A 61,431-nucleotide genomic window follows, 5' to 3' on the forward strand; every position below is an offset into this window, starting at 1 on the left:
ACACATCCTTCAACGTGCTATAATTTATATTATAATCACCCTGTTTCAAATTACGTGAACTCATGCATTATAACCACGCATCATATTCTCATTTCTCATTTATATATGACATGCTTTCACTTCCAATCAACATTTCATTCATATTTCCATCATTCATTCATATACCATATGCTTCCAATTTCAATCATTCTATTCATATTGCATACATTTTAGTCATCATTTCACATCTATACTTATTACATCATACCAGTCCAACATATCAAATTATCAGGCAATATCACACATATCACCAATGCAATACATCAATCATATCACAGAGACTACCACACAAGCTCACACCATACAATCAGTATAATATGCCAAAGGTCGGACACCTTTGGACTCAGCTTAATTCGCACAATACCAATATATGTAGTCTTCTAACTTAAGGTTCATCATCATATATCTTTTAGTACTTAATTCATATACACCCTTAGAAACTTATTTTTGAAACCTCTTAAAGTTGTCCTAGCTCATATCTTTCTTTTAAAAATTTGATATTATCAGTTCAAATAAACCCAAATCTTTCTTTATGTCAAAATACCCATTTATCATATGATATTATCAAGATCTACCGATCTTTTCTAAGTGAGATGCCCATGTTTCTCATAGAACCACTAGATCTATATATATATATATATATATATATATATATATATATATACATATAACTACAACTAGAAAATACTTCCCTTAACTGATAATGGTTCCTCCAAATTAGTTCTCTGAGTGATCTACGGAGAGATCTCACAGTATCCACGGAGAGATCTTCCAAAAGATAAAATTTCCTAAGTATTTTGAGGTAGAGATCTTATCATGAGAAGAGAACCGAAGAAAAGGAATGAAATAGAGATCTGAGCTCCGAAAATATTACTTAGATCCAAGAAGAATGGATGTTTGAGCTCAAATCTGTAGAAGATCCAGAGTTATTGGAGGTTTTCTCTGAGAAAGGAGAGGGAGAGAACGAAGAGGATGGAGAGGGATATGTGATTTGGTTGAAAATGAAGATTTTAGGGCGAGAGTTCCTTAAATATCTCTCAAACTCGCGACTTTCTCGCTACAGCAAAAAAACCAGAAGTTTTCTTTCTTTGTTGTCTGTCATTCTAGCTACAGCGAGAGCTCCTCGCTATAGCGAGAGAGTAGCATTCTCGCTACAACGAGAGATTCTAGCTACAACAAGATCTATCTCGCTACAGCGAGATATCCCATAGTTCACATCAAGTAAACACTTCTAATTTCAAATAACATGCACAAACAACTAATATTAATTGCAATAATAATAAATTACAAAATGAGGATGTTACAAAGTATCCTTTCTCTCTCCAGCATTGGTTAAATCAAAATTTAACCATTCAATAGCCCAATATGCTTTGTGCTCAAGTTCCACAGGAAGATGACATGCCTTTCCAAACATTAGTTGATATGGTGACATATTAATTGGTATTTTGAATGTAGTCCTATATGCCCACAATGTTTCATCCAATTTTCTTTACCAATCCTTCCTTGAGCTATTAACCACTTTTTTCAGAATTTTCTTGATTTCTCTGTTGGAAATTTCAACCTGTCCTCTGGTTTGAGGATGGTAAGGAGTTGCTATTTTGTGTTTGACTCCATATTTCTCTAAAACAGATTCAAGGTATTTATCAAAATTCTAGGTACTCCAAATCTTGCAAATATGTTCTTCTTTATAAATGAAATCACCACTTTAGCTTCATTTGTTCTAGTTGGTATAGCTTCCACCCACTTAGACATATAGTCCACTGCCACTAATATGTATTCATGAGCAAAAGAGGTTGGAAAAGGTCTCATAAAGTCTATTCCCTAGACATCAAATAGTTCCACCTATAGAATTTTGTTCAGATGTATTTCATGTTTTCTAGAGATGTTGCCTACTCTTTGACATTTGTCACAGCTCTCTACATAAGTCTTTGTGTAACACCCCGAATTTTGTAATATTAATTATTGTTATTTATATAAATCTAAATGTATATATGTGTGTGTATTTTTATATATATATTGTGAATATGAGTATATATATGTGTGTATGCATGACTGGTTGGGCTAAAAATGGGTTAAGTGCCTAAGTACAGGGTATGATTCTTGGTTGTCCTCGCTGTAGCAAAAGGATTCTCGTTGTAGCGAGAGGGCCCTGGGAGGAAGGAACAAAATTGTCGCCTTCTCGTTGTAGCGAGAGACGTCTCGCTGTAGCGACAGAGCGACAGTTTAGGGTGCATTTCTGGGTGTAGTCTCGCTGTAGCGAGATTCTGCAAAAACCAGGGTACAATTTTGTCTGAGATTTTTGCTGCAGCATGAGGACGTGTTGCTCCCCTTGCTGCAGCGAGAATATCTCGCTTTCGCGAGAGTATCACGACCAGAAAAGGATTTAAAGGGGGTTAGGGTTCATGGAGGGTTATTTCTCCCTCTCCCTTCGAAATCCCTTGGATCATCTCATCCCCAAACCCTTTTCCACTGATTAAATTGCCTCCAAAGCCGTTCGGGAGCTTGATTGAAGGTTGAATCCGTATGGAGAACGCTTGCAGGTGAGTTTTAATGGTTAGGGTTTCGATTTTTCATCCCCTTTCTTTATTTTCATGGTTTCCTTGGGTTCTCATGAAGTTTCTCCATGTGTTTAGAATGAAATCTGCGAAGGGGAGCACTTCTTAGTGGATTTAGCGTGTAGGTCTTCAATCCAAGGTAAGGGGGGACTCTACCATACTCTTTTGATGTGTAATTGATTGAATATGGAGTTGTGGCTGAGTTAGAAGGTAGAAAATGTGCAGAAAATGAAAGTTAATTGACAATTGTGAGGAAGGCCATGTGCCGTGAGATGTGAATATTATGTGTTTACCCAAAATGGATTAATGTGAATTGTATGCTAGATGTTGCATGATAGAATGAATATTGTGTACCAATGTGGGCCCTAGGGCCGTGTAATATAGATGAATGTTGGCCATGTGCCGTGTAATGTGAAATGAATGTGGGCCTAGTGCCGTGTATTTAAATGCAATATGGGTTGTGTGCCGTGTGTGAGTATAATTATTATGTGTGTGAATGAAATGTATGTGAATGAGGCGTGTCGCGCCGTTATAATGTGCTGTGAATGGTTCAGCAATACATTGGGGGTGTGAAAGATGAGGACGGTAGAAATACCTTGGGGAGGAGAGAGTGGCAGTGACACCGACTGCAGAACAGGTGCACCACGGGCCATACACTCTCTTCCTGACTAGACCTCTGACCACTATCTTTGCTGAGCGACCCGTGACTGCCCACATGGTATCCGTGAGGTGGGGGGTAACCGGCGACCATTCATGGTGTAAATCTGTGATCACAGTGCCACAGTGAGTGTGGCTGGCGTGTGTATGCACGGGTTTATGAATTATACTTATGGATGTGAAATGCTGCCAATGCCGTGAGTGCATCGGTGTTAAATTGGCATGAGCTGTGTGAAAATGCTATCTGTGATTATATTTGTTTAATGTATTGAAAATGTGCTGGAGGTGAGACTCTATGCTGACTGTGTGTTTTTGGGTAGTATAGAGTACTCACCCTTACACTCATTTTTCAGATAATCAAGGCGATCAGCACCGAATTCAGTAAAAGAGGTGAATGGAACTGCTATAAGACTTAGGATATTATTTTTAAAACTGTTGTATTTGAATAAGTCCTGTAGCAACTGTTTGATGAAACTTGGATTAAAAATGAAAGTTTTATTATTTCAAAAATTTGCGAAATCTCTTATTTATTGAAATTAAATTTAAGGTGTTACACTTTGCATCTTTAAACAATGTAGGCCAAAAGAAACCTGCTTGTAGGACCTTAGCAACAAGATATCAGCTTGCTCTTTTTATGGAATGCATCTTCTCAATAGACCATCTACTCTAATTTTGAATAGATAAGGATCTTCCCAAATGTAAAACTTGTTGTCATGAAGGAATTTCTTTCTTTGCTGCCAACTCATTCTCTTTGGAATATGCTAAGTGGCTTTAAAGTTTGCTATATCAACAAACTACGGTAATTCCTCCATAGCTAGTAGTTTTTCATCAAGAAACTCCTCGTTAATGTCGAGGCAATCTGATTTTAGTGTTTCTAAAGGTATTCTAGACAAATGGTCTGTAACACCATTGTCCTGCCCTTTCTTGTCCTTGATTTCCAATTCAAATTCTTGGAGCAAAAGAATCCATTTTAGCAGTCTTGGTTTAGCATCCTGTTTAGAAAGCAAGTATTTTAAGGCAGCATGGTTACTATATACTACAACCTTAGAACCTACTAAATAAGATCTGAACTTATCAAAAGCAAAGACTAAAGTTAGCAGTTTTTTTCAGTGGTTGTGTAGTTAATTTGTGCAAAATTCAAAACCCTATTAGCATAGTTTATCACATGTAACCTTTTATCTTTTTTCTGTCCTAACACAACATCTACTGTATTGTCACTTGCATCATACATCAACTTAAAGGGTAGAGTCCAATCAGGCTTCACAAGTATTGGAGCAGAAATCAATTTTTCTTTTAAAGTAGAAAAAGCATGCAAACATGATTCATCAAATATAAATTTTGCATCTTTCAAAAGCAAGTCACTAAGAGGTTTAACAATTTTAGAAAAATCCTTAATGAACCTCCATAGAATCCTGCATGGCCTAAGAAACTCCTAATCCCTTTTACATTCACAGGTGGAGGTAATTTACTAATCAATTCTATTTTAGCTTGGTCAAACTTCATCCTTTTCACAGAAATTTTATGGCCAAGCACTATGCCTTCTTGAACCATAAAGTGGCATTTTTTCCAATTCAACACCAAATTAGTGTCTTGACACCTCTGCAAAACAATAGACAAATTAGATAAGCAATCATCAAATGAATCTCCAAATACAGAAAAATCATCCATGAATACTTCAATGACTTTTTCAACTAAATAAAAAAAAATAGCAATTATACACCTTTGAATACTTCTATATGCAAATATATCAAATGGACAAGTGAATGCAGTTTTTTCTTGGTCAATTGGATCCATAGCAATTTGGTTATAACCAGAATATACATCTAGAAAGCAATAGAATGCATGATCAGCTAACCTTTCTAACATTTGATATGCAAAAGGTAGTGGAAAATGGTCTTTTCTAGTCACTTCATTCAATCTCCTATCATTTATTCACATTCTCCAGCCTATAACTTGTAGGAATCAATTCGTTCTTCTCATTTGGTACCACAGTCATTTTCCCTTTTTTAGGTACCTTTTGGACAGGAATAACCCAACTATTGTTTGAAATGGGATATATAATTTCAGCATCCAATAATTTCATAACCTTTTTTCTTACTACCTCTTTCATAGAAGGGTTCAATCTTCTTTGAGGCTACACAGTAGGTTTAAAATTCTCCTCAAACAAAATTCTATGTTTGCAAAAGGCTGGGTTTATGCCTTTCAAATCTGATATACTTCATCCTATTGCTGACTTGTGTGCTCTCAAAATCCTCAATAACTTTTCCTCCTCCATCTTCTTGAGTTCATTGCTAATAATGACCAGATTTTTATGATTTTGGTCCAGAAATGCATATCTCATGTGGGAAGGTAGTTGTTTGAGTTCCAATTTATGAATGTGTTCTTCTTCCACTTTCTCTTTCAGTTCTTTTTTTATTGGTTTTTTGTAGGGGACAGAGATGGCAGAGCTTCCAATTGCTGCATATACTCCATGAGATGTTCTTCTTTATTCATAACAGATTGGAAACTACCCGCAACTATAGTTTCTCTCAACATAGAAATTTCATCAAATTTATCAAAATGATAAGGACTAACAAGAGAATCCAATACATCAACTCTCATACACATGTTATCATCACTTGGATACTTGAGTGCTTCAAAAAATTAAATATCACATTTTCGTCATGCACTCTAAGCATGAGCTCTCCCTTTTACACATCAATAAGAGCTCTTCCAGTTGCAAAAGATGGTCTGCCCAGGATTAATGGTATGTTTGCATCCACTTCCATATCTAAAATGACAAAATCTGCAACAAAAATAAATTTGTCAACCTTAACCAACAAGTCTTCTGCAACTCCATATGGATATGTATAAGATCTATTAGCTAACTGTAGTGTAATGTTGGTTCATTTTACTTCTTCTATTCCCAACTTCTTCATGATATCTAGGGGCATGAAATTAATGCTTGCTCCTAGATCACATAAAGCTTTTCTCACAGTACATTTTTCAATTTCACAAGGGATGTTGAAAGATCCTGGATCCTTGAGTTTTTGAGGAAGTTTTCTATTAAGAATAGCACTGCATTCTTTTGTTAATGGTACTGTCTTGTCATGTTCCAACTTCCTTTTCTTAGATAGTAGCTCTTCCATGAACTTGGCATAAGATGGCATTTGTTCCAATGCTTCCGCAAAAAGGATATTAATCTGTAGCTTCTTGAATACATTTAAAAATCTCTCAAATTGCTCATCTTGTTTAGGATTTTGTACTTTTTGAGGATAAGGTAGCCTTTTGCATTTTTCTGGATCAATTGGTCTACAAGCTTCCTCAAAAAGCTGTTTTTTTTGTTTTTCTCTCAAAATTAATAGGAGTTTCATTTTCTGAATGTTCTTTTTTTAACAATTTAAAATTCTCTTGCAGCAAATTTTTCTCTACTCTTCCTTCCTCTACTAAATTGTTAACTCTCGTTTCTGCAAACTTTGGGCTAGCTACCACAGCTCCACTTCTTGTTGTTATAGCTTGGCACTGCTCTTTAGGATTAATCACTGTGTTACTAGGGAATCTCCCCTCATCTTTATTTGCTAACTATTCAACTAACTGCCCAATCTAAGTTTCCAGCTTCTTCATAGAAGCTTCTTGATTTTTAAGGCTAGTTTGGGTGACCTTCATAAACAGCAGCATAGTTTCATCCATCTTATTCATTCTCTCAATCATAGGTTTTGAATAATTCTGAGTTCTTTAAGGTTAAGCAAAAGAATTGCCTTGAAAAATTTGTTGTTGTTATGAAGTTCCTGCACTTGAAAAAGGAATAGATAAGATACTATTTTTCACAGCAGAGTTTCGAGGATTCCATTTGTAAAATTGTTGATTTCTGTTAGTTGGAAATTGAAAACCAGGAGGGAAAGGTTGTTGAGGAAAAGGCTAATATAGGTACATCACTTGCACCATTAGCATAGTTTCCTCCACAAAAATTACATATCAGCTGAAAGTTTGCAATATTTCCAGCTTGTAAACTGCTGGTCTGTTGAGTTAGAGCTATAATTTGCTCAGAAAATAATTGATTTTGCAGCTAATTTTGTGCAAGAAAAGTCTCTATAGTTTTAGCTTCATAACCACCATTTCTTCCTAAATGTCTTGAGTTAGAATTCTGATACATAGAAGAAGTCATCATCTCAATAATCCTTTGAGTCTCTTCTAAAGATTTAGTGTTCAAAGAACCTCCTGCAGCTACATCTACCATGGTTCTAGTTACTGCATTTATCCCATTGTAGAAGAATTCTAGCTGCATCCACTCTGGAATACAGTGGTGTGGACATCTTCTTAAAAGCTTTTTGTACCTTTCCCAAGCTTCATATAGTGATTCTCCTTCCTATTGTACAAAAGATGTGATTTCTCCTCTCAGCTTGGCAGCCTTTGATGGAGAAAAATACTTAGTTAAGAATTTATTCACAAAGATCTACCATGTGGTGATACTCCCTTGAGGTTGTGATTGCAGTCAACACTTGGCCTTATCTCTCAAAAAGAATGGAAACAACCTTAATCTTATAGCATCTTCAGTTACTCCTTTCATCCTTATTATGTCACATAACTGTAGAAAATTGGAGACATGCAAGTTAGGATCATTAGAAATTCCACCAGAAAATTGGTCCTGCTGTACTAAGTGGAGCAAGACTAGTTTGATTTCAAAATGATTAGCTTGAATAATAGGTATAACTATTGAAGAATTATAGCCCTACATATTTGGTATTGCATGATCTCCTAATTTTCTCATTCTATTTTGTTCTGCCATTTTAATTTCGGGAGATGTTTGTTCTAGAGGTGTTTTCTATGAAAGGGGAGTGTACTGAAAATCTCTGAATTTTTTTGAAGAAGGTGTAGCTTCTAGTTCACTATCTCTTCCTAAAGAACCTTCTGATCTAGCCTCTTTTCTTAATCTTCTTAAAGTTTTATCTATATCAAGATCAAAGACAAGAGTAGCCTTATTTTTATTTTTGCCATGAATATACAACCAACATGAGATAAAAGTAAGAAGAATTAAAGACTGAAAAATCTACAATATAGCAATGCAGAATTATTATCAGCCAAACTATGTAACAGAAAAGAACTTTTAGATTATTTGTACACAATTATAGAAGTAGACACAAATACAGAACTGTACTATTTTAATATGCAAGCAACGAAACTTCCTAAGAATGTACAAAAATCTATAAGAAATTAAAACTATGAAATTACAGAATTGAACACTAATTTGAATGTAAAACAAAAATTCCAAATATAATTCTGATATTGCAGAAAAAATAAGAAAACAGTTGCTCAATCTAGTTATCTTCTTTTTACTAATAATCTTGAAAATAACTATTCCCCGGTGATGAATCCATATTTTTACTAATATTTTAGTGTATTTCTAACCCATTTGATAAGGAAAATATATAAGAAAAGCAGAAAAATTCAGAAAAATAGAATGATTGAAAGTTTTCTTTTAATATGTAGTTATTTTAGCATTTGTGGAATTTCTGCTTAGATCTTAAAAAATTAATCTTGTTTTTGTAGGAATAACCTGAGAAAAAGTCATGGAAATGAAGGATTAATGGAAAGGAAGAGGAAGAATAGCAATTCTGGACTCCAAAACACAAGAACAATGGAATGCAAGCTCGGCATGATTATTATTGTCAGTGAAAGTGATCACTCCAGACATCAAAGAGGAATACACACTGGGTGTGGTCACTCTTACCAGCGAAAGTGAGTGTTTCAGAGAGTTACTCAGAAGAACAAGTTCTGCGTTAACACTCTTGCTGGCGAAAATAAGTGCTCCAGAGAAGGCAAAATTTCAGCAAGCTCTGTGTTACCACTTTTACCAGCGAAAGTAGATGTTCCAGAGAGGAGTGTATCAAGGCAAATTGTGCGTGGTCACTCTTGCTCTCGAAAGTGATCATGCGCAACCACTCGACTTCCTGAGTTGCAACTCCTAGCAGTGAAAGTGATAGTTCCAGTTTCCAGAAACCACATGAGCCTCTACGTGGCCACTCTTATCAGCAAGAGTGATAACGCACAGAATTGGAATTTCTATAAATACCTGTTTTAAGCTCAGAACTCATGGTCTTTTGTTCATTTTCTATTTTTTTTGTTAGATTCTCATTGAGAGAGTGAGAGAGAGAGGATTGGGGTCAAATTTCGAAGCTCCAAGAAGAGGCATTGGATTGGAGCTCGTGGAGATGACTTCTCTGCAATTCTTCTCTTCTTCTCCTTCTTTATATTTCTCTGTTACAATGTTTGCTTAATTCTTCGTAGTTAGGAGTTTATGGACCTTGAATTGATGTATTGATTTGACTTTTGCTTTTGAAATTTGAGTTCTTGGATTAATTGAGTTGCTAATTCTGCTGTTATTGCAATCTTTGAATGGGAATTCACATGATTAATCAAAAAGGAACATTTGCCAATGGAAGTTGGGTTTGCTTCTCTAATCTGAATTAGCAACCAAAATTAGGGATTTCTTAGGGATAAGGGAACCTAATTCTGCAATCCTAAGGTTCTAAGATTTAATGCAACTCAAAATTAAACTTCACCTAAAGGATTAGGATGGTTTAGTTGCTTGTTAGGGTCAATGATTTAGGGATTAAACTTTGACTATTAATAAGAGAAATTGATTGTCAATTAACCAATTACTTGAATGTTCAGAGGCATAATTGAATTAATATTGATATTTTTGTGAAATAAATTCCTAACTATCTTTCATTCTTGTCTCATCTCAACATAACTGTCATACTCTGTTTTTGCTGCAAGTTTCTTACCTTTTAATTGTTTTTAATTCTTACTTTCTGAATGATACAACTCTTCCAAAATTGTTTAGCTCAACTGGTTGTTGTTCTATGAAGTGGTACTTGATTTCCTAATTCCCTGTAGAGACGATATTCTGATCTTAAAAATTATTCATTACTTGCTACAATTCCTAATGCACTTGCAAGTGTTTAGAATTGTAACAACACCCGACAACGGCGCCAAAAACTTGTCACTTTCTCCACAGTTGCACTAAAAATGAAATCAACTAGCAAGTATACTAGTTTAGTTGTAGTAAGTTATAAAATCTTGGAATCAAGTTTGAGTCCCAAGTATCATCCTCAGGGAATAGTTTTCTTAAGTATCACTTCACAATTCAACAACTAATTGAGTCTAATACAATTCAATTGGAGTTTGTAACATTTAGAAACAAACCAATAAGTGCAGAATTCAAAAAAAAAATAACAGAACTAGAGTTATGAATTTTGGATTAAAACATATGTATGAAGCATAGTTAGGAGTTTACTTCACCAAAACTTAAGTATTAACTCAATCAAGTTCTGAACATTCAAGCATTTGAATTGATTGACAATCAGTTTCACAAATTATTAGTCAAAAGTTAATTCCTTAACTCAATGACCCTAACATTCAATTTAACCACCCTAATTCCTTAGATCTGATTCAATTAAATGTTGTATTAAGAGTTAGAAACCACAAGATTGCAAGATTAAGATGACTTATCCCTAAGAAATCAATAATCTTTGTAGTTAATTCAAATCTGAGAAACAAATTCAACTTTCATTGATAAAAGTTTCTTTGTGTTTTGTAAATTAAATTTCCATCCAACAAGTACTTTATTAACAGAATTACTCAATCCAATCAAATACTCAAAGTTCAAATCCAAAATCAAGTCAACACTTTTATTTCACATCCATAAATCCCTAACTACAAAGAGTTTAGACAGTCATTACAAAGTGAAAAGAGAAAGAAAGAGAAGAAGGAGATGAGCAAAGAATCATCTTCAATCCAATCTTCAATATGATTCCTCAAGATGTGAAGCTTGGTGTTCATCCCCAATCTCTTTCTCATACTCTCTCAAGACAAGAAAATGAAATGAAAATGAAATGAAAATGAAAAATGAACAGAAGGTGCAAAAATTCTGAGCTAATTCATATTTATGGAATTTTTTGCCTTTTTGGCGTGATTACTTTTATAAAATAAAGTAACCACGCACAAGCCTTTCTGGTAACCTTCGTGACTAGAACAATCACTTTTGTTTATAATAGTAGCAATGCAGAGATGGATTGCCTCAAGTAACATGCGCGTGTTTATAGACAATAGGAGTCACGCGCAGCCTGTTTCTCTCTGGAACGATCACTATTATTTGAAATAGTGATAACGCGTAGCTTGTTTTACCTTTGGATCATGTGCATGATCACTTTACTCAAAAATAGTGTTCATGTGCAATTTATTGCTTCTATCCAAACTTGCACATGATCACTTTACTTGATAATGGTGATCATGCATGACTTGTTCCTCTTACCTTAGCTCTAGAACAATCACTTTTATTAGAAATAGTAATAACGCAAAGTCTATCTTCATGGGCGTGGTTACTATTGTTAAAAAAAGTGTTAACGCACAGGTTAGCCTCTGAGCTTAGGCTCTGGAATGATCACTTTCCTCAAAAATAATGATAACGCCCAACATTTAGCTTCATTATCCCTTGCTCTTTGTCTCAAAAATTGCTACTTTTCTTCTATCTTTCTCTTAATCTTTCAGCCTTATGATCTCAGCTCAGAATTTCCTACAAAATATGTTCTAATCAGTAATTTTTATACAGGAAATTTACAAAATCTAAAAAACTAAACTATTTAGAAAGAAATTGAATATTTTGTCATTTTTATGAGTTTTTCAGCTTTCTCAATCATATTTTCTATACCAAATGTATTAAAAACTGAGGTAAAATACTAGTAAAATATAGATTTATCAACAGGGTCAATACCATTGAAGGCAGGTAGTTCCACCTTCTTAGCAAAAGAGCGAAAACTCAACGTTAATGTTTCCTTCCCTACCATTCTCACGCTTCAATTTTACAACCTTTTTGCTTTGCGACTCCATATACTTCTTAGAAAATGCATATGCTAACTTTTTAGAGCTATTACTAATTCAATAAACATATACATCTTTTTGGTGTTGTGACCAAAGTAGTATTGTATGATTGAATTAGTTTTGTGTTGCGAAATGTAAATTAATTGAGATCTTCTCATATCGATTAACACTTTTTTTTTTTTGCAATATAATAAATATTTATGAACAATTTATATTACGAATTAATATTATTACTCAAAAAAATAAAATATATAAAATTATGTTTTATGAACTTCATAGTGAATTATGTTTTATGAAATATACATTTTTATTTTTATTTTTTTGCTAAAAAAAAGGGCTAAAAGCCCAAACAGCACCAAACTACATAGAGTTTCTAGAGAGCTTTATACTAAGGGAATCCATACAAAAAAAGGGGAGTAGACTATGAGGGCAGATTCAAACTCTGACAAGTACAGATACTCCTTTAAACTAGCCTTAGCTAGGCTATCAACATATGAAATATACATTTTTTAATATAAAAATAGTTAAATATATAATATAAATACTTATAAGTAAAATTAAACATTATGGATTATTATATGCTAAAAACTTGCGAACCAGGTCAATTTGAAACTTAATGTAATTAGTACTAGAAAAGTAAAACGGTTACAATCAAAATAAGTAAAATAAATTCATGTATAAAATCCCAACTATGCAAGCATCATATTTTGATTCTTGAACTATATTTTGATTCAAAAGTCGTTTACATAAAAAAAAAAAAACTCTAAAAATAGGGTATTTGAAGTTTTAGAATTGAAAAAAAAATATTATAAATTTGATGGGTCATATTCTCACTCTTACGTATTTTTCAGTGTCACATATAAATCAAAGTCACGTAATTTATTTTTTTAAAATTAAGTTTAAATAAGTTTCAAAGATTTTAAAATAGCTGGTTTGAACAATGAAAAAGAAATATTTTAAATTTTGAAATATTAAATTTAAAATTAAGAAAAAAATTTAAAAAATACTTCTCTTATTTTAGAAAAAAACTCGATTTGTACAGGAATCAAGTTAGCACATGACTACATAATAAACACTTACAATCCAAATGACGTTAAAAGTGGAGCCATCATTCTATCAACGTCACTTGACCATTGTGCGAACTCAAAATTATCTTGGAAAAAATTAATTGTAGACTTTTCTTAATTTTTATTATTAGATATAAACTCACCCATGCACACTACAATAAATTCTTATGATCCAAGCAACATTAAAGGTGGATCCACCACCCTATCAACATCACCATTGCGTGGATTCAAAATTATTTTTAAAAAAATTAATTTAGATATTTTTTATTATTCGGTACAATCTTACTTTTGCACAGAGTTTAAATTAGCACATGATTATTCAATAAACTTTTATGATCCAAACAACATTAAAGTGAATCCACCGCTTTATCAACACCACTTTCATTGCATGAATTCAAAATCCTTTTTTTTTAGAAAAAAATATGTATATATTTTAATTTTTTAGAATTTGTATTATTTTCTTAATATATAGTAAAAATATTATTTACAAGCTGATGATGGTTTATTTTAAGGTGTTTAAAAGATTTGTCGTAAATCCTCATCAAAATTTAAACAAATTAATGTAGTACTAGGGTAACCCTAGACTGTCTCCCGTGAACATTGGTTATTAATCTTCATTAAACATGTTGAAGGCATTAATCGAACAAGCAATTAAAATGGGGGATTTTGTGGTTTCAAATCAAAATAAAGAGCAATGAGCAAATGATTTTAATTAATTCAAACAATAGAAAACAACAATCCTTAGTTCATCCACATAGATTCTATCCTCATTCCACTCAAGATTTAACATTCATCCTCTTTTCCATAAATTAGGTTAATTTAACAAGCGAAAATCAACCTTATGGTCCCAACAAAATTACGCAATTTGTTAGGCTCTAATCTCTCATCCCAAAATTACGCAACCTTAGAATTAAACCTAGGATTAAGCAACCCTTAGTTTAGAATCTCCTTAAAATGAAATTAGGGTTAATTGAGCAATACCCCCCTCATTCACCATTAATTCAATTCAAGAGATAAGGAAGAAGTAATTCATGAAAGAAAGGAATTATATTATCATTAAATTCAAGGAACTCAAGAACCCATGTGAATTCACTAAGGATTACACAAACTTAGCCCTCCATGGAAATGGGGGTCAAAAACGCAATTGGGAAATGCAGAAAACTCATTAACATTAATGTAAAAGCAAGAGAAATGAGAAACCAAACCCTAGGTTGGACCCTTGGCTGTCACCCAAGGTTGCCCTAAGCTCTGGAAAATATCCTAAATTGAGTAAAGAAGAGAAAAAGTTCAAAAAGTGTAAGAACTCTCTACCCTAATTTGGTAAAAATCTATTTATACTAAAGCTGGCGCCCTCCAAAGTAGTTACTCTCATTCTTTCATAGTAACCACGCACAGTAGCAGTTGGGTTTTTCCTCTCTGGAGTGATTACTATGAATATTCATAGTAGTTACGCGCAGCATCTTCAATTTTTGCATGCTCTGGAGTGATTACTATGAATATTCATAGTAACCACGCGCAGGATTGGTTGATTCTGGGCTACTGTAGTTGTCACTTTAAGCTTTGAAAGTGATCACTTTGGTCCCTTTGCTGGAAGTGGCTTGCTGTAGTTGTCACTATCAATATTGAAAGTAGTTACTTTCACCTCAAATTCCTCAAAATCCAATAATTCTTCAAAATAATCTTGGGGATTCCTGCCATATTATTCAAATGATCAAAATATGTAAAATAAACTATCTAAATTCATGTAAATTAACAAAAAACTAAGAAACCTATATTATTTAGCCTAATTGGAATATTCATCTTATTTACACTATCTAAGTCTATTCTTTTCTATAAAAAGTAATAAATGATGTATAAAAATGTAGTAAAATGTAAATTCATCACAACCCCAAACTTAAACTTTTGCTTGTCCTCAAGCAAACCAAAATTCAAGGACTAAAGTAAAAAATGTTGGACTTATCCAAAAAATTTTCTAAAAATTTTTCTGTTCCAATCTTTTAACTCTAATATGCACTTTCTCCATTTCAAATTCATGGAGTCATTCAACAAAGAAAGCACACTCATATCAATTAATTTTATGCAAAGTCCCATACAAGTGAAATAAAAATTCAACAAGGTTCATCATACTTCACACAATGCCAAGAAATTATCTGGCTCACAAGGTGGTGTTTCACTCTTCACTCGTCAGTGTTTCAAGATAGGTATTTTCCCTTAATACATGCAAATTGCTCTACCCTACCATATGCTTGCCCATATTCTCAATCTCCTTTGCCTTAATACAATGATTTACCTATCAAAAGGACTTGGTTGGTCACAAATAGGGATAGGTAAGGTTCAATTTGATCAAGGAGGGTCAAAAGCTCAGGTGGGTTTTCAAGATAAGGGAATTCTCTTGAGTGAGTGAATACAACAATTAGAATGAAATGCATCAAATGAGGTAGCCTAAGAGGTTCAAGCATTTTTCACCTTGTTTTTCATCATTTTTTTTTTATTATGTGAAGATCTCTTCAATCTCATGGACCTTGCTTCATTTTATTTTCTTTCCTTTTTCATTCTTTCTTTTATGATTTATTGGACTTTGGCAACCACTTTTTTTTTTTTGACATGTATTTTAACATGTATATTGTTCACCACCCCAAACTTGAGAGGTTGCTTGTCCTCAAGCAACTACCATCAAATTCAACACCCCAAACTTGGTATTTGCATTCACTCTTGATGTTACTCAAAAGAAATACGTTCTTGATGGAAGAAAAAAAATGTTTTAGCAAACTAAGTTTTGGCAAAAGAAGAGGATGTAATGCAATAAGGTGCAAAGGTGGGCAATGGTGAGTGGTTGTGTGTGTGTGTAAAGGAGGCCTTAATCATCTAGATAAAAAATTGCATAATGCATATTAAATTAAGAAGCAGGGCAAGTTCTAGAGAATAGATGCAAAATTACATGAAGCATACACACAGAAAGATAATTAGGGGCTCAATTCTCTACCATGGTAAAAATGGTGATAATTACTTAACATCATGTGAGGATAAATCACCTTGCAAGAAAAGATATTCAGCATGGCATGGAGAGAAAATTATTTACAAAAGTAGAGTGTGTTCATGAATTGAATGAAAATTGCAATAAGAGTCTAAGATTGGGATTACAAAATTTGGTTCAATTAAAAGAAAAAGAATAAAAATATATTTTTGTATTTTAATGTATAATTATGTAGGAAAAATGAGGTTAAGAGTATATGAAATAGAGGTAAAGAACTTCACCCCCCTTTCATGAATGATAGTGCCTCAACTCATGGGCAAAAAAAATGATGCTCCTCTTGATGAACTGAGGGCATTCTCTGCACAAAGAGATAATAAATTCAGCACCAGCAGAACAAAATAACTCAAACTCAGATAATATATATAAATAGCATGAAAGAGTTAAGTTGTTGTTCAGAGTAGAAGCATTAAAGGGAAGTTAAAGGCAGGGAAAATAAAAAGAAAAGTGTACTAATTACAGGGAAATTGGCAGAAAAAAAATATGTACAATGAAAGATAAGGTTAAATAAATAACAGAAATAAAAGTTTAAGACTATATTGCATCCTCATCAGCGCTGGAAGAGAGGTCATCATCATCAGCTGCATCCGTATCAGTGTCCTCATCATCCTGCCTCTCTGCTACTGCAACTGGGTCTGGTACTGGCTCACCCTCAGAGCTGCTATCTTCCTCTTCCTCTTCCTCTTCTGCTGTAGGTGTGAAAGGTGGGAGATCATTCTGAACTGCTGCTCGAAGATAAGGGGCTGGAAAGGTGGGGGCATAGTAGATCTGGTCAGCAGTCATTCCCATCTTCTTCCCCATGTTGAGTAACATGGTCTCTACAAGGGTCAGAGCAGCCTTCTGACCAGCATGTATAGCATCTTGTCGCAGAGCTATTTCCTTCAATTAGTCTTTCATTTTAGAAGGAAGGCCTTTCTTCCCTGCAGCTTGGGGAGGTATCTCTGGGGCTGAGCTCTTCTTAGCTTTAAACAGCTCCTTCACCATAGCTGTGGTGATATAGGGAGCTGCTCTGATTTTATGCTGATACTCCCCAAAGTCAACTCCAGCATCCTGGCAGAGCATAGTAATGATGGAGGGAAAACCCATGGAGTCCTTCTTCCTAGCTAGGATCTCCATGATGGCATTGCTGATAACATCGCCAACATGGATGGGCATCCCTGTCATGATGGCATAAACTAGCTCTGCCCTCTTCACTGCCAAGGTAGATGAGTGCATGACTGGCATGAAGGAGCTAAGGATGAAGATGCTCCAGACTTTGGCAGGTGGAAGGAGGTGCTTTGTAGTTAGGTTCTTGGGCTGGAGCTTCATGTCAAACTCCCAGTTCTCTCCAGCCTTGCATATTGCTTGAAGGATTGGCTTGTAGTCCTTATCCTCCAAGTAGCTGAAAATAGTGTAGTCCAGCTGTCCAGGCCTCTTTTCAGGAAGAGGGATGTTGAGGATCCTCTGGATGTTGGCAGGGTTGAAGTCTATCACCTTGCCTCTGACCATGGAATGCCTGTAGGGGAAATCATCTCCCTTAACCCTGAAGGCATTTGCATAGAACTCTTGGGTAATGTCCTTCCACCCATGCCCAGCACATGTGGTGAACAAATCCCACCCCCTTTTCTGGATTTCTTGCTCAAATTGGGGGTAGGTCCCTTTTTGCAGGTCAAAATTCCTGTCCTGCACAATGTGTCGCCTGAGAATATTGGCTTTGAAGAAATTCTCATGGGCCAGGGACCGAAATCTGGGATCATGTGCAGGCTGAGGCCTAGATGAAGAGGCAGCAGCTGTCTTGGCTCTCTTGGCTCTGGGTGCGTTCTTTCTAGGAGTGTTTGCCATTAATCTGCACATAGAAAAAGGAATAAATGAGTGATAGTGCATAATTAACCCTGTAGCAAGAATTTCACACCATTTGGAAATGAATGAGAGAATATGCAGGCAATTTACAGCATTGCTGCAGCAGAAAGTGGCTAATATGATGAATGAAAGCAGTTACTTTGACAGTGAAGCATGACAGAATGCAGAGGTTTTAAGTGGATATAATTTCACAGCAAATGTGCAGAAATCAGAGAAAATTAAGACAATTGAGAGGGGTTCTGCATGCAAAAGTAACTACTATGCTAGTTGGTAGTAACTACTTTGACAGTGAAAGATCAGACAGTCAAACATATGCAGAGTGATCACTATGTGTTACAGGTAGCTACTATGACAGCAATAACAGTTCCAAAATAAAATTCATAATCCATGTGTTTAAAATGCAGAACAGCAAATGTCATGTAATGAATTATGGTCATCAAAAGAGGTTCATTTGATGGTCTGGAAAATTTAAACACAGTGTGCATTTGGATCCAATCAAGTGAGTTCTCAACTTCTGAATTAGGCTATGAAAATGCAGAGAGCATATATAAAATGCAGACGACATATATAAAATGCAGAGGATGAATTCCACTAGATCAGCTAAGGTAAAAAGCATGTGCAGCAAGATGGGTCTAATTTCAAATCAAATTTTCAGAATTCAGAGCAAGTAGTAAGGGAAAATGCAGTTACATGGTAGTGCAACTGAATCAGATCAGGAATGAGTGTATGAAATGAGCAGACACAATATATTCACAGAGAGTAGTTACTATGAATATTAATAGTAATTACTTCAGAGCAAAAACACTTCAACTTCAGAAAAGGAAAATGCAATTTGATTTCTAACCATGAAAAGTTGAATTTTAATGCAAAGAAATCACATTCCAGACTAAAACGAACCTAGGGAAAGTAGAATTTCAGCATTACCCACATAGTAATCACTACGAATTATGAAAGTGGCTACCCTAGGGTTCAAACATGGTAATTGGTGCATACTGGATCAAATTAATCACCCTACTAGCTTGAAATCATATAATAATCTTTGCAGAAACTGATTTTAACCAGTAATTTCAACTCAAATTGGTTCTAATTAAAAATCCCCAATTGAAAAAAGAAGAACCCTAACGCAGAGAGTGAGGGAGAGGAAATTACCTGGATTGGAGTTCAAATGCAGTGCAAAAGTGTAGGGAGTTGACGTTCAGATGCAAGGAATTTAATTTGAAGGAGTGGGTGCTCAGGAAATTAGGAGAGGAGTGAAAAATTTCTCAGAAATGAAGAGTGAGAGTGAACGTGAAACAGGTCCTATTTATATAAAAATATTGGGCGTAGTTACTCTCAATAATCATAGTAGCCACGCGCAATGGTTTCAGCAAAAATGGGGTGCGCGTGGTTACTATGAATTTTCAAAGTAATCACTCCAGAGGCGCCTTTCTCAGTTGTCTTTAAAAGAGGTTGCACGTGGTTACGATGAATTTTCAAAGTAACTACGCGCATCAAATGCTCAAAAATTAGTTTCTGTAGTGGTTACTATGAATATTCAAAGTAATCACTACAGAGGCGCCCTTCATGTGTATTTTCCCAGGGTGCTGCGCGTGGCTACTATAAATTTTCATAGTAATTATGCGCAGACCAATGAATTCAAAAACCCTCAAAGTGGTCACTATGAAAATTGAAAGTGAGAACTACAGAGAGCAAAGTCACATACGTTGGTGGAAAGTGACCACTATGGCTTGGGAAAGTGATTACCTTCATGGCTAACTTCAAAATTCTTTCTAGAGTGAATGCTTGGTGCCATGGAAATGATTATTCCTCCCTCTCTACTTGGACTTCCATGAATATATGTACAAATTGAGTCCAACTACAGCAATTTTTCCTCTACAAAAATTATGAACAAATCGTCAATCAAATAATGAGTCAAGTGTTAAACAAAATGTTTGTGCAAAATGAACTAAGCAACATGACTAGTAACACAGCTCAAATGAAAGAATGCTTATTGAAATCAAAAGAGAATTAGAAAGTGCTATAAAACTGTGAGTTGCCTCTCACAAAGCGCTTCTTTAACGTCACTAGCTTGACGTTAAATGGAGCTTTTACTCCAAAATAGTTAAAGAATCAAGATCAGCTGGAGGTTGATCTAGGAAAACTTCCTCCACATTGGTCTTAATTGTAGGACTCCCATGGAAAGGCTTTAGGCGATGTCCATTCACTTTAAAAATCTTGTTTGTAGATTCACTTTTTACCTCCACCGCTCCATAGGGAGAATTGGAAGTCACAATAAAAGGTCCGATCCACCTAGATCTGAGTTTTCCAGGCATGAGCTTCAAGCGGGAATTGAACAACAAAACTTTTTGACCTAAGAAAAACTCCTTTCTTGCTATTTTTCCATCATGAAAGGCCTTCGTCTTCTCCTTATAAATTATGGAGTTTTCATATGATTCAAGGCGAAAATCTTCTAATTCTTGCAAGTGCAATTTCCTTTGTTCTCCAACTTTGTCTATGTCCATGTTACAGGCTCGCACTTCCCAATAAGCACGATGTTCTACTTCTACTAGAAGGTGGCAAGCTTTTCCATAGACAATTCTATATGTTGACATTCCCAAAGGAGCCTTGTATGCTGTTCTATGAGCCCAAAGAGCGTCATCAAGACGCTTGCTCCAGTCTTTCCTATTTGGCTGAACAATCCTTTCTAAAATCTTCTTAATTTCTCTATTGGAGAGCTCAGCCTGCCCATTGGTTTGGGGGTGATAAGGTGTAGATACTTTGTGCAATACTCCATACTTTTTCAGTAGAGTCTCAATGGTTCTATTGCAGAAGTGGGTACCCTGGTCACTAATCAAAGCTTGAGGTACTCCAAACCTACAAAACAAATGAGTACGCACAAAATCTGCAACCACTCTTGAATCATTAGTTCTTGTAGGCTTAGCCTCTACCCATTTAGAGACATAGTCTACAGCAAGCAAAATATATAAGAAACCAAAGGAAGGAGGAAAAGGACCCATGAAGTCTATACCCCAAACATCGAATACATCACAGTATAAAATGGATTGTTGAGGCATTTCATGCTTCAAGGTGATTACCCCTCCAGTTCTTTGGCATTTCTCACATGTAGAACACACTTGCCAAAAGTCCTTGAAGATTGTAGGCCAATAAAAACCCGCATCCAGTACTTTCCTTGCAGTCCTTTGGGGCCCAAGATGGCCTCCTACAGTGGATGCATGACAGAAGTGCAAAATTGATGCAGTTTCTTCCTCAGGAATGCATCTCCTAATCACTTGATCACTACAGAACTTCCACAAATAGGGATCATCCCAGAGGTAATGCTTGGCATCATTCTTGATCTTTTCCCTTTTACTCCTTGGTGCATCTGCTGGAAAAACTCCTGCAACTAAAAAATTTACAATATCAGCAAACCAAGGCAACTTTGAAGTATACAACTCTAATAATTGCTCGTCAGGGAAATCATCTTTTAGAGGAGTGAGTTCAGGGACTTCCTCTATCCTGCTCAAATGATCCGCCACCAAATTTTGTGCTCCACTTCTATCCTTTATCTCTAGATCAAATTCTTGAAGTAGAAGCATCCACCTTATTAGCCTTGGCTTTGAATCTGTCTTTTTCAAAAGGAACTTAAGAGCAGAATGATCAGTAAACACCACAACTTTTGACCCTAGCAAGTATGATCTAAATTTATCCAAAGCAAATACTATGGCCAATAGTTCCTTTTCAGTTGTGGTATAGTTACACTGTGCAGGATCCAAAGTCCTAGATGCATAATAAATGACATGTGGATCCTTACCAAACCGCTGTGCTAAGACAGCACCCACAGCAAAGTTGGATGCGTCACACATGAGCTCAAATGGAAGTGTCTAGTTTGGTGGCTGAATGATGGGGGTTGTGGTCAAGGCTGTCTTTAGGCAATCAAACCCCTCTTTGCACTTGGCTCCAAACTCGAAATCAATATCTTTTTGCAGTAACTTGGAGAGAGGAAGGGCTATCTTGGAAAAATCCTTGATAAAGCGCCTGTAGAAACCTGCATGGCCAAGAAATGCACGCGCCTCTCACACACAAAAGGGGTAAGAAAGCTGTGAAATGACATTAAGCTTAGCAGGATCTACCTCAATTCCCTTCTCAGATATTATATGACCTAAGACTACCCCCTGCCTAACCATAAAATGACATTTCTCAAAGTTCAGAACAAGGTTAGTCTCTATGCATCTTTGTAAAACTCTATCCAAGTTTCTTAAACATGCAGAAAATGATGACCCATATACAGTGAAGTCATCCATGAATACTTCAATACAATGCTCAACCAAATCAGAAAATATGCTCAACATGCATCTTTGAAATGTACCGGGAGCATTGCAAAGCCCGAATGGCATTCTCCTATATGCAAATGTACCAAATGGGCATGTAAAAGTGGTCTTCTCCTGATCCTCAGGAGCTATGCATATTTGAAAATAACCTGAGAATCCATCTAGGAAACAGTAGTGAGATTTACCTGCCAAGCGCTCCAGCATCTGATCTATGAAAGGTAGAGGAAAGTGGTCTTTCCTGGTCGCCTGGTTGAGCCTCCGATAATCAATGCAGACTCTCCAGCTGTTCTGCACTCTAGTGGACAGGAGCTCATCCTTCTCAGTCTTCACAACTGTAATCCCTGACTTTTTGGGCACCACCTGCACTGGGCTCACCCCATGTGCTATCTGATATCGGGTAGATGATGCCTGCCTGGAGTAGTTTGGTGATCTCCTTCTTCACCACCTCCAATATGATCGGATTTACCCTCCTCTGGGGCTGTCTTACTGGCTTGGATCCTTCTTCCAGCAAAATTCGATGCATGCACAGGGAAGGGCTGATTCCAGGGATGTCAGCCAAGGTCCAACCAATAGCCTTTCTATGCTTCCGAATCACATCAAGCAACTGCTCCTCTTGGTCCTCATCAAGCTCAGTGGAAATGATCACAGGGAGCTTCTCACCTGTTTCCAAATAAGCGTATTTTAAATGCTCAGGCAAGGGTTTAAGCTCCAAGGTGGGAGGCTGCTCAACTGAAGGCAGTGCTTTAGCACTTTCATTTGAAATGATTTCTGCAACATTTAAACCACAAGGGTTAGATTCAATTAGACTTGTTGTACTTAATGAACCACATTCTAACCCTTTTGATTTTTCAATGTCATTAATGTCAGAAGTTGCAGAATCTAAATCCAGAAAATCAGCAATACAAATATCACACAAAGATGACTTAGTACAATATTCACAAATTTTAGTATCTATGGTATCTATACAATCAGAAAAATCAATGAAAGAGTCCCCTAAAAATTCAGCAAAATTATCATCTATCAAGCTATCAAGAACATCAATGTGAAAAACTGAATACTCCTCAGGTGAGTGCTTCATAGCATCTAGTATGTTGAAGCGAACCACACTCTCTCCAAACTCCATAGTGAGAGTTCTAGCATGCACATCAATTTTGGTCCTGGCCGTCTTCAAGAATGGCCTCCCCAAGATGATTGGTGTAGCTCCTTTTATTGGCTCTTCTTCTTGCATGTCCAAGATGTAGAAGTCAGCGGGAAAGATCAAGTCATTCACTCTCAATAGAACATCCTCCACAAGGCCGGCTGGATTAGTAGTGCTCCTATTTGCTAATTGGATGATGACACCCGTGGGCTGCAATGGTCCAAGAGACAAAGATGTGAAGATAGATAAAGGCATAACATTAATAGATGCACCTAAATCAAGCATGGCATTATCTATCCTATTGTTTCCTATAATGCAGGGAATAGTAAATGTCCCTGGATCTTTGCATTTCTCAGGCATGGAAGTTTTCTGCCTCTCAAAAAGAGCTGATACATTTCTCCCCATGTTCACTCTTTCATTACCCTTTAGACGCCTTCTATGAGTGCACAAGTCCTTAAGGAATTTGGCATACTTTGGGATTTGCTTGATAGCATCTAACAAGGGGATATTGACTTCAACTTTTCTGAAAGTATCCAGAATTTCTTTATCAACCTCTTCTTGCTTCTTGTTGGGCTGAATCATTCTTTGAGGGAAGGGAATAGGAATAGACCTCTCCTCCTTGTCTACCACTTTTGGTTGATATGGTGTGGGCATAGGTGCAGGCTGTTCTTGGCTTCCAACTTCTCCTCCTTCACCTTCTGCAGCTAAAGTGCAACTGGGATCCTTTTCAGTAGGCATTTCTGGCTCTTGCATCACCTTACCAGATCTCAAGGTAATGGCACTCACATTCTTTAGGTTTGTGACAGTTTGTGCAGGGAGACTGCCTGAGCCTTGAGATTGAAGTTGATTAAGGGATGAAGCAAGTTAACCCATTTGATTCTCCAAGGTCTTGATACTTGCTTGAGTCTGTTGCTGGAAGGCTTGACTCTGTTTTTGGAAATTGAGATTACTCATGGTGAGTTGCTTCACAAGGTCTTCCAAAGATGATTCATTCTTTTGAGGTGCAGCGGCTATTGAAGAAGATGCTTGATGGTGCTGTTGAGATGAAGATAAGGGATGGTGATGTTGCTGGGCTGAATATGGCTTGCTTTGTCCAGCTTGATGCAGTTGGAAATGGTTGTTAGTTGGTTGGCTAGAGCCTTGATGCTGTGCATTTCCTCCCCACCTTAAGTTAGGATGGTTCCTCCAACCGGGATTATATCTATTGGAAGATAAATCCCAGCTTTGTTGTTGCTGTGGCTGCTGAAAAGGAAACTTATTAGCATAAATATTAGCAGCATAAGCTTGAGGATTACCCTCCGAAGATTCAGTTTCTTGCAATGTGGGGCAACTATCAGTGAAGTGATCCGTAGATGAACAGATCCCACAAAGCATTGCTGGAATGGATGGAGGTGGAGGTGTATATGCAGCAGAATTCTTTTGGATGGATGCCAACTGTTTTACCATAGTAGCCAACTCATCTAGTTTATGCTCCAGCTTGTGTGAATCTGAAGTTTGAATTTCATTGACACTTCTGGATATAATGGAATTTTGCCTTGTAGCAAACTGTTAAGAGTTAGCTGCCATATTCTCAATGAGGTTTCTTGCGGCTGCAGGAGTCTTGTCAACTAGGGCTCCCCCACTAGCTGCATCGATCATGCTCCTATCCATTGGGTGTAAGCCTTCATAGAAGTATTGGATTAGGAGTTGGTCACTTATCTGATGATGGGGGCAGCTAGCACAAAGTTTCTTGAAACGCTCCCAATATTCATACAAACTTTCCCTCTCCAGCTGCCTAATACCACATATTTCCTTTCTTATTGAGGCAGCCCCTGAGGCAGGGAAAAATTTTTCCAGGAACAATCTCTTGAGGGTGTCCCAACTTGTAATAGAGCCAGGTGGAAGATAATACAACCAGTCTTTAGCCAAATCCATAAGAGAAAATGGAAAAGCCTTTAATTTCACATGCTCTTCAGGCACACCTTGTGGTCTCATTGTAGAGCAAACAATATGAAATTCTTTGAGGTGTTTATGCGGATCTTCACCTGCAAGACCATGAAATTTAGGCAAAAGATGGATTAGGCCAGTTTTAAGAACAAAAGGGGCATCCACATCCGGGTATTGGATACATAAAGTCTGGTAGGTCACGTCCGGTGCGGCAAGCTCCTTAAGTGTCAAGTCATTTTCTGCCATTTCTAAAGGTTCAGAATTTAAAGAATGCAGAGAAGAATATATAGAAGATGGAGAAAATGGTGAAGATGGTTCCTCGATATGTGCAGAATTTTGTCTACTAAGGTTCCTAAGATTTCTATGGAATGTCCTATCAATTTCAATATCTGGAGGATATAAATCTCCCGGATTTGATCTGGTCATTCATTAGGAATTGTCTATGGAAATTTGAAAAGAAGTAAACTAATGAAGCAGTAAAAATGCAGAAAAATTCAGATGACAATTATGCAGAAAAACTAACATCTAAGTGCAGTAAAATAAAGCATTAACACCAAACAGCAAAAACAGAAAGAAATTACAAACTAGGGAATGAAAATAGGCAACACACAAACACGAATTCTGCAGAATTATGCAGCAGAAACAGGGTAATTGCAGCAAACAAAAATACAGTGTGGTAAACTAAAATGCAGAAATCAGAATTCAAACAATATGCAGAAAACAGCAATTGGTTCTACCTAAATGCAAGATATCTCTACTTACCTATGAAACTACAACTATACTAAAGTATTCACAATGCAGAAAACGAAAATGAAAACAGAGCAAATAACATTTTTATGAAAAATCAACACCAATCCCCGACAACGGCGCCAATTTGATGATGGTTTATTTTAAGGTGTTTAAAAGATTTGTCGTAAATCCTCATCAAAATTTAAACAAATTAATGTATTACTAGGGTAACCCTAGATTGTCTCCCGTGAACATTGGTTATTAATCTTCATTAAACATGTTGAAGGCATTAATTGAACAAGCAATTAAAATGGGGGGTTTTGTGGTTTCAAATCAAAATAAAGAGCAATGAGCAAATGAGTTTAATTAATTCAAACAATAGAAAACAGCAATCCTTATTTCATCCACATAGATTCTATCCTCATTCCACTCAAGATTTAACATTCATCCTCTCTTCCATGAATTAGGTTAATTTAACAAGCGAAAATCAACCTTATGGTCCCAACAAAATTACGCAATTTGTTAGGCTCTAATCTCTCATCCCAAAATTACGCAACCTTAGAATTAAACCTAGGATTAAGCAACCCTTAGTTTAGAATCTCCTTAAAATGAAATTAGGGTTAATTGAGCAATACGCCCCTCATTCACCATTAATTCAATTCAAGAGATAAGGAAGAAGTAATTCATGAAAGAAAGGAATTATATTATCATTAAATTCAAGGAACTCAAGAACCCATGTGAATTCACTAAGGATTACACAAACTTAGCCCTCCATGGAAATGGGGGTCAAAAACGCAATTGGGAAATGCAGAAAACTCATTAACATTAATGTAAAAGCAAGAGAAATGAGAAACCAAACCCTAGGTTGGACCCTTGGCTGTCACCCAAGGTTGCCCTAAGCTCTGGAAAATATCCTAAATTGAGTAAAGAAGAGAAAAAGTTCAAAAAGTGTAAGAACTCTCTACCCTAATTTGGTAAAAATCTATTTATACTAAAGCTGGCGCCCTCCAAAGTAGTTACTCTCATTCTTTCATAGTAACCACGCGCAGTAGCAGTTGGGTTTTTCCTCTCTGGAGTGATTACTATGAATATTCATAGTAGTTACGCGCAGCATCTTCAATTTGTGCATGCTCTGGAGTAATTACTATGAATATTCATAGTAACCACGCGCAGGTTTGGTTGATTCTGGGCTACTGTAGTTGTCACTTTAAGCTTTGAAAGTGATCACTTTGGTCCCTTTGCTGGAAGTGGCTTGCTGTAGTTGTCACTATCAATATTGAAAGTAGTTACTTTCACCTCAAATTCCTCAAAATCCAATAATTCTTCAAAATAAGCTTGGGGATTCCTGCCATATTATTCAAATGATCAAAATATGTAAAATAAACTATCTAAATTCATGTAAATTAACAAAAAACTAAGAAACCTATATTATTTAGCCTAATTGGAATATTCATCTTATTTACACTATCTAAGTCTATTCTTTTCTATAAAAAGTAATAAATGATGTATAAAAATGTAGTAAAATGTAGATTCATCACAAGTAAACTTATAAGACAATTGCAATATCAAGTAAACATGATAATAATAATATATAAATACACACAACTTTCTGGCCTATCATGAGATTTAAATTTTATAATTTTTTATTTTATTGTCTTAAAAAACCAAGAGAAAATAGGAGAAAAAATTACTATTATCTTAAAATGTTTATAACTTATCACATGATTTAATTTATTTATTTTCTTACTTTATTGCATTGGTTCAAAAGGGAAATCAAGAAAAGAAAAACAAATGTTTAATCACAAGATTTTATTTATATTTTATTGGTTTTAATAAAAAATAAAAACATAAAAATAAAGAAAAAATAAGAAAAAGGTAAAAAAAAAAATGATTCATTTTGTTGTTTATGTCACAAGATTTTATTTTTAGTTTATTGATTTATTAAAAAAATAAATAAAAGAAAAAAAAGAAAAATGTCACTAAAAAAATGATTTATCTGTTGCTTGCGTCACAAGATTAAATTTTTAAGTTTGATTTTATATTAAAAAAAATAAAAAAAGAGTGAGAGTGCAAACAAAATGAAATCAACACAATAAAACAAGATCAATGATACAACAAAAAAAGAATAGGGATAAAGAAAACTTTATTTGATGTGTTTTTTTTGCTAGAATTTATTATTGCACTTAAAAAATAAAAAGAATTAAGAGTACAAACAAAATGAAATCAATACAACCTAAAAAGATTAATAATATAACCAAAAGCAAAAAGAGATAAAGATAACTTTACTTGATACACTTTTCTCAAAGTTTATGGTTTGCTCTCGATTTCTCCCTTTTATTGGCTTTCCTAATATTTAAATTTTGTTGCCTTTACTTTCTCATCCTCTCTAATGGTATTCTTTGAGAATATATGCTTCAAGAATGGTGATTTTATTTTTTATTTTTATTTTTTTTTTAAGTTTTTCTATACTCTCAAAACTCTCTTTTTCTTCCACTCTCTGGAGACACTTCCCTATTGTTTATAGCTCACTTTCTTAAAACCCTAAACTCTATCGTCTCCACAATCTTTAATTAATTTTTATGACCACCATCAATTAATTTATTTTTTTTACTATCTCATCTACTCTTCTAAAAATCTACACACTATTTTAATTATTTTAAAAAAAATTAAGTCAATTTTTAGTCACTGATCCACTACCTATTTTCAATTTAAAAATTAAAAAAAAATTGAATTTTTAAATTAGTTTTTATCCATTATCTTAACCTCCTACAAAATCTAATCATTATTTTTAATTTTTATTTTGAAATTTTGTTTTATTATTTTAAAAAAGAATCAAAATAAAAATTAGTTATTCACACCATAAAGGACCGAAAATATTGATAGTTTTCAGTCCTGTTGAACGTAGGATATATATATATATATATATATATATATATATATATTAACACTACTGAAAAATCGAGACTTAAAAATTTGCCATGACCATTTGAAGGGGAATTAAAAGTCCATTTCAATTAGAAATAACTTTAAAAAATCATGAAAATTCAAACCAAATTTCACATTAGACTACAACTTATAAGTTATATAATTTCATCCAAAAATGAAAATGAAAATACTGAAGTCATCAAAATTCGGTAGATAGCATGCAATGGGAGTTACGACTTAAACTTCTCCCCCTTTATACCCTACTTGAGTCACAGGCTATTAAAGCATTCTAACACTTAATTGTTTAGGTCCGACCAAAAATTAAATTTATTATATTTTAATTTATATCAAATCAAATTCTGATAATGTGATATTACTTATAAAAAAATGAAGTGAAAAACTAAATAAATAATTTTAAAATTACAAATAAATCATCTAAACTTCTTTTAGAATGATAATTTTATTTCTTTAAATATTTGTATATTCAACATAAATTACTCAAAATTTAATGTATTATCTTTATTTTGATTATATAAAATCATAAATATTTGTTGGAACTTCTTATAAGAAAACACACGTAGTGAATAATTTTAAGAGTTTAATTTTGATATATTATCAGCATGAATATTTTTACATGGTCAACTAATTGGAATACATCATAAATATAACTTTTATATCAATGATGTTTACTGATATGATCTGCTAGTTTATAATTGAATGATAGAAATAAAAAATTATATTGTCAATATATTTAAATTAAATTCGAATTTTAAACAGATAATTAGACATCAATTTGAATAATTAATGTAGATGGTATCTACCTAGAAATATAGGTTTGTTGATAGACTCGCAAACACTTGTCCTGTGTTTCAAGCTACGAACAAGATAATCTATGCAACTACGGGTAAAATTTTGTTGACGAAACATCAAATGATTTAATATCTTGGAACATCAATCGTTATCTGGAAATTAGCAACACGCGCGATACAAACCCTTAAACAAAAACAAAAGGAGATGCAAAGACAGAGAAGGAAACAAGGTGAAAAGTAAAGCATCAGTGAACAAATGTAACTATAACTTACACAGAAATTTACATACAACTACATGAATCTACCCATAGAACGACTAGCTAAAAAGATTGGGAAAAGTTATTTTTTATATGAAGGCCACAAAAATAAAAGCAAATAACACTTAGATGATGTCTTTGAACCCCATCCGTTATTGGTTGTGCGCTCTATACAATCCATGCCAATGAACTCATCATGAGAATAAAAATTGAATCAAAAGCTTTATAATGTTTCTTCTAAGAAGGAAAGTCTCTATTTGGGAAGTGGGTGCTCCTTGCAATGTCAAGTACTCAATCAAGCTTGCCCATGAATAACTTCATGCTTTCAACTACTTTCAACGCTAATCTGTTTCTTCATTATTTCTCAAAGTTGAACCACTTCCAGTTAGCATAAAGTGCTTCATTTTCAAAAGGCATGGTGTTGTTTGGGAGGGGTTGGGGTAGTTGAGTAATAAGAGGAGGAGGTAGCTTTTCCCTGTATTTCTTTGCCATCATATCAGCCTCCAAAAATACTCTCTATTGGCAGAAAATAAACAAGCATTTGTCAAGATCAATCTAATTCAAACCAAAGACCTTTGATACAAAGAAAAGGAATATATACCTCTTTATTTGATAGAAATAGACCAGGTTCACTTTCAAGGTCCGCAATGCTGCACTCCGAGAAGGCAAATAGACATCAGCAGTAATTTATAGAACTTATGTTTCTATAACACTAGTTTTGAGAGAAAGGGTTGTTAAAGAAAATGTCTCTTGGTAAAGAACAAATAAAATGTCAGCAGAGTGAGCCCAAATACTCTCTACTACTACAAAGTTAATTTATCACACTTTGCAAGAAACCCCCATAGAAGGAACGAAAGGAACAAATAGTTCAATCCTTTTCTCCTAGTTGTATCATTAGGTAACTAGGTTCGCTTCTCTCGGAGTCTCACTCAAACTCATGAATTATCATTAAGTATTGGAATTGTGCTCACATCTTTTGGTCCTTTTCTTTTACGTGTGGCAGCAAAGCCAGATCTAAAAATCGGAAAACTACGAGACTGTTCGGTTTGAGACTGTTTTCTATTTTTATTTTTTATTTAATTACAAAAACATTACTTTGTTTTCTTTTTGTTTCCTATTTTCAAATATTTGTATAGGAAACAATAGTTGTTTTATTGCTTCCTATACATATATTTGAAAACCAAAAACAAAATGAAAATGTGTCATTTCTATAATTAAAAGTGAAAATAGAACATTTTTTCAAACCAAATAGTCTCTACATTTTTCAAAAATGTATCAAACCATTTTACATAACATTTCAGCATGGAGGATATCTTATTCTCCAGCCAGCCTGTATTTTCACTATAATTTCCCAGTTAAAATTTTCTTTTTCAATGAATTTTTTTTTATTGATTAATTTGCATGAAACAAAAGATAATTAGTTTATTTGGACCTATTCTCATGACCTAAACGCATTTCTTTCCTAAACTTGTTAAAATACCAAATTCGATTGTAAAACAAGAATGGCTTTAACAGAAACGAATTGTAGCATGTTCAAGAAAGAGCCATTTAAAACCAAGGGCATCCAAAAAAATCATGTGATGATGGGGTTTCAAGCCACTTGATATCTCTGAACTCTGAAGACATGGCACTCTTATAATGCAGGTGTTTTTCTTTCTTTTTATTCATTGTGGATATGTCCCAATTTTATTTTAACTTTTTAGTTACCTTATTTTAACCTTTTCTTGAGGCTGGGTGATGCCTAACTTTGTAAGGAGTTCTTGTGCCGTAAGGGGGAGGGCTAGGAATAGGAATTTTAATTTTTAATTTTTAATTATCTTGTAAGTTTTATTCTTATTCATTAAATATCCCCAAATAAACAGTACCAAAGACACTCCACAATTACATATGGAAGTCAATAGTCAACAATCTATTACCTTAAAGAAATTTTATCAGGAGTCACTGACTTCACAACCAGAACTTTAACCTTCTCATCAATGGAAAGTATGTCACTGACAGAAGTAATCTCAGCTCGAGTGATATTTGAAACATGAAGCAATCCACTGAAGGTATCCAACAGATTAATTTGAATGTCAGGTTATATATATACTGAAGGTACCAAAAAATGTCAGCTTGATGAACTAAACAATTAAAACTCATGATAAATTAAATGTGAGGTTATATATATATACAAAGATATGCAAATGTTGAAGATAATAAGGAGAATGGCATGACAAAGTAAAGCACTTTACAACAAAACAGCCAAGCCAGAATCTCAGATGATGCAACTCTTTCCAGAAAACGAAAAAGGATAGGTATGTGCTTAATGCTCATGAGTATTAAGAAAAGAATAATAAGCATGGGAGTAAGAAAGAAAAAATTGTGATCGTCCAAGGAATGATGATTCACCTTACATTTCTAAGCATGTTTAAAATTGTTTCATCAACATAGCCATGGAGCTCAATTTGAAAACAAAATAGTGTGAAGAAATTGAAAGTTAAAATACACAAGACATCAGCTAGAAAAACTCCATAAGGGGGTGACTGAATTTTTTGGCATGGCAGAAAAGAAAACACTCAAATTAATACTTCTATGACAGTCTACTCAATTCAACAGTTTCAAATGCTGCTATAGGAGGAATATTTAAAAGTGGGCAACAAACATAGTGGTAATTCACCTAATTGTTTAACTGCAATGACTGGACAATTTAATCTTGCTAGAGTTTAAGCAGGCCTTCACAATTTCATCAATTTCAAAGGTGAATGAGTAGGTTTTACCTACAAAAAACATTCAGGTTGTTGTGCATGAATTATCTAGTTTGTTTTCCATCTTCCTAACTGCCATATGTAGGATCAACTTGCGTTCACTTTTCTTTTCTCACAAGTGGCAACATCAAAGCAGGGAAGTTGGAAGCATTTAAGTATCCAACAATACACCCAGACAGAATAATTCCTTGGAAATAAGAATTGCATCTAATGAATCCTTTGAATAAAGTTCTGACTTACCCAACAGGGAAAAGGAAGCATAAATAACAACTTAGCAATCTATACCCCAGATATCACTCACCTTCTATTCGTTTTTCCTATCATAATTTGAGCTCCATAAGGAAGGATCTTTTTCACAGTCCCTTCTAGAAGTGTTCCTTCTCGAAGATGTAGCTTTTCCTGCAACATTATATTAATCACAGTATGAATTTCAAAAGAAGAAAAAAAGAAAGCAAAACTAAAAGATCCAAGTCCAATACTGAAATATTGAAACTAGGCAACAATAAAGAAGTAAATAGACAGATTTGAGTACTGACCCAAGCTTCCTTCTGACTAATTATCAAATTGTTTTTAGCTTCATCTACTAGAGTAATTTGTACATACATATGACGTCCCATCTACATGATTATCATCAAACAGTTATAAGGGCTAAGGAAATAAAATGAAGACTAAAAACAATGAATAATGACTGAAACATCAAATGTTCAAACTAAAATAGTTTTCCAGATGTTAAGAAACTGGAAAATAAGGTTGTTTTTAAGTAGAGAAATAATTTTTCATGTCATGTGCTGAGCAATTGAATTTGAAAAATAAACTACATACATTAACCGAGAGGAGGCTGATCCTACAGTATTTATGCAGTAGAACTTTATCACCATTTTTCATATTTTTAACTCCCCCATGAATTATGAGTATAAGAATTTGAAAAGACTGGTTTACATTTTTTGAAAAAGAAATACAAAATAAAATAAAAAAATATAAGCCTGAGGCCAAATATAGAGATCTTACTGAAGCAATTAGAGAAGACGTTGTTTTGAATACATAGTCAGAACAAAATGTTCTTAAATGTTAAATATTCCTAGGATACTTATTTAATAAGTAGTTATTAAAAAACTTAAAATATCAGCCATTTTCTTAAGGCTCAAACATGCCTAATGCTTGAAAAGATAATGGAATCAATTGAAAGCAACAACAAAATTGACAGGAAGATAATACAGGCAAGATAGACTGAAGCCACAGAAGACTTCAATTGAGCCCAATTGCACTATCCATATCAGTGAATTATAAATATTGTTACATGCTAATCCACTTATTAGCAAATAATACAATCATAGAGTATCAGAATTCAGATGAAGCTCATAAGCTCCAAAAATAAAATTTTATTTTATATTTTATTTATTTTAGGAGGAAAACTCCAGGACTGAAAACCTGAAACTCACATTCTCTTTCAATTCAGTAGAGCAATTTACTCTTTTCATAAGCTCAGCCTTAGGTAGGAAAGCTCGTAAACCCTGCAGATCCAAATTCAAGAAGAGATAATCATTTACTCGATACATGAAATTAAATATTAACGATATTGACACAGACCTCAATCCTTGTCAGCAGGCCCTTAGTATTCCACTCTGTGATTCTAACCTCTATAGGTTCATTGAGCTGTTTTAACTGTCTAACACATTAAAAGCAGAAGATTTAAATCTCATCATCAAAATAAGTTATTTGTATTTGTAGGTGTTAAAATTGATTAAAACAAATATCTGGCACAAGATCATGGTTTTCAATTTTTGTTATCTCATAATTCCTTGCTGACTATAACTAAATACTATACAAGTATACATGTGTTATAACATTTTCGTACCTTACCAATATATGATAATAACCTTTCCAACCTAGGAAACAAAGAGCCAAGGACATGTCAAAGTTATTGTGCCAGTGTCAAACACGCCCAGCCTACATCCTAGAATTATTTTACTTTTAAATTTTTGTATCAATATGGATGAGATGTCGTAATTAGATAAATGGTAGTATTTTATTGTGTTCACAATGATTACCATTGAATTTTGAAACAGTGATGTCTTTATTTGAATTTAAGATTTATGCTTCTATTCTAGCCTTAACCATCAAGTCCTATAACTTTCCTTCATTTGCTCTTTCTTTTTGTTGGTGTAGTGTCATAGTCATGTCCTCTATTGTATTCAAGCTTCCTAGTTTCCAACTAAGCAGTCATAAGAACTATTGCAATTGCATCCAACTCACAAATTCTACATGAAAGTTGCCTTATCCACCACACTAGAAACATGTAAGTCAAGTAAAAAGAAAAATGAAAGGAGGAGATAAACCTGCCTCAGTCGATGCCAAGCAATCCGGCGGAAAAGCCTTCTGGTAGAAAGCAATGGCCTACCAGCAAGTGTTCTACCTAAAACCTCAGCAAACAAAACAGTTCCAATCTCAACAACAGTTCCTCCCGGCACCGGCACCGTGTCTATTGCATCATCATTCTTCAGAATTCCCATCTTCCCCTGAACCATAAGATTCCCTACATCCTTGTTAACATCACATAACAAGTGTTCCATCTCATTCCCATACAAGGGAAGCACCTCCTTTGTCAACATTGTCCCTGGTAACTCTGCTCCCACATTTACATTGATCTTGTTCTGGTTGCCTGAAACAACAACTCCAACCACAAAATCCCCAGGTCTGGGCTCATAGTACTTATCATCAACTTCAACCTCCTTAGCTTCTTCATTTTCATCATCTCTTTCATCAGAGTCTTCCAACACAGAATCACCCCCTTTCAAAAACTTCATAAAGGGTGCCAAAGCCTCCTCTTCTGTGGAAGCTTTTTCTGTGTGCAATTCAGTTTCAGAAGATGACCCATTTTTAATGGGAATCAGCGAAGGTTTATTCAGCAACTCAAGTGTTTCAGTTTCATGCTCTTGGCTTCTATCATCAACAAGAGTTTCCTTAGATAACTTGTTCCCATAAAAGCCAACAAATTCCACATCCCTTGAGCAAAATGGAACATGGGTAGTGCCCAAAATTGCGAATTTATTTGTAAAAGGGAAAAAATTTTGGGGTGTTGGAGATGGGGGTTTAATGGGGTTCGCTGCATGTGGTTTGTTCCACAAAGTGTTAGTGAAATCGTGGGCATGATTAAGAGGTGATGTGTGTTTGGGAAAGCAAAGGGACTTACAGGAACAAAGAATGAATGGCATCATTGTATGGTGACACACACACGGTCATGAAATTTGATTGTGTTATCAGTTACAGGGACTGTGTTTCATATTTCTTCGTTCTATCCTCCCTCTATTTACTTCAAGAAATTAGAATCTGGTTGGATTTCAATTCGGAGTGATACCCACGAATTATCTAGTACAATTTTTCAATTGCATTAGGGATTTGAGCCCACTTAATATTAGTCTGGCTAAATCAGCAAATCAATCTTTTAATTTTTGTTTTATTTTAATTTTTTTATAATTTTTTTTTATTTCGATATGTCAAGTTAAAAGTATTTTAAATAATTTTTTTCCTGTAAAAAACATTAAATTCATATAAAAAATCATAATTCATCTTCTTTTACTACATAAATTTTGAAAAAAAAATATATAGTATATTTAGACAAATGTTTTAATTATTTTCTTCGAAGATAAAGAGCAATTTTTCAACAGGGTTAACAATTTTGATTAAAAAAACTTATTAAAAATATTTTTATAACTTAAAAGATTAAAATGAAAAAAAATTATGAAACCTAATTGAAACAAAATTAAGAATTAAGGGATGAATTTATTAATTTAATCCATTAGTCTTTAAAATTTTAATTATCAATATTGAATTTAAATATTTAAAAATATTTTTTATTAAAAACATGCATTATATTAAAGATAAATAGTGTAATAAATATAATTGACTAAATCATCATTTTAGTCACTAAAATAGTAAGCGTTAGATATTTTAATTTTTAAAATTTAAGAAATGTCACATTAGTCTCTAAATTTCATCAAAGTCGAGCATTTTAATCTCTAGACCTAAAAAGTGTTAATAAACAATAACAAAGTGTTAACATGTCAAGATATGTATAATTGATTATGTGACAAAATTAATATAATATATGTTTTCATTTCATTTTATTCTTTAAGATTGTCATTTATCAAACATTTTAATCTATAAAATTATCACCAACAAACATTTTAATCTCTTATTCTTAAATTTTTTTATCTATTCATTTTCTTTTTCTTTTTTTTTTTATTCTCTCATTAAAACTACTAAATTCATAAATATTTTGTTGGAACTTCTTATAAGAAAACACACGTAGTGAATAATTTTAAGAGTTAATTTTGATATATTATCAGCATGAATATTTTTACATGGTCAACTAATTGGAATACATCATAAATATAACTTTTATATTCATGATGTTTACTGATATGATCTGCTAGTTTATAAATTGAATGATAGAAATAAAAAAAATTATATTGTCAATATATTTAAATTAAATTCGAATTTTAAACAGATAATTAGACATCAATTTGAATAATTAATGTAGATGGTATCTACCTAGAAATATAGGTTTGTTGATAGACTCGCAAACACTTGTCCTGTGTTTCAAGCTACGAACAAGATAATTATGCAACTACGGGTAAAATTTTGTTGACGAAACATCAAATGATTTAATATTGGAACATCAATCGTTATCTGGAAATTAGCAACCGCGCGATACAAACCCTTAAACAAAAACAAAAGGAGATGCAAAGACAGAGAAGGAAACAAGGTGAAAAGTAAAGCATCAGTGAACAAATGTAACTATAACTTACACAGAAATTTACATACAACTACATGAATCTACCCATAGAAGACTAGCTAAAAAGATTGGGAAAAGTTATTTTTTATATGAAGGCCACAAAAATAAAAGCAAATAACACTTAGATGATGTCTTTGAACCCCATCCGTTATTGGTTGTGCGCTCTATACAATCCATGCCAATGAACTCATCATGAGAATAAAAATTGAATCAAAAGCTTTATAATGTTTTCTTCTAAGAAGGAAAGTCTCTATTTGGGAAGTGGGTGCTCCTTGCAATGTCAAGTACTCAATCAAGCTTGCCCATGAATAACTTCATGCTTTCACTACTTTCAACGCTAATCTGTTTCTTCATTATTTCTCAAAGTTGAACCACTTCCAGTTAGCATAAAGTGCTTCATTTTCAAAAGGCATGGTGTTGTTTGGGAGGGGTTGGGGTAGTTGAGTAATAAGAGGAGGAGGTAGCTTTTCCCTGTATTTCTTTGCCATCATATCAGCCTCCAAAAATACTCTCTATTGGCAGAAAATAAACAAGCATTTGTCAAGATCAATCTAATTCAAACCAAAGACTTTGATACAAAGAAAAGGAATATATACCTCTTTATTTGATAGAAATAGACCAGGTTCACTTTCAAGGTCCGCAATGCTGCACTCCGAGAAGGCAAATAGACATCAGCAGTAATTTATAGAACTTATGTTTCTATAACACTAGTTTTTGAGAGAAAGGGTTGTTAAAGAAAATGTCTCTTGGTAAAGAACAAATAAAATGTCAGCAGAGTGAGCCAAATACTCTCTACTACTACAAAGTTAATTTTATCACACTTTGCAAGAAACCCCCATAGAAGGAACGAAAGGAACAAATAGTTCAATCCTTTTCTCCTAGTTGTATATTAGGTAACTAGGTTCGCTTCTCTCGGAGTCTCACTCAAACTCATGAATTATCATTAAGTATTGGAATTGTGCTCACATCTTTTGGTCCTTTTCTTTTACGTGTGGCAGCAAAGCCAGATCTAAAAATGGAAAACTACGAGACTGTTCGGTTTGAGACTGTTTTCTATTTTATTTTTTATTTAATACAAAAACATTACTTTGTTTTCTTTTGTTTCCTTTTTCAAATATTGTATAGGAAACAATAGTTGTTTATTGCTTCCTATACATATATTTGAAAACCAAAAACAAAATGAAAATGTGTCATTTCTATAATTAAAAGTGAAAATAGAACATTTTTTCAAACCAAATAGTCTCTACATTTTTCAAAAAATGTATCAAACCATTTTACATAACATTTCAGCATGGAGGATATCTTATTCTCCAGCCAGCCTGTATTTTCACTATAATTTCCCAGTAAAATTTCTTTTTCAATGAATTTTTTTTTTATTGATTAATTTGCATGAAACAAAAGATAATTAGTTTATTTGGACCTATTCTCATGACCTAAACGCATTTCTTTCCTAAACTTGTTAAAATACCAAATTCGATTGTAAACAAGAATGGCTTTAACAGAAACGAATTGTAGCATGTTCAAGAAAGAGCCATTTAAAACCAAGGGCATCCAAAAAATCATGTGATGATGGGGTTTCAAGCCACTTGATATCTCTGAACTCTGAAGACATGGCACTCTTATAATGCAGGTGTTTTTCTTTCTTTTTATTCATTGTGGATATGTCCCAATTTTATTTTAACTTTTTAGTTACCTATTTTAACCTTTTCTTGAGGCTGGGTGATGCCTAACTTTGTAAGGAGTTCTTGTGCGTAAGGGGGAGGGCTAGGAATAGGAATTTTAATTTTTAATTTTTAATTATCTTGTAAGTTTTATTCTTATTCATTAAATATCCCAAATAAACGTACCAAAGACACTCCACAATTACATATGGAAGTCAATAGTCAACAATCTATTACCTTAAAGAAATTTTATCAGGAGTCACTGACTTCACAACAGAACTTTAACCTTCTCATCAATGGAAAGTATGTCACTGACAGAAGTATCTCAGCTCGAGTGATATTTGAAACATGAAGCAATCCACTGAAGGTATCCAACAGATTAATTTGAATGTCAGGTTTATATATATACTGAAGGTACAAAAAATGTCAGCTTGATGAACTAACAATTAAAACTCATGATAAATTAAATGTGAGGTTATATATATATACAAAGATATGCAAATGTTGAAGATAATAAGGAGAATGGCATGACAAAGTAAAGCACTTTACAACAAAACAGCCAAGCCAGAATCTCAGATGATGCAACTCTTTCCAGAAAAAAAAAGGATAGGTATGTGCTTAATGCTCATGAGTATTAAGAAAAGAATAATAAGCATGGGAGTAAGAAAGAAAAAAATTGTGATCGTCCAAGGAATGATGATTCACCTTACATTTCTAAGCATGTTTAAAATTTGTTTCATCAACATAGCCATGGAGCTCAATTTGAAAAACAAAATAGTGTGAAGAAATTGAAAGTTAAAATACACAAGACATCAGCTAGAAAAACTCCATAAGGGGGTGACTGAATTTTTTGGCATGGCAGAAAAGAAAACACTCAAATTAATACTTCTATGACATCTACTCAATTCAACAGTTTCAAATGCTGCTATAGGAGGAATATTTTAAAAGTGGGCAACAAACATAGTGGTAATTCACCTAATTGTTTAACTGCAATGACTGGACAATTTAATCTTGCTAGAGTTTAAGCAGGCCTTCACAATTTCATCAATTTCAAAGGTGAATGAGTAGGTTTTCCTACAAAAAACATTCAGGTTGTTGTGCATTGAATTATCTAGTTTGTTTCCCATCTTCCTAACTGCCATATGTAGGATCAACTTGCGTTCACTTTTTCTTTCTCACAAGTGGCAACATCAAAGCAGGGAAGTTGGAAGCATTTAAGTATCCAACAATACACCAGACAGAATAATTCTTGGAAATAAGAATTGCATCTAATGAATCCTTTGAATAAAGTTCTGACTTACCCACAGGGAAAAGGAAGCATAAATAACAACTTAGCAATCTATACCCAGATATCACTCACCTTCTATTCGTTTTTCCTATCATAATTTGAGCTCCATAAGGAAGGATCTTTTTCACAGTCCCTTCTAGAGTGTTCCTTCTCGAAGATGTAGCTTTTCCTGCAACATTATATTAATCACAGTATGAATTTCAAAAGAGAAGAAAAAAGAAAGCAAAACTAAAAGATCCAAGTCCAATACTGAAATATTGAAACTAGGCAACAATAAAGAAGTAAATAGACAGATTTGAGTACTGACCCAAGCTTCCTTCTGACTAATTATCAAATTGTTTTTAGCTTCATCTACTAGAGTAATTTGTACATACATATGACGTCCCATCTACATGATTATCATCAAACAGTTATAAGGCTAAGGAAATAAAATGAAGACTAAAACAATGAATAATGACTGAAACATCAAATGTTCAAACTAAAATAGTTTTCCAGATGTTAAGAAACTGGAAAATAGAGGTTGTTTTTAAGTAGAGAAATAATTTTTCATGTCATGTGCTGAGCAATTGAATTTGAAAAATAAATACATACATTAACCGAGAGGAGGCTGATCCTACAGTATTTATGCAGTAGAACTTTATCACCATTTTTCATATTTTTAACTCCCCCATTGAATTATGAGTATAAGAATTTGAAAAGACTGGTTTCATTTTTTGAAAAAGAAATACAAAATAAAATAAAAAAATATAAGCCTGAGGCCAAATATAGAGATCTTACTGAAGCAATTAGAGAAGACGTTGTTTTGAATACATAGTCAGAACAAAATGTTCTTAAATGTTAAATATCCTAGGATACTTATTTAATAAGTAGTTATTAAAAACTTAAAATATCAGCCATTTTCTTAAGGCTCAAACATGCCTAATGCTTGAAAGATAATGGAATCAATTGAAAGCAACAACAAAAATTGACAGGAAGATAATACAGGCAAGATAGACTGAAGCCACAGAAGACTTCAATTGAGCCCAATTGCTAATCCATATCAGTGAATTATAAATATTGTTCATGCTAATCCCACTTATTAGCAAATAATACAATCATAGAGTATCCAGAATTCAGATGAAGCTCATAAGCTCCAAAAATAAAATTTTATTTTTATTTTATTTATTTTAGGAGGAAAACTCCAGGACTGAAAACCTGAAACTCACATTCTCTTTCAATTCAGTAGAGCAATTTACTCTTTTCATAAGCTCAGCCTTAGGTAGGAAAGCTCGTAAACCTGCAGATCCAAATTCAAGAAGAGATAATCATTTACTCGATACATGAAATTAAATATTAACGATATTGACACAGACCTCAATCCTTGTCAGCAGGCCCTTAGTATTCCACTCTGTGTTCTAACTCTATAGGTTCATTGAGCTGTTTTAACTGTCTAACATTAAAAGCAGAAGATTTAAATCTCATCATCAAAATAAGTTATTTGTATTTGTAGGTGTTAAAATTGATTAAAACAAATATCTGGCACAAGATCAATGGTCTCTACCCTAATTTGGTAAAAATCTATTTATACTAAAGCTGGCGCCCTCCAAAGTAGTTACTCTCATTCTTTCATAGTAACCACGCGCAGTAGCAGTTGGGTTTTTCCTCTCTGGAGTGATTACTATGAATATTCATAGTAGTTACGCGCAGCATCTTCAATTTGTGCATGCTCTGGAGTAATTACTATGAATATTCATAGTAACCACGCGCAGGTTTGGTTGATTCTGGGCTACTGTAGTTGTCACTTTAAGCTTTGAAAGTGATCACTTTGGTCCCTTTGCTGGAAGTGGCTTGCTGTAGTTGTCACTATCAATATTGAAAGTAGTTACTTTCACCTCAAATTCCTCAAAATCCAATAATTCTTCAAAATAAGCTTGGGGATTCCTGCCATATTATTCAAATGATCAAAATATGTAAAATAAACTATCTAAATTCATGTAAATTAACAAAAAACTAAGAAACCTATATTATTTAGCCTAATTGGAATATTCATCTTATTACACTATCTAAGTCTATTCTTTTCTATAAAAAGTAATAAATGATGTATAAAAATGTAGTAAAATGTAGATTCATCACAAGTAAACTTATAAGACAATTGCAATATCAAGTAAACATGATAATAATAATATATAATACACACAACTTTCTGGCCTATCATGAGATTTAAATTTTATAATTTTTTATTTTATTGTCTTAAAAAACCAAGAGAAAATAGGAGAAAAAATTACTATTATCTTAAAATGTTTATAACTTATCACATGATTTAATTTATTTATTTTCTTACTTTATTGCATTGGTTCAAAAGGGAAATCAAGAAAAGAAAAACAAATGTTTAATCACAAGATTTTATTTATATTTTATTGGTTTTAATAAAAAATAAAAACATAAAATAAAGAAAAAATAAGAAAAAGGTAAAAAAAAAAATGATTCATTTTGTTGTTTATGTCACAAGATTTTATTTTTAGTTTATTGATTTATTAAAAAAATAAATAAAAGAAAAAAAAGAAAAATGTCACTAAAAAAATGATTTATCTGTTGCTTGCGTCACAAGATTAAATTTTTAAGTTTGATTTTATATTAAAAAAAATAAAAAAAGAGTGAGAGTGCAAACAAAATGAAATCAACACAATAAAACAAGATCAATGATACAACAAAAAAAGAATAGGGATAAAGAAAACTTTATTTGATGTGTTTTTTTTGCTAGAATTTATTATTGCACTTAAAAAATAAAAAGAATTAAGAGTACAAACAAAATGAAATCAATACAACCTAAAAAGATTAATAATATAACCAAAAGCAAAAAGAGATAAAGATAACTTTACTTGATACACTTTTCTCAAAGTTTATGGTTTGCTCTCGATTTCTCCCTTTTATTGGCTTTCCTAATATTTAAATTTTGTTGCCTTTACTTTCTCATCCTCTCTAATGGTATTCTTTGAGAATATATGCTTCAAGAATGGTGATTTTATTTTTATTTTTATTTTTTTTTTAAGTTTTTCTATACTCTCAAAACTCTCTTTTTCTTCCACTCTCTGGAGACACTTCCCTATTGTTTATAGCTCACTTTCTTAAAACCCTAAACTCTATCGTCTCCACAATCTTTAATTAATTTTTATGACCACCATCAATTAATTTATTTTTTTTACTATCTCATCTACTCTTCTAAAAATCTACACACTATTTTAATTATTTTAAAAAAAATTAAGTCAATTTTTAGTCACTGATCCACTACCTATTTTCAATTTAAAAATTAAAAAAAAATTGAATTTTTAAATTAGTTTTTATCCATTATCTTAACCTCCTACAAAATCTAATTATTATTTTTAATTTTTATTTTGAAATTTTGTTTTATTATTTTAAAAAAGAATCAAAATAAAAATTAGTTATTCACACCATAAAGGACCGAAAATATTGATAGTTTTCAGTCCTGTTGAACGTAGGATATATATATATATATATATATATATATATATATATTAACACTACTGAAAAATCGAGACTTAAAAATTTGCCATGACCATTTGAAGGGGAATTAAAAGTCCATTTCAATTAGAAATAACTTTAAAAAATCATGAAAATTCAAACCAAATTTCACATTAGACTACAACTTATAAGTTATATAATTTCATCCAAAAATGAAAATGAAAATACTGAAGTCATCAAAATTCGGTAGATAGCATGCAATGGGAGTTACGACTTAAACTTCTCCCCCTTTATACCCTACTTGAGTCACAGGCTATTAAAGCATTCTAACACTTAATTGTTTAGGTCCGACCAAAAATTAAATTTATTATATTTTAATTTATATCAAATCAAATTCTGATAATGTGATATTACTTATAAAAAAATGAAGTGAAAAACTAAATAAATAATTTTAAAATTACAAATAAATCATCTAAACTTCTTTTAGAATGATAATTTTATTTCTTTAAATATTTGTATATTCAACATAAATTACTCAAAATTTAATGTATTATCTTTATTTTGATTATATAAAATCATAAATATTTGTTGGAACTTCTTATAAGAAAACACACGTAGTGAATAATTTTAAGAGTTTAATTTTGATATATTATCAGCATGAATATTTTTACATGGTCAACTAATTGGAATACATCATAAATATAACTTTTATATCAATGATGTTTACTGATATGATCTGCTAGTTTATAATTGAATGATAGAAATAAAAAATTATATTGTCAATATATTTAAATTAAATTCGAATTTTAAACAGATAATTAGACATCAATTTGAATAATTAATGTAGATGGTATCTACCTAGAAATATAGGTTTGTTGATAGACTCGCAAACACTTGTCCTGTGTTTCAAGCTACGAACAAGATAATCTATGCAACTACGGGTAAAATTTTGTTGACGAAACATCAAATGATTTAATATCTTGGAACATCAATCGTTATCTGGAAATTAGCAACACGCGCGATACAAACCCTTAAACAAAAACAAAAGGAGATGCAAAGACAGAGAAGGAAACAAGGTGAAAAGTAAAGCATCAGTGAACAAATGTAACTATAACTTACACAGAAATTTACATACAACTACATGAATCTACCCATAGAACGACTAGCTAAAAAGATTGGGAAAAGTTATTTTTTATATGAAGGCCACAAAAATAAAAGCAAATAACACTTAGATGATGTCTTTGAACCCCATCCGTTATTGGTTGTGCGCTCTATACAATCCATGCCAATGAACTCATCATGAGAATAAAAATTGAATCAAAAGCTTTATAATGTTTCTTCTAAGAAGGAAAGTCTCTATTTGGGAAGTGGGTGCTCCTTGCAATGTCAAGTACTCAATCAAGCTTGCCCATGAATAACTTCATGCTTTCAACTACTTTCAACGCTAATCTGTTTCTTCATTATTTCTCAAAGTTGAACCACTTCCAGTTAGCATAAAGTGCTTCATTTTCAAAAGGCATGGTGTTGTTTGGGAGGGGTTGGGGTAGTTGAGTAATAAGAGGAGGAGGTAGCTTTTCCCTGTATTTCTTTGCCATCATATCAGCCTCCAAAAATACTCTCTATTGGCAGAAAATAAACAAGCATTTGTCAAGATCAATCTAATTCAAACCAAAGACCTTTGATACAAAGAAAAGGAATATATACCTCTTTATTTGATAGAAATAGACCAGGTTCACTTTCAAGGTCCGCAATGCTGCACTCCGAGAAGGCAAATAGACATCAGCAGTAATTTATAGAACTTATGTTTCTATAACACTAGTTTTGAGAGAAAGGGTTGTTAAAGAAAATGTCTCTTGGTAAAGAACAAATAAAATGTCAGCAGAGTGAGCCCAAATACTCTCTACTACTACAAAGTTAATTTATCACACTTTGCAAGAAACCCCCATAGAAGGAACGAAAGGAACAAATAGTTCAATCCTTTTCTCCTAGTTGTATCATTAGGTAACTAGGTTCGCTTCTCTCGGAGTCTCACTCAAACTCATGAATTATCATTAAGTATTGGAATTGTGCTCACATCTTTTGGTCCTTTTCTTTTACGTGTGGCAGCAAAGCCAGATCTAAAAATCGGAAAACTACGAGACTGTTCGGTTTGAGACTGTTTTCTATTTTTATTTTTTATTTAATTACAAAAACATTACTTTGTTTTCTTTTTGTTTCCTATTTTCAAATATTTGTATAGGAAACAATAGTTGTTTTATTGCTTCCTATACATATATTTGAAAACCAAAAACAAAATGAAAATGTGTCATTTCTATAATTAAAAGTGAAAATAGAACATTTTTTCAAACCAAATAGTCTCTACATTTTTCAAAAATGTATCAAACCATTTTACATAACATTTCAGCATGGAGGATATCTTATTCTCCAGCCAGCCTGTATTTTCACTATAATTTCCCAGTTAAAATTTTCTTTTTCAATGAATTTTTTTTTATTGATTAATTTGCATGAAACAAAAGATAATTAGTTTATTTGGACCTATTCTCATGACCTAAACGCATTTCTTTCCTAAACTTGTTAAAATACCAAATTCGATTGTAAAACAAGAATGGCTTTAACAGAAACGAATTGTAGCATGTTCAAGAAAGAGCCATTTAAAACCAAGGGCATCCAAAAAAATCATGTGATGATGGGGTTTCAAGCCACTTGATATCTCTGAACTCTGAAGACATGGCACTCTTATAATGCAGGTGTTTTTCTTTCTTTTTATTCATTGTGGATATGTCCCAATTTTATTTTAACTTTTTAGTTACCTTATTTTAACCTTTTCTTGAGGCTGGGTGATGCCTAACTTTGTAAGGAGTTCTTGTGCCGTAAGGGGGAGGGCTAGGAATAGGAATTTTAATTTTTAATTTTTAATTATCTTGTAAGTTTTATTCTTATTCATTAAATATCCCCAAATAAACAGTACCAAAGACACTCCACAATTACATATGGAAGTCAATAGTCAACAATCTATTACCTTAAAGAAATTTTATCAGGAGTCACTGACTTCACAACCAGAACTTTAACCTTCTCATCAATGGAAAGTATGTCACTGACAGAAGTAATCTCAGCTCGAGTGATATTTGAAACATGAAGCAATCCACTGAAGGTATCCAACAGATTAATTTGAATGTCAGGTTATATATATACTGAAGGTACCAAAAAATGTCAGCTTGATGAACTAAACAATTAAAACTCATGATAAATTAAATGTGAGGTTATATATATATACAAAGATATGCAAATGTTGAAGATAATAAGGAGAATGGCATGACAAAGTAAAGCACTTTACAACAAAACAGCCAAGCCAGAATCTCAGATGATGCAACTCTTTCCAGAAAACGAAAAAGGATAGGTATGTGCTTAATGCTCATGAGTATTAAGAAAAGAATAATAAGCATGGGAGTAAGAAAGAAAAAATTGTGATCGTCCAAGGAATGATGATTCACCTTACATTTCTAAGCATGTTTAAAATTGTTTCATCAACATAGCCATGGAGCTCAATTTGAAAACAAAATAGTGTGAAGAAATTGAAAGTTAAAATACACAAGACATCAGCTAGAAAAACTCCATAAGGGGGTGACTGAATTTTTTGGCATGGCAGAAAAGAAAACACTCAAATTAATACTTCTATGACAGTCTACTCAATTCAACAGTTTCAAATGCTGCTATAGGAGGAATATTTAAAAGTGGGCAACAAACATAGTGGTAATTCACCTAATTGTTTAACTGCAATGACTGGACAATTTAATCTTGCTAGAGTTTAAGCAGGCCTTCACAATTTCATCAATTTCAAAGGTGAATGAGTAGGTTTTACCTACAAAAAACATTCAGGTTGTTGTGCATGAATTATCTAGTTTGTTTTCCATCTTCCTAACTGCCATATGTAGGATCAACTTGCGTTCACTTTTCTTTTCTCACAAGTGGCAACATCAAAGCAGGGAAGTTGGAAGCATTTAAGTATCCAACAATACACCCAGACAGAATAATTCCTTGGAAATAAGAATTGCATCTAATGAATCCTTTGAATAAAGTTCTGACTTACCCAACAGGGAAAAGGAAGCATAAATAACAACTTAGCAATCTATACCCCAGATATCACTCACCTTCTATTCGTTTTTCCTATCATAATTTGAGCTCCATAAGGAAGGATCTTTTTCACAGTCCCTTCTAGAAGTGTTCCTTCTCGAAGATGTAGCTTTTCCTGCAACATTATATTAATCACAGTATGAATTTCAAAAGAAGAAAAAAAGAAAGCAAAACTAAAAGATCCAAGTCCAATACTGAAATATTGAAACTAGGCAACAATAAAGAAGTAAATAGACAGATTTGAGTACTGACCCAAGCTTCCTTCTGACTAATTATCAAATTGTTTTTAGCTTCATCTACTAGAGTAATTTGTACATACATATGACGTCCCATCTACATGATTATCATCAAACAGTTATAAGGGCTAAGGAAATAAAATGAAGACTAAAAACAATGAATAATGACTGAAACATCAAATGTTCAAACTAAAATAGTTTTCCAGATGTTAAGAAACTGGAAAATAAGGTTGTTTTTAAGTAGAGAAATAATTTTTCATGTCATGTGCTGAGCAATTGAATTTGAAAAATAAACTACATACATTAACCGAGAGGAGGCTGATCCTACAGTATTTATGCAGTAGAACTTTATCACCATTTTTCATATTTTTAACTCCCCCATGAATTATGAGTATAAGAATTTGAAAAGACTGGTTTACATTTTTTGAAAAAGAAATACAAAATAAAATAAAAAAATATAAGCCTGAGGCCAAATATAGAGATCTTACTGAAGCAATTAGAGAAGACGTTGTTTTGAATACATAGTCAGAACAAAATGTTCTTAAATGTTAAATATTCCTAGGATACTTATTTAATAAGTAGTTATTAAAAAACTTAAAATATCAGCCATTTTCTTAAGGCTCAAACATGCCTAATGCTTGAAAAGATAATGGAATCAATTGAAAGCAACAACAAAATTGACAGGAAGATAATACAGGCAAGATAGACTGAAGCCACAGAAGACTTCAATTGAGCCCAATTGCACTATCCATATCAGTGAATTATAAATATTGTTACATGCTAATCCACTTATTAGCAAATAATACAATCATAGAGTATCAGAATTCAGATGAAGCTCATAAGCTCCAAAAATAAAATTTTATTTTATATTTTATTTATTTTAGGAGGAAAACTCCAGGACTGAAAACCTGAAACTCACATTCTCTTTCAATTCAGTAGAGCAATTTACTCTTTTCATAAGCTCAGCCTTAGGTAGGAAAGCTCGTAAACCCTGCAGATCCAAATTCAAGAAGAGATAATCATTTACTCGATACATGAAATTAAATATTAACGATATTGACACAGACCTCAATCCTTGTCAGCAGGCCCTTAGTATTCCACTCTGTGATTCTAACCTCTATAGGTTCATTGAGCTGTTTTAACTGTCTAACACATTAAAAGCAGAAGATTTAAATCTCATCATCAAAATAAGTTATTTGTATTTGTAGGTGTTAAAATTGATTAAAACAAATATCTGGCACAAGATCATGGTTTTCAATTTTTGTTATCTCATAATTCCTTGCTGACTATAACTAAATACTATACAAGTATACATGTGTTATAACATTTTCGTACCTTACCAATATATGATAATAACCTTTCCAACCTAGGAAACAAAGAGCCAAGGACATGTCAAAGTTATTGTGCCAGTGTCAAACACGCCCAGCCTACATCCTAGAATTATTTTACTTTTAAATTTTTGTATCAATATGGATGAGATGTCGTAATTAGATAAATGGTAGTATTTTATTGTGTTCACAATGATTACCATTGAATTTTGAAACAGTGATGTCTTTATTTGAATTTAAGATTTATGCTTCTATTCTAGCCTTAACCATCAAGTCCTATAACTTTCCTTCATTTGCTCTTTCTTTTTGTTGGTGTAGTGTCATAGTCATGTCCTCTATTGTATTCAAGCTTCCTAGTTTCCAACTAAGCAGTCATAAGAACTATTGCAATTGCATCCAACTCACAAATTCTACATGAAAGTTGCCTTATCCACCACACTAGAAACATGTAAGTCAAGTAAAAAGAAAAATGAAAGGAGGAGATAAACCTGCCTCAGTCGATGCCAAGCAATCCGGCGGAAAAGCCTTCTGGTAGAAAGCAATGGCCTACCAGCAAGTGTTCTACCTAAAACCTCAGCAAACAAAACAGTTCCAATCTCAACAACAGTTCCTCCCGGCACCGGCACCGTGTCTATTGCATCATCATTCTTCAGAATTCCCATCTTCCCCTGAACCATAAGATTCCCTACATCCTTGTTAACATCACATAACAAGTGTTCCATCTCATTCCCATACAAGGGAAGCACCTCCTTTGTCAACATTGTCCCTGGTAACTCTGCTCCCACATTTACATTGATCTTGTTCTGGTTGCCTGAAACAACAACTCCAACCACAAAATCCCCAGGTCTGGGCTCATAGTACTTATCATCAACTTCAACCTCCTTAGCTTCTTCATTTTCATCATCTCTTTCATCAGAGTCTTCCAACACAGAATCACCCCCTTTCAAAAACTTCATAAAGGGTGCCAAAGCCTCCTCTTCTGTGGAAGCTTTTTCTGTGTGCAATTCAGTTTCAGAAGATGACCCATTTTTAATGGGAATCAGCGAAGGTTTATTCAGCAACTCAAGTGTTTCAGTTTCATGCTCTTGGCTTCTATCATCAACAAGAGTTTCCTTAGATAACTTGTTCCCATAAAAGCCAACAAATTCCACATCCCTTGAGCAAAATGGAACATGGGTAGTGCCCAAAATTGCGAATTTATTTGTAAAAGGGAAAAAATTTTGGGGTGTTGGAGATGGGGGTTTAATGGGGTTCGCTGCATGTGGTTTGTTCCACAAAGTGTTAGTGAAATCGTGGGCATGATTAAGAGGTGATGTGTGTTTGGGAAAGCAAAGGGACTTACAGGAACAAAGAATGAATGGCATCATTGTATGGTGACACACACACGGTCATGAAATTTGATTGTGTTATCAGTTACAGGGACTGTGTTTCATATTTCTTCGTTCTATCCTCCCTCTATTTACTTCAAGAAATTAGAATCTGGTTGGATTTCAATTCGGAGTGATACCCACGAATTATCTAGTACAATTTTTCAATTGCATTAGGGATTTGAGCCCACTTAATATTAGTCTGGCTAAATCAGCAAATCAATCTTTTAATTTTTGTTTTATTTTAATTTTTTTATAATTTTTTTTTATTTCGATATGTCAAGTTAAAAGTATTTTAAATAATTTTTTTCCTGTAAAAAACATTAAATTCATATAAAAAATCATAATTCATCTTCTTTTACTACATAAATTTTGAAAAAAAAATATATAGTATATTTAGACAAATGTTTTAATTATTTTCTTCGAAGATAAAGAGCAATTTTTCAACAGGGTTAACAATTTTGATTAAAAAAACTTATTAAAAATATTTTTATAACTTAAAAGATTAAAATGAAAAAAAAATTATGAAACCTAATTGAAACAAAATTAAGAATTAAGGGATGAATTTATTAATTTAATCCATTAGTCTTTAAAATTTTAATTATCAATATTGAATTTAAATATTTAAAAATATTTTTTATTAAAAACATGCATTATATTAAAGATAAATAGTGTAATAAATATAATTGACTAAATCATCATTTTAGTCACTAAAATAGTAAGCGTTAGATATTTTAATTTTTAAAATTTAAGAAATGTCACATTAGTCTCTAAATTTCATCAAAGTCGAGCATTTTAATCTCTAGACCTAAAAAGTGTTAATAAACAATAACAAAGTGTTAACATGTCAAGATATGTATAATTGATTATGTGACAAAATTAATATAATATATGTTTTCATTTCATTTTATTCTTTAAGATTGTCATTTATCAAACATTTTAATCTATAAAATTATCACCAACAAACATTTTAATCTCTTATTCTTAAATTTTTTTATCTATTCATTTTCTTTTTCTTTTTTTTTTATTCTCTCATTAAAAACTACTATCGTCAGTCACTATCTACGTTCTTTGTAGGTGACAAAGTTGTTACCATCTAGCACTAATTGACTCAATTGAGCTTAAACAAATATTAAGTTAATCAACAAAAACTTATCAATCATGGTAGTAAAATGAGAACATCCTTTTTCGTAAGTTGTTCAAACAAGAATCTTGAGGATGTCCTATCACCTGACTTTGCATACACATCAATCATGGTGGTGAAAAAAAACATTATTATTATTAAGCATAACATCAAACCAGCTCATTCCACAATTCAAATCCCCCACTTTCATAAACCATTGCATCATTGTGTTCCAAGAAGTCACATTTCTCTATGGCATATCACCAAACAACTTCTCCTCCACAACATCCCTAATAGTGACACCCAACAACCATAGCAATCCAAGAAACTAAATTCCTTTGTGACATTTCATGAAACACCTTGCAAGCAACGAATCTCTTCACATTTATCATACATATCAATCAAATTAGTGTCCACAAAGATATCATAATCCACACCACACCTGAACACAAACCCATAAACTAATTTTTCTTCAAAGACTTTGTACATGCTTGAATAGGATTTAATGACAAAAGGGTAAGTGTAGCAATTGGGAAGGATACCCTAAATTTTCAAGTGAACAAAGGCTGAGATGACATCTGAAAAAAAAATTGAGATTGTTGCCAACTAAGAACACAAACGGTGGTAGTTGCTGATAACGAAAAATGAAAAAGAAGAATGATGGGTAGATGCAAAATTTTAAGAACATGGGACTAAAATGTCTATTGGTGATAATCTTAGGGACTAAAATACCTATTAGTAATAATCTCAATGAGTAAAATAAAATAAAAATATATACATGATGAATCATATTAGATTGATACTTTAGTATCTTTAATCAATACCTCTTGACACTATTTTTATTATTACTTTATTATTTTAGGCTAGTTTTATTGGTTTGAGCCTATTTATGCCTTAATTAGTAATTTTACATAATTCTTACATTTTAGTACTTTTGACTTTTGTTCACTATTTTAGTTATAACTCTTAATGCAAATGGAGTTTTTTTAGTGACTTTTATTATGTTGGAAAGCTAACTTAAAGAGGTTAGATTTGACACCTAGTTCACTAGATTTGGAGTTTTGACCTAAAAGTTGTGGACATTTGAAGTTGGGCCCTAATACTATTACAAGAATTAAATGTCCATTAGTAGTTAGTTATTAAGATTTGAGTCTAATTAAGCTTATCCATTTTGTGCTTTGAACCTATTAGCTTAGGTGTAGTTTAGGGATAACATCTATATAATGAGAGGAAGTTGGATGAATTGGAATGCGAACTTCTTTTTTACTTTCTTTCTTTTTACTTTTTTATTATTTTTTGACTTTGAGTTAATTTGATTTCTTTCTTGTTCCTTCTCTTCTTGCAATGTTGTTTTAGCTTTTCCATAATAATTACCCTAAAACTCATGTTTGTGTTTACAATTGTGTTGGAGGAATAATTTCATAGATCGATCTACAAATTCAATCCTGCAAAGAGATAAGGTAATATTTTCTATTTCAATCCAATTCAAAACTTTTTCTTACCTTCTCAATTCTATCACAAATAATTTTAATTCGGTCTCAAATTGTGTTGATACGATTTTGGATGATTCGTGTGTGCTGAATTTATTACTCGTACAATCCAAAACATTGATTCATATAGTTTGGACTTTCAAGATTGGATTGAGAAGTATTGTATCAAATTGATCTAAGACATATGTTTTTTTAATTTGAATTCATAAATTAGATTAAAATTGATTTTAAAATCAAATATGTTTTGTAGAGTAGAACTCGTAGGTCAATCGCTTTTGATTTATTAAATTTTTTTGTATTTTAATTTCTTAATTACATTCTAACTTGCTTCAAAATCCTTCCAAATTTGTGTGTTTCATTTTTAACATATGTGACAGAGGTCCTTAGGAGAATGATATAAGTTTGTCTCCTAGTTTATTGTATTTAAATTACTTTTTATTTGTCCAAGGATGATATTGATCAATATCATACCATAATAGCATTATTTTTATTATGTAATTAATCATACATGTTATTTAACGTGACATGTTAATATTTTGTTACTATCTATTAATGGTATTTAAATTTAAGAACTAAAATGTCCAATAAAAATTGAAGTTAAAAATTAATATGATATTTTTAAAATTTTTGAGATTAAAATAGTTTATGTTTACTATCTCAAGTACTAAAATGAGGGTTTAATCAAATATAATTTAACAAAAAATTATCAATCAACCGTCGTATTATAACTGATCATTTATTATTTAGAAAGTAAAGCATTGGTGAAGCTATTTTTCTTCGCAACTCACCAAATGTGTACATTTTAAAATTAAAATTGACATAGAATAGTGTATGAATTATACTTTTTCCTACAATAATGGTTTCACTTTTTACTAACCTCTTTGTTAATTTTATTCTAAATTTTAGAAATTAAAGTTGTTATTTAATTTTTTTTATTACCTTATATAACTTTTTATATTTTATGTAAATACTTACTTTTATATTTATAAGAATAATTTTAATTTTTTTCTATTTTCTTAAATTTAGAATTTACTCTTATATCTATGGTTTATGATATATATTGATTATTGACATTTAATTAATTTTTTAGACACTATACAATAAAAATATTATTTTAAAATTGTTTATTTATTAAAATTTTATCATTTTGATGCATTAGTAGTAATAGACTTAAGTCATAATAATTTTTATAAAAATTTATTGTTTAAAATAAATTTATCATATGTATAAAATTATTTATAAAGTATAAATTTTATTCTTAATTATTAAATTATGTGTAATTAAATATTAGAAAAGGCTATTAAACTTGTTACTTTAAATACTTAAATTCATCCTTAATAAATTATATATATCAGAATTTATTGATATTAGTTGTGAAAATTTAATAGTTATATCTATTAATAACTTTTTTATAAAATAAAATATTGAATAATTTAATTGTTAAATTATTTTATATTATTTTCGTGCTGATGTATCTCAAATTTTATATAATTTGAACATTTGTAGGTATGTTATTTAAAATTTTATATTTATTTATATTTTAAAAATATAACACTAGACAAATAAAATCAATAATAAATATGTATTCTTATTTTTTTTATATAAAATTTTATAAAATTAATTTTGTATTTTATGAAAGGTTATTAGTGATGTAAATATTTAAGTCTAACATCTAATATTAACAAATCATTTCTGTATATAAGCAAAAATATTTTTTTTTTATGATAAGTTATAGTAATATTATAATGTTGTTTCTCTTTTGTTAACATAGTTATAAATTGTCGATGTTAATTCTTACATGGGTGGAAAAAGTAGGAAAGTAAAAGGAAGTGGATTTAGAAGGATTTGTTTGGTAAAATAAATTAAAAACTACAAACTTATAGCTTTTAGCAGTGAAGATAGTTGAAAGTTTATAATTGCATAAGTAGCTTATAAAATTAAAATTATTTTGGTAAAATGAGTTGTAAGCTTCTAACTGTGAATATAGTTAAATGTTTATAATTGTATAGATAATTTATAGAATTAAAATTATTTGTCAGACTAGTTGTGTAACTAGATGATTAATATAAAATGACATAAAATGATATATAATATTATATTAACTTAATATTAAATTTAATTATCATTAATTTTATTTATTTATGATTAATTAATTAAATAATTATATATAAAAATAAAATTTCTCTTAATATATAGTTGAACATAAAAAATATTATAAGCTATATATATATATATATTAATATAAAATACATTTAGATAAAAGAGATAGGGGAGTAAATAAAAAAAATAGAGAAAAAAATAGTTGAAACTGTTGTGAATGTGAAAAGAAAAAATAAAATAAAATTAACGTATGTATATTAGATTTTAATTATATAGTAGGTGAACTGTCTTCTTTTTTTTAAAAAAATAAAAGGTAAAAATATAATAGAAATATTGGTAGCTAATTTTGAAAGTTAAACACTATCTTAAATGACTTTTTATTTTACCAAGCATCTCTACAAGTTCATTGACTGAGTCACTAAATTATAAATTCCTAAATAAGTTATAAGCTACCTTTACCAAACATAATCTTAGTAAATAAGTTGTGTAACCGACTAATTTGTGTTAAATGATTTAAAAGGACACATAATATTATATTAATATATTAAAATTATATATCACTTATTTTGTTTATTCAGTATAAATCAATTAATTAAATAATTATATAAAAAATAAAATTTCTCTCCATGTATGTTCTGAACATTAAATATTTTAAGTTGTATCTTTTTTTAATATAAAATATATTTGAATAGAAGAGACAAGAGAGCAGTAAAAAAAATGGAGAAAAAAATATGAATAGGATTGTCGTCCAAATGAAGAGAATAAAAAGACAAGAAGAGATTAATATATGTACATAGAGTTTTAATTGAATGAAAAATAAGTTGTCTTCTAAAAGAAAATGAAAGATAAAAATGTCATTGAAATATTAGTAACTAGCTTGTGAAGTGTAAATACTTTTTAGATAGCTAATTAAAAAATAGTTTTCAAAAAATTTATATAATGTTTATCCATGGTTAAGAGTTTTTAGGTGAGCAAGAAGAGATTTATAAATTTTCTTAATATCATATTTTTAAGTTTTCTCAATTTAAAAAGTTTTCTTACTTTTTCTTTCTTACCTTTTAAACCCTTTCATTTTTTTTCCTCCAAACTTTCAAACAAAACTTAAAATTATTTCTCCAAAATAAAACAAGGGATGATGCTGAGGGTTTGGTTTATATCTAAATGTTTGCAAGTGTATGTATTTCAAATATTTATATAATATATAAATATTTAAATAAATAAAATTTATTTTTTTACAATTAGTTTTAACATAATATATTTTTTTTCCTATTTATTTATTCAAATAATTAATTTATATTTTTATTTCTTTTCCTTTTATTTTAACTCATTTAAATATAAAATATTTTTTACTTCATTTTCACTCTATTTCTTCTCCCTGTGTTTCTTTTCACTTTATTTTTCTTCTTCTCCAAAAATACTGTCAAAGTATTTTCTAAGGCTTGGAAAGAGTGAGAGTTTTTTATATTAATAAAATAAAAAATAATCAGATATTACATATATGCTCCAAATTAAAAAAATTAATAAAAATATTTCAATTTAGATTATATAGAAATTGACTGGTTATTATTATTATACAGAGTCGCTTTTCGTATAAACTTAACATTACATACCAAATTTTAGTTATTGTATATTTTATTTCTTTAGTTAGTGCTTGTAGCATTTTCTATTTTTTATTCCCTAATTAAATGGTATTCTGTTGTCCATTATCAACTTTAATACACCCTAAAAAAAGTAATTCTTAATACATAAAATAATAATAAATAATATGTTGTGGTAAAAAAATAATATATAAAAAAAATCTGTGCAATTATAGAAATATAATTACTGTAACTTATATATATATATATATATATATATTTGTTATTATCCACATATTTTTATTTATTTTATGACACATGTCTTCTACTTTTTATATCAAATAGTATCAATATTTTATTCATTATTTAATTATTAATTAAAAATTATTTTATTTTGTAAATATAATTATTTATTAATTAATAATATATTTATTAATTATTATTAAAGTATTTGTTATTAAATTATTATTATATTAGTTACTTGTCGAGTAGGAAGAATTTTAAAGACCCTCTTTCTCTTTAAATTGAAAGTAGTATGTCAGATTTTTTTTATTCTCTTTAATATTTAAAAATTATATATTTATTATTAGATTATTAATTTTTTTTAATGGAGACGCAACTCCTGATTGGAGTATTGTTTCAGAATGTGCAATTGTACTACAGTTACTGTAGGCGATTTGTATTTTTTTTCCTACTATATAACTCTAGCAACACATGGCTGTCAAAAATTTTTAAAATATATTAATCAAATTTTTTTATAATTAAAATTTATTATAATCGATTTCTATGTTATATTATTATTAAATCAATTTAAATCAACTTTTGTAATATGTAAAATAATAATAAAGTTGATTTTAATTAACTTACATATAATTAAAATTAAAATGTTTTTGTAAATTTTTTAATTTAAAATATATATAATATTTAATTCTTTTTATTTTATTAATGTAAAAAGATGGTGTTTCTTCATGTAATTCTAAAGAAAAAAAGAAAGTTCAAGTTTGATCTAAAGTTCAATGGAACCAATTATAATTGTTTAACAAGCCATGTTTTAGCGTCTTAGTCCTTTAATAAAATTAAAACAAAACTGAGATACATTGCATATACTTGAGCTAGCTAGGGAGAGAGGAAATTATTTTACTTTAGTTGATTGAGAGTTAACTTGTAAATAAGAGATTTTCTAAAGGCCACTTTTTCTCTTGCTCTTAGGTGAAAATCTCTCTTTTTCTATCCTTGGCCATGACTCACTTCACCCTCTGATGTTGTATAAATAAAATTTTTTTACGATATAAAATTATGGCATGACTTAATTTAATTTATAATTGATCAATTGGATTTTTATAACATTATTTTCTCTAATTCCTAGCTTATTAATCCTCTTTTGTGCTTAGTTGGTTGAATTGAATCATTTTATTATATTTGAATTTTATTTGAGCTTTATTTAATTTTTTCAGTATTTGGCAAATTCTAATACTGTTTTGGTTTCTGGACTATATCTTGAGTTATAGAACTCCTTTCATTGTGATTCTTGATTTGTAGGAAAGCTAAGAGAATGGTGCACAATTCCTATGCAGAGGTCAGAAACCAATTCTGATGATCAGAAGTTGAAACTGGGCCTAGAAAAAGTCAGAACGCTGCAGTCGTGGATCCTGAGCAAGGTGCAGTATTTAGGCCATATCTCAGTCCATAGACATCCGATTAAGCCCATTCTAGTGACGTTTTGAAGCTGACATCCAAGGCTACAATTTTCCTTCAGGCCACGAACCAAAAAGAGGCTGTTTTCATAACCGAAAAAATGGAACAAAGTGACAAACAAAATTTTAAATTTTGAATTTAATTTTTTTGACTCTTCTCTTCTCTTCTCTTCTCTCTCTCTTAACCCCTCTCACCTTTACGACTTGTTATTTTTCTCCATTAATGGAGGCTTATATTTCCATCTAATTCAAGGATTAAAAGGGATGTGACACTCTTGAGGATTGGTCTCACATTGGCATAAATTTAATAATAAATTCGGTTTCATCTCTTCCTTATTTTCTCCTTTTGCTAATTATATTTTTGAATTGAAGTTATTCATTTGGATTGATGATTATGCATCTAGTTGATTACGTATTATTCGATTGATGTATGTAATTCAGTTTTAAGGAACGTGAATTAGATTTTCAGGTTTGAGATCTAAGATTAATGGCATTGGTGAATTAAATTAACACAAATCGATTAGGTTCTAGAGGTTTCTAAACTTTGAGTAAATTGTATGTTAATCAAATGCATGAGGATTTTCGTGTGAATGCTTAATTTGAATTGATGTTTCATTCAAATTTAATGTTAATCACTAATTTATTGTTTGATGCATCTTCTTGGAATCCGGTTATAGAGTGGTCGTAATTCTTCTAAATTCTTGGATTAGAGTTTTTAATTATTTTTAACTTTTGATTCTAATTAGTTATTCTATAAATCAAACTCCCTCTAAAAATTTTATAATCGTATAACGTTATCATTGTTGGGAGACGACTCAGATTGCACCTCTTACTACATAATTTTTATGCAATTCGGTTTTTATTAATTTGTCCGAGAACGACACTCGCGATTAATAACTCAAAGAAATAAACTAAAGTTTTATGTATGAAGATTTTTCATAAATATTTTTTAGAATAAAAGATCAAAAGTAACGTGATTTAAGTGAGAGAAAAAAATTGATAAAGTTTAAGAATTAGAAAAAAAATAAAGGGAAATAAATAAAAGTAAAATTCAATGAAGAAAAAAAAAGAAGAAAAATAATAGATTTTTGATATTGTATGTGTGAGTCAATCAAATTATGAATGATATAAAATCTTGTTCTAAATATAACAAAAAAGAAAAAAATTGAAATAAAGATATTGAATCGTTGTGTTCCATATTATTACAAACTGAGCGACAAAATGTCTATGCACTGTCAAAGAGTAATTCATATGTCTAAAAGAGAAAAGTGAAAAATTAGGCACATGAATAATATGTTTCAGAGAAAGAAAGATTTTCTAAATTTATAAAATAGGGAATGGACGATGTAGAAATGGATTCTTTGACATGATCGCTACACCAAATTTTAACCATTAAATATATTTATTATAATATAAAACTTATTAAATAATATATTTTAATAAAATAGAAGGCCCTGATCCACAAAAGGTTGTTCTTCATGAGACGTTGAAATATTGAATAAATGATACTTTTGTTATTTTAAAAAAATGTAATTCTTTTATACACTGAAATTTTGAAAAATGAAAGTTCTCACACGCATTGCATCATGCATTCATGCAGCGAAATACGACTCTAGTTGTTTTGTGTAACTAAAGAAACGGTGAAGAATAATAATAGATATTTAGATGTAATACACGAAGCATATATCTTCTCGTGTTAGTGTAATTTTATCTTATATTAGTATAAATTTAAATATTTAATCTGAATTTTTTATTTAATTTATATTTAACAATCACTAAAATAATAAATTATAATTTATTATATGTAAATTAAATAAAAAATTCAAATTGATAATAAAATTTTTAGACTTATATTAATATAAAAAGATCTTACATCATGTATATTAATTTTTATTATTTATTAGTATATTTGTCTGTTACTAAATGTCTGTTATAAGTTATTATTTGTTAAGTAAATTTATTTTTATTTAAATAAAAATAAACTAAAATTTCGATCACAGTCGAAGAGAATTTAAATCTTTACATGTTTCTAGGTTTGCATAGAAATGTACGTCCTTCAATATAGTTCCGCTATGAATGTAAACCATTTGTTCTTATAATAGTTTTGCAGGATATTTAGTACTTATCATTTATAAATTTTGGAGACTATACCTGATTCCTGTTACGTTGTTTACTGATATGCTGTGTCAATTAATCGATTTTTTATATTTAACATATAATTATTTAAATAATATAGTGCAGTGTGATCATATGTAACATCAAGTTCAGGAGATTAACAATTGTCACACGAGTAGCCCCAC

General features: G+C 31.7%; 2 protein-coding genes, 2 long non-coding RNA genes and 2 other non-coding genes across 10 annotated transcripts; 2 read left to right on the plus strand and 4 right to left on the minus strand.

The window, feature by feature from the left end:
* The first annotated feature begins 7,525 nt into the window (after positions 1-7,525).
* On the plus strand, positions 7,526-7,632 carry LOC113868229. The gene has a single exon (XR_003505253.1). It is a non-coding gene; the product is annotated as a small nucleolar RNA R71 (small nucleolar RNA).
* A 17,556-nt stretch (positions 7,633-25,188) lies between these two features.
* On the plus strand, positions 25,189-25,293 carry LOC113868236. The gene has a single exon (XR_003505259.1). It is a non-coding gene; the product is annotated as a small nucleolar RNA R71 (small nucleolar RNA).
* A 4,674-nt stretch (positions 25,294-29,967) lies between these two features.
* Positions 29,968-36,221, minus strand: LOC113867219 (30S ribosomal protein S1 homolog A-like). Of its 3 annotated transcripts, none has more exons than XM_027502365.1 (8): positions 35,223-36,221; positions 34,470-34,548; positions 34,322-34,393; positions 33,419-33,499; positions 33,184-33,281; positions 32,055-32,180; positions 30,740-30,788; positions 29,992-30,654 (listed from the first exon to the last, which is right to left on the minus strand). In XM_027502365.1, exons 1-8 carry the CDS (start codon positions 36,095-36,097, stop codon positions 30,496-30,498), a joined length of 1,539 nt encoding a protein of 512 aa, XP_027358166.1. In that variant the 5' UTR covers positions 36,098-36,221; the 3' UTR covers positions 29,992-30,495. The 3 variants fall into 3 exon arrangements, with proteins under 3 accessions (XP_027358168.1, XP_027358166.1, XP_027358167.1); XM_027502366.1 differs by having other exon boundaries at positions 30,241-30,654; positions 34,470-34,544; positions 35,219-36,180; XM_027502367.1 differs by lacking the exon at positions 34,470-34,548 and having other exon boundaries at positions 29,968-30,654; positions 35,219-36,216.
* A 1,794-nt stretch (positions 36,222-38,015) lies between these two features.
* On the minus strand, positions 38,016-39,610 carry LOC113868158. Its single transcript, XR_003505215.1, has 3 exons — positions 39,576-39,610; positions 38,274-38,322; positions 38,016-38,189 (listed from the first exon to the last, which is right to left on the minus strand). It is a non-coding gene; the product is annotated as an uncharacterized LOC113868158 (long non-coding RNA).
* Positions 39,611-40,772: 1,162 nt separating this feature from the next.
* Positions 40,773-41,903, minus strand: LOC113868177. The gene is made up of 3 exons (XR_003505220.1): positions 41,832-41,903; positions 40,934-41,014; positions 40,773-40,795 (listed from the first exon to the last, which is right to left on the minus strand). It is a non-coding gene; the product is annotated as an uncharacterized LOC113868177 (long non-coding RNA).
* Positions 41,904-45,017: 3,114 nt separating this feature from the next.
* Positions 45,018-51,271, minus strand: LOC113867223 (30S ribosomal protein S1 homolog A-like). 3 transcript variants are annotated; one of them, XM_027502378.1, is made up of 8 exons: positions 50,273-51,271; positions 49,520-49,598; positions 49,372-49,443; positions 48,469-48,549; positions 48,234-48,331; positions 47,105-47,230; positions 45,790-45,838; positions 45,042-45,704 (listed from the first exon to the last, which is right to left on the minus strand). In XM_027502378.1, exons 1-8 carry the CDS (start codon positions 51,145-51,147, stop codon positions 45,546-45,548), a joined length of 1,539 nt encoding a protein of 512 aa, XP_027358179.1. In that variant the 5' UTR covers positions 51,148-51,271; the 3' UTR covers positions 45,042-45,545. The 3 variants fall into 3 exon arrangements, with proteins under 3 accessions (XP_027358181.1, XP_027358179.1, XP_027358180.1); XM_027502379.1 differs by having other exon boundaries at positions 45,291-45,704; positions 49,520-49,594; positions 50,269-51,230; XM_027502380.1 differs by lacking the exon at positions 49,520-49,598 and having other exon boundaries at positions 45,018-45,704; positions 50,269-51,266.
* Positions 51,272-61,431: the final 10,160 nt, after the last annotated feature.

This window comes from Abrus precatorius, unplaced genomic scaffold, assembly GCF_003935025.1.
Source record: "Abrus precatorius isolate BTA unplaced genomic scaffold, Abrus_2018 Scaffold5, whole genome shotgun sequence".
Lineage (NCBI taxonomy): Eukaryota > Viridiplantae > Streptophyta > Magnoliopsida > Fabales > Fabaceae > Abrus > Abrus precatorius.

What these genes read in the sequence shown, in the direction of transcription:
- LOC113867219 (XM_027502365.1), bottom strand. Translation starts at nt 36,097, where the DNA reads ATGATGCCATTCATTCTTTGTTCCTGTAAGTCCCTTTGCTTTCCCAAA. An exon ending in TTAGTCAGAAGGAAGCTTGG is followed by an intron (nt 33,282 to 33,418) that starts GTCAGTACTCAA and finishes ATAATGTTGCAG; the next exon opens with GAAAAGCTACATCTTCGAGA. An exon ending in TATTTCTATCAAATAAAGAG is followed by an intron (nt 30,655 to 30,739) that starts GTATATATTCCT and finishes TTCTGCCAATAG; the next exon opens with AGAGTATTTTTGGAGGCTGA.
- LOC113867223 (XM_027502378.1), bottom strand. Translation starts at nt 51,147, where the DNA reads ATGATGCCATTCATTCTTTGTTCCTGTAAGTCCCTTTGCTTTCCCAAA. An exon ending in CTACTGAATTGAAAGAGAAT is followed by an intron (nt 48,550 to 49,371) that starts GTGAGTTTCAGG and finishes ATAATCATGTAG; the next exon opens with ATGGGACGTCATATGTATGT. An exon ending in TATTTCTATCAAATAAAGAG is followed by an intron (nt 45,705 to 45,789) that starts GTATATATTCCT and finishes TTCTGCCAATAG; the next exon opens with AGAGTATTTTTGGAGGCTGA.